Source organism: Monodelphis domestica, chromosome 3 (genome assembly GCF_027887165.1).
Source record: "Monodelphis domestica isolate mMonDom1 chromosome 3, mMonDom1.pri, whole genome shotgun sequence".
NCBI classification, from domain to species: domain Eukaryota; kingdom Metazoa; phylum Chordata; class Mammalia; order Didelphimorphia; family Didelphidae; genus Monodelphis; species Monodelphis domestica.
Window position 1 is genome coordinate 134,763,972 of NC_077229.1, and position 72,089 is coordinate 134,836,060.

Sequence of the window (72,089 nt, forward strand, 5' to 3'; positions counted from 1 at the left end):
CCACATGACAGGGATTCCAACACCATATGTAGGAATTTTAGAAACTAGAGAAATACCCAAGAATGTTAGTGCAAGTAGGGAAATTGTCATCATGTCCTGAAGATATCATCCCATCAGTGTTGGGGAGAGACAGAAACTTTCACACTGATAGGCCATTACCATGAATACTTGGTGTGTGGGGATGGAGGTGTTGGAACCAACCTAGAAAAGAGCTCATTTGGGTTTCAATGCTGCAGAGTGGGGAAGGGAAGTCCAGTATCTCATAGCTTCCTATTTTTTTAAATATATTTTATTTGATCATTTCCAAGCATTATTCGTTAAAGACATAGATCATTTTCTTTTCCTCCCCCCCACCCCCCATAGCCGACGCGTAAGTCCACTGGGCATTAGATGTTTTCTTGATTTGAACCCATTGCTTTGTTGATAGTATTTGCATTAGAGTGTTCATTTAGAGTCTATCCTCTGTCATGTCCCCTCAACCTCTGTATTCAGGCAGTTGCTTTTTCTCGGTGTTTCCACTCCCATAGTTTATCCTTTGCTTATGAATGGTGTTTTTTCCTCCTGGATCCCTGCAAGTTGTTCAGGGACATTACACCCCCACTAATGGAGAAGTCCATTACGTTTGATTATACCACAGTGTATTAGTCTCTGTATACAATGTTCTCCTGGTTCTGCTCCTCTTGCTCTGTATCACTTCCTGGAGGTTGTTCCAGTCTCCATGGAACTTCTCCACTTTATTATTCCTTTTAGCACAATAGTACTCCATCACCAACATATACCACAGTTTGTTCAGCCATTCCCCAATTGATGGGCATCCCCTCGTTTTCCAGTTCTGGACCACCACAAAGAGCGCAGCTATGAATATTTTTGTACAAGTCTTTGTGTCCATTATCTCTTTGGGGTACAGACCCAGCAGTATAGCTTCCTATTTTATACAAATAACTTTGCCAGCTAGTTAGTAAACTCATCATTTTTATGTGTTGGAAGCACCTTTTAAATGTCAACATCTTAGGACATACTCCCTATCATCACTCAGCTTGTTTTTTTTTGTTTGTTTGTTTGTTTTAATTCCCTCAAAATATGTGAATATTGCTAAACCTAGCCCCTACTTCCTATGCAGTGTTACAATCTCAAATCTTCATATATGCTTCTCAATCTAATTATGTTCAAGCAAAGCTATATGGGGTGTACAGGGCAGATGTACCTTTCATGTGAGGGCTTTCTGAGCCCTTTTCAGAGCTGTTTCCCTCCTTTGGGGTCCACCTGTGACCCAGTTTTTACCTGGGGCTCCAAGAAACTATAGCATGTACAGCAGGCACTAGAGTTTGGTTAGACATCAAAGGTTATCCTTTGATGATGCATCCCTATCCATGACCAGTCATCCTGACTTTTGTCTTGTCAGAGGACGTTGATAATTCTGGAAGATAGAGTGAGGCCAGCAATTTTATACCACTCTGCCTCACTTAAATTCACTTTGTGTTCAAGTTGAAAGGCATCACTAGTGAGGTTGTTTTGGTCCTCTTTGAGTATGAAGGACAACAACCATTCAAGCAAGCATTTTTCAGAATTTTAATTCTTAGAATCAAAGTTACAAGAATGAGTTTTTGAAAACTTAAATGACTCTCCATTTATTATGTTTAGTATTAGTTATTCATCACTGATTGTCAGAGCTTCTTGCTTCTAACAAATTAAAAGCAAATTTACCAAATCCAACTAAAGTAATCTTTGCAAAGTCTCCTTTGAGTATGGCTAATAAAATAAAGCAAAAGCCATTCTTTCAATCTGTTCCCAACTCGCCCTCTGTTCCTTTCCATTCACACTCATATTTGTACTCTCCCATTCCCTGTCCCATAAAAAAAGGATTATCATCCCTTCAGACAAACTTCTCTTGGACTCCACAGGAGTAAGGGCGCACTGTGATAAAAATCAATATACTCACAGGATTTGGTACAGAAAATAGCATTTCCTAATTCTCATTCCCCTGGTTCATATGAGTCTGACTCTATAATGCTGTAGCTAGAATTTCAAAGAGCAGAGAAATGCCCTCTGTTGAATTTCTCTCCCCATGAAATCTTAAATGTAAGATCTCCTGGGGGTAGCAAACTCCCCAACTAATAAAGAGGCAGAAAACAGAGGGCAAACAGAAGCACAAGAGTGAGTAAGCAACACACAAGCTATTTTCAAACAATACCAGAATGTCATTTTTCTTTCTTTCTTCTTTTCTTTTTAATCAAGCAGGGGCTTCTAAGGCTTATGAGCAGATGATGTGGAAGAGATTGTTCCCAAATCCCCAAAGGCCACTCATAGTTTTAAAATTCACTGTGAAGTTCTTCAGTTCAATTCAATTTGTTGAGTAGCAACCAGCTGAAGAGTTTCATGTTATCATGGAATGAACACCAGTTTTTGAGTCTGAGGATCTGAGTTCAAATTCTGATTATACTAGACGCTATCTAAAGAGTTTGGTTGGTACAGAAAATAGAATGTTGAACTTGCAATCAGGAAGACCCAAGTTTTAATCTCTCCTCAGACATGTCATAAACTGTGTGACCCTGGGCAGATCATTTGATAATTTTATACTAATTTTCTCATTAATAAAATGTAAGATGATAATAGTTTTTACTTCACTGGATTGTCATGAGGATAAACTGAGATGTTATGTTTAAAATTCCCTGGAGATTCTCTCTTAAATTTCATAATTATTTATTAAATAATAAAAAGTGGTACAGATAAAGAAAGAGAAAAGCAGAGCCATGTGTTGCCTGCCAGCTTTCTTATCCCCCTCTCAGATACCATACTCGACCAGCCCATAATCAGACTGAGCAACTATCTCAGTTGGTGAATCTGACTTCCTGGTCCCTCCCTCCAACAATTTATGATCTTCTCCATGTCCCTTTTCCAAGCCTCTTCAATTGGAGGACTCACACCTTTAGACAAGAGGTGGATCTTCTGGATTCCAGGAATAATCCAGCCATTTTTAGAATGACCACACAACGTTTGTATAGTATCTCCTAGCATGGTAGACAAGAGGATAAAGGACTCAACCCATGACCTCAGAGAGATAGAGTTTAGAGTGTCAGTCCTAGAGATTTTTATGCTTTAAAATCAAAAGGTACCTTTGGTAATATCAAAAAAGGGTTCAGATTAATATTAACTTTCCTTTGAAAACCTCAAAGTAAGATAAGATTATTAGCTATGCTTTTTGCTGAGTGATATTTGTAAGTCATTTAGTTAGCCCTCTGCCTCTTTAGTTATAATAAGAGTTGGGGAGGGGCACAAGACAGTCAATCTAAATCTTATAAATCCAAGCATAATAATAAGAGCTAGCATTTATATAGTGCTTTTGGGCTAGCAAAGTGTTTAATGTTTGTTATCTTATTTTTCTATCCTTAAAACACATAGATGGAAAGTTCTATAATTATTCCATTTTACAGATGGTAAAACTAAGACTGAAAAGATATAATTACTTGCTAGGGTCGTACAGCTAGCAACAGTTTGAGATTAGATTTGAACCCTGGTTCAAAAAGTTGCAAAAAGTCAAATGCTTTTTCCTCGAGTTAAAAAGAGAAAAATTTCCCTCAAGTGAATACATTAAATTCTTAATCTCTGTAATTTCCATCAATTTATATGGCACTCTGGAATCACAAAGGGTAAACCTGTTCAGTCTCTCACATGATAATCATTCATATTTTTGCAGGCAGTGAGAAAGAGAAAGACAGAGACAGAAAGACAGACAGACAGACGAATGGACAGATGGGCAGATGGAGAGAATGAGAAACAAAGAAAAAAAGAAGGAAAAATAGCAAAGAAAAATATTTAATTCCTCACCAGAAATTTCCCTCTGCTTTGGTTTAAAAATTCTCTAGATTCCCCCTTATATAATTGAAGATGCAATCAAACTCAGACAATGTCCTTCCTAAAAAGCCCCCCCTTGTTATCTCTCCCTACTAAAAATCCTTCAAGACCTTGATCAAATGATACTTTCTCTAGGGGCTTCCATGAGCCCTAGGCTGACTGATCTCTCTTCAGAACTCTCCTAGTAGCATTTTTATATCACTTTTCTTAAGTATTTACCACATGTTATAGTTACTGGTGGATTTATTTTAATTTTTGTACTATACCATAAGTTCCTTGAAGGGAAGGACTAGGTCTTATTTTATTAGAGTTGAAATTATAGATTATAACATCTGAAAAAAGCAACATAAAATATTTCCTCAAATCAACTTAATTCATCATATTATAGGGAATCAGTGACCCAAATTTTTGCATGGTAACAGCTCATGAAGAATGGGAAGCTACCAATCTAAGGTCTCTTCAAGTAGGAGTCTCTAAAGCTGGAAGCCAATTTGACCCTTGAGGGAAATTCTGTTTGAAAATCCCCAAAGGGGAACTTCTGATTAGAACCTCCAAAACTGGAGCCAAGAACTTTAACTCCCAATCTCTTGACCAATATGCTGAGGTGAGGTGCACTCCACCACAAATAAAAAGAGAATCCTATTCCAATGGGCTTTGGGAAAGAAGTTATTCTAAGATATCTTGTCTCTGACACATTTGTGATTTATTTCAGTAACAACTCATCTAACTGTTTCTTCTGCTGAAGTAGTCTATAGTATTCCACTCACTCTACAGATACACGCACATGCACACACACACACACTTTCATAGCTCCTTCATGTCCTTTAAGAATGATATTCCAGTCAAGAGAATATCCTACTTATTTTCAGGCATAGATAAGGGCAAATTTCTCTCCTATTTTAGGAAACCTTAGTTCCTTGAGTTTATGTTATGAGTTATATATTGTATTAGGGGATTATTTTAAGTTAGAGCTGATAATTTCAAGATCAGATCTGCCAATCTCCTCCCTCCTCCCTGTTCTTCTCTTCTCCTCCCTCCTTGTCCCTCTTCCTTCTTCCCTTCCCCTCCCTAGTTGATTTCTTCTGTTGGTCTCACTGAAATCAGCTCAGAGTGAGTATTTTGGTATATCAGATACGTCACTTTTTCTCTTCTTTAAGATTAAGTAAGTAGTTTATTTAAGAGAAGTAGAAACAAAAAGAAGTTGAGGGGAGAGAGGGTTTGGGGTTTCCCTAATCTTAAATCAATTCCTAAATTGGAAGATAATTGAATAGAGTTCAGATTTGGGAAAATGGTCAACAGATCTTGAAGATTCAGTTGGAGGTGACCTAGCTGATTTGAAGGCAGAAGAAGAAGAAGGACAATAGTCCCTATATCTCTCTCTGACTGGCTCTGTTTCATGCTAGTGACTGAATTGCCATTTCTCTCAATATCCTCCAACCTAACACTCATTATAGATAATAGGGAAATCCCACCCCTCTTACCTTATCCCCCATATTTTCTGTTTTCCCCAATAAACCCTTACTTGAGATGAAGAAGAGAAAAGAGTATTACCTCTGAAACATCATAGTGAGTGACTAACCGTAACCCAGAGTGACTTAGAAGGAGACTGAAGAAGAAGGGGGAAGGGGAAACTGAAAGGAAGAAGAGGGGAGGAAGGGAGACTAGAAGAGGAGAGGAAGGGAGGTATAAAGGGAGGAGGGTAAGCAAAAGAAGATAACTACCTGATCTATTAGTTATCTAATATCCATCAAATTTACCCCCTCAAATATCATCTATTAGTTTGTACACCAAAGATATAATAGGAAAAAATACTTGTACAAAAATATTCATAGCCACATCCTTTGTAATAGAATTTTCCAATCGAAGGGCTAAACAAATTGTGGTATCTGTTGGTGATGGTGTGCGAAAAGGAATAATGAACAGTAGGAATTTTATGTGAATCAGAATGACCTCCAGGAATTGATGCAGAGTGAAAGGAGCAGAATCAAGAGAACCTTATACACAGAGATGGATACACTGTGGCACAATCAATTGTAATGAACTTCTTTACTAGCAGCAATGCAATGATCCAGGACAATTCTGAGGGACTTCTGAGAAAGAACACTATCCACGTCCTGAGAAAGAACTGTGGGAGCAGAAACACAGAAGAAAAACATCTTCTTGATCACATGATTCAACGGAGATATGATTGGGGATGTAGACTCTAAATGACCACTTTGTTGCAAATATTAATAATATGGAAATAAGTCTTGATCAATGATACATGTAAAACCCAATGGAATTGCTCATTAGATACAGGAGGGGGAAGAGAGTAGGGGAGGGAAAGAACATGAATCATGTGACCATGGAAAAATACTCTAAATTAATTAATTAATATCAAAGAATAAAATAAGTAATAGATTAAAGATTTTGAAATCAAAGAATTCAAATCAAAAGAATAATTACCTAGAATAAAAATGCAACCTCCCCCAAAGAACATGGCTTACATGGAAATGTTTTTGCATGGCTTCATATATATATATGTATATATGAAGTTTATATATATATATATATATATATATGTATATATAATGAGATTCATATTCCTTTCCTTTTCAATTGGTGGGGAAGAGTCTGTAAGGACATTAGGGAGGCAGACCATCCTGCCAAATATGCCAATTATAAAAAGAAGATCTATTCTGTACTTATTATTTCAATTATGAGGTAGCATCCTTCTGAGAGAAAATTGAGGCATCAATAAAAAAGGGGCACATGCCAGCTTGGTTATTAATAGGTTTTATTAAGATTATTTAGATTCTTTGGGTTCACTGGGGAAGATTACTCATAAGATGTTCATCCTGGGTGGCAAGAGAACAAAATAAATACCTGAAACTGTTCAAATATTATCTAGAAACAGAACAAAGAAGCCATAGTACTAGGAATGGTCAAGGATCATGTATACATTTTCTCAATGGATAGTTGGGGCTTCTTTTACTATTTACATTTACTCAATTTAGTTGAGTAAAGTAAACTCTCTGAGGAATCATACACTATGTTCTCACTTTGACTACTGCCATACAAGATCTAGAAAGAAATAAAATATTTGGAACTCAAAATTTTCTTAGCTTAATGTTTAAATGAATTTTGGTAACATTTTTAATATTTCAACAAAAATATTTTGGTAATGTAATCGGCTTGGCATTTAATAAATAGATTAATTTAGGTAGTATTATCATTGTAATTATATTGGCTCTCCCAATAAACAATTAATATTTCTCCAATTATTTAAATTTGACTTTATTTATGTAAAAGCGTTTTATAATTATATATAAATATAATTTCTGGATTTATTTCAGAAAGACTTATTGATACATTTTATTGTATACATACTGTATTGATACAAATTAAGGTATACAGAACCAGAAGAACATTTTACAGAATAAAAAGAATAATGTATGATGATTAATTGTGAACAACAACTATTATCAACAAGAAAAGAATATAGGACAATTCCAAAGGATTCATGACAAAAAAGGATGTCCTCTGTCATAGAAGGAGCAGAGGGATTCTAATTGCAAATTGAAAAAATCATTCTTTACTTTTTTTCCTCCATGGATTTTTCTCTAACATATGCAATGTGTGTCTTGTTTCACAACATGACAATCAGGGAAATATGTATCATGTGATAAAATATGTCTAACCTATATCATATTATGTGTCTTCTTGGGGATGGGAGAGGAGTTGGATAGAGGTGGGGAAAGAATAACATAGATTTTTAGGCATAGCTAATATGATAATTTGTTACACGTGGCTAAAATTTATTATTCTATATTTATAAGAAACCACATACATTATATTATTGTTGCTACATATAATGTTATACATATAAACAAACATTGAGAGGAAAATGTTTAAAATTAAGAAATAAATGAGGGAAAATAGTTATCATAACATGAAATGAACATTATATAATTTAAATGACCTATCTTGGCTCCAAAGAAGAGATAAGCAGAGATATGGAATGCAGTAGATGCTATATAATGGGTGTGCTTTCTGTGTTGGTGTCCTTTGAGTCTTTGTCTTTGTACAGGGGTAGGTCTGCAAGGGTAGAGAAAGGGGCTAATTTAGAAATGACTGTAAAATAAAAAATAAAAGGAGAAACAAAGAAATGAAAGGAGAGGGAAGAAAAGAAGGGGAGAGGGCAAGGAGAAGAGAAAGAGAGAGAGAGAAAGAGGGAAGGAAAGAAGGAAGGAAGGAAGGAAGGAAGGAAGGAAGGAAGGAAGGAAGGAAGGAAGGAAGGAAGGAAGGAAGGAAGGAAGGAAGGAAGGAAGGAAGGAAGGAAGGAAGAAAGGAAGGAAGGAAGAAAGGAAGGAAGGAAGGAAGGAAGGAAGTATGGGAAGCCATCAAGCCCACACTGTCTGACATGGTCACAGTTGGAAACTGAGGATTGCAAGGTGGTCCCCAGGAAAGATGAGACACCCACTGAACCCCCTATGTGACTTCTCCCACTAACTTCCATTACTATTGGCTATGATTATTGTTCTCTTCCTAGTTACAGGAAAATAATATGAGAGCAAATATTTACAGGGTTAATACACATATGTCCCACTTTAATTCCCCCAGATTATTACCCCCAAAATATTACATTCACAGAATTAAAAACAAAGATCATTACCTACTACCCCCTCCTTCTTCTCTAAACAGAGCTACACTCAGATGCCCCATACCCATTGCTAGCCAAACACACAAGCACCACATCAATCACTCCCCTAAAACACAAGCTGCTGACACACTCCACTGTAATCATTTGTGTACAATAACCAGGCAACATCATTAGGGCACCTTAGTGAAACATAAAGAATAATGCAACTTAAAAATTAGAAAGATCCCTGATTCTGGTCTGTATTAAATTACCCTTTAACTCTGTGCCTAGATGCAAAATGTTTTGTTACCCATCTCCTAAGTAATTCTGATTCATAAAAAACAACAATGGTTCTCTTAGCTGGTCATCCTATAGGTCAGGGGGATCTGACCCCCCCCATTAACTGGTCTATGTAATTTATCTCCATTATGTAATTTTTCTGTTGTAGCAACATGGTATATGATCATAGACTGATGATTAAGCAATTTGCTAATGTGTGACATATCCATTTATCTGTAGAAGGTCATGTATGTTGAAAAATGACTGTGTGCCAAAAAAACATGTACTCATTTAACTATATAATAAACATGAACCCTGAGCCACACGGAACAGCTTTGTGATGCCTGAGCACTCAGTTGTCGCCCATCTCATCATTATTTGTCTAAACTGTCATACCTAGACAGAAAAGGACCCTCAGCTTCAAGAGACTGCTGGTCATGCTTTCAAAAAGGAAGGAAGGCAGGCAGGCAGGAAGGTGGGCAGGCAGGAAGGGAGGAAGGAAGGAAGGAAGGAAGGAAGGAAGGAAGGAAGGAAGGAAGGAAGGAAGGAAGGAAGGAAGGAAGGAAGGAAGGAAGGAAATATGCAAACTCTCTCAATCTAGCTACAGCATAGTTCCAGTGCAAAGCACAACCAGGGCAGCAAACAGACCAAGAGAGATAAAGACCCAGAGTTATCCTAGACCACCAAAAGGGAAAAGAAGGTCTAAAGTACAGGAAAAAAATCTTCCAATTTTTCCTATAGCCATAAGTGAGCTATTCCCCATTCACATTCCTTCCAACAGCTAGTCTCCTAGAGACTAGGACAGGAAAGTCTGACCTTTCATGGCAATTATAACTTAACTACAATTCAGGCATTTGAAGCAGATGTGTGTCCAAAATTATCCCTGCCACTTTCTTCATCACAACTTCTTTGCTTTCCAGATTACTTCTTGACTTTGACAGGAGCTCCTCAACAGACAGATTACATTCAAGGGTAGAATTCAATGAAAAGGATCACCTACTTTTTTTTTTAACTCTTACTTTCCAGGGCAGAAGAGCAAAAAGGGCAAGGCAATTGGACTAGCCCAGGGTCACATAGCTAGAAAATGCCTGATGCCACATTTGAACCCAGAATTTCCCATCTCTAAGCCTGACTCTCTATCCATTGAGTCACCTGCACCATTCCATATACTTTTGTTTTTGATGGGACATATTTTAGGCAGGCATGGGTTGTAATCTACTTTACATTATCTTTCCATTCAAACTCAACTTCTAAACTTCCCAATATCCAGGGCACTGCTATATTGTTAGCAACCATAGTTCACAAGCTCAGTATTATTTGTCATTGACTCTTTACTCTCCATTATCCCACACTTCTTATCAATTATCAAACCTCCTGCAATAGCCTCTTAATTGGTTCCCTGCCTCAAGGATCTTTACTTCCAATCAATCCTACAGACAGCTGCTAAATTGATATTGCTTGAGTGCAGGGATGACTATATCATTTCCTTACTCAATAAACTCCAGTGACTTCTTAATACCTCTAGAATCAAATCATGTTCCATTTTTATATCTTGTTTTTTTATTTCTATTTTGCATATTATATGTAATCATTATTCCAGTTGTACATGCATGCAAATTATAAGTGGTTACATAACAATTTAAGTTTTGCTATGCCCTTCACAAATATTATTTCATTTCATACCACAAAAACTATGTAGCTAGGTACTATATACACATCTTATAGAAGAGGAAACTGAGGCTGAGAAGTAAAGTGAATTGCCCTTATCACACTTTTACTAAATCAGGCAAGATCTCAACTGAGGGTTTGTCCCAATTTTAAGCCTAACACTCTCTCCTCTGGGCTATTTACTAAAATATACACATTTAGGAAAGGTCCTCCTTTTTTTTTTAATGAATGAAATACATGATTAGGAAGGTTTAGTGGCTATTGCTCCAATCAATTGAGCTACTGGTACAATTCCAAACCAGATGTCCTGATTCCAATTTTAGCACTCTTTCCTCTACATCATGAGTTCAAGCATCATCTTTTTGCCTAATCCAGTAAAATCCAGTTGAGAAGTAAGTAATTTACACAAGAGCAGTGAAGCACATTAATTAAGACTTCCCCACAAACACCGGCTTTGCCAAGGAGCTTTTTTCCTTCTATTAAATAGCAATTACTCAAAGTCCTTCCCTTGGGCAGCCAATTTTGTGACCTTTTGAGTAGCAAGTTTGATCCAATTGGTGCTACCTGAGCTGTTTTTCAACACTCACTAGTGGGAAGGAACATTTTCCCAGCATTTCTTTAATAGCATTTAGCAAAGGATGTGCCCCTTCTTCCTCATTACAATCTAACTGGAACTATATGTCATGGCAAATCCCAGACACCTTTGCTCAGAAGTTATTTACATCTAGACCTGACAAAGGTCCAATAAAGATTGCGAATTTATATAATTTTCCCTCTTCTTTCCTTTTCCCCACCATTATGCCCTCACATTTTACACAGGTGTTTAGTTCCCAGAATCTGGCCTCAGCTATTCAGAAACATAATGCCAATGCTCAACCCTTTATATCTGTCTAGGTCTGACCCTTCCCCACTTGCTACAATTCCATAATAAACACAAGTAGCAAATAACAAAGTCAATTCGTCCAAATTGTAGCAAAACAGAAGTCAGAAAACATTGAAAATCAAGGTAGCAATGTGCAGAATGATATTTGAAGTGCTTGTAATCCAAGATCTAGCCTTAGGCATGTATGTAGAGATAGAAATATAGATAATAGATATGCACACATACACACATGTGGATAGGTAGATAGGTGTATCTCTATATGCACGTGTGTTTATGCATATGTATATACATATATAGATATACACATACCTGTGTATATACATACACATACAAATATAGATATACATATATGGTGTATGACATACACATATAATGTATGTAGGTAGATGAGGTATGACCTCTGGCATGTCAGAAGTAGATAGCCAATGGTAGAAGACCCAATAGGGATTTGATGCTTACATTTTCTACTGAAATGCATAAAAACTATGACTCATATCCATACAATATATCTATACCACCAAAGCAACATTAAAACATTGAATTTTAAAGTTAAATATGACCTTAGAAACTATGAAATACAAACATTTCACAGACCAAATTTTACAAATGGGAAAACTGAGGCATAGTGCAAGGACAGTGAGTGATAGAACCAGGACTAGAATCTAAATGTTCTGACTCCTTTCCCAGCTCTTTGATTTACTACTATGAACTTGAAAAAAATCATGAAGTAAGACTCCTTGGGGGAGGGGTCTTAATTTTCTCATCCATATAATGTCAGAGTTAAACTAGATAATTTCTATTGACTCTTACATCCTATCATCTAGATCCAGTGACTTCAGGGGATTCATTAGATTAATTAACCCACAAGTAGTCCAATAAAGTTATACAAAAAGAAGATTAAATCACTTAAACTATTCTTGTCCTATTGAGAAGAAAGTTTTCTTCCTTTCCTCCTATGAGAGGAAAGTTTTCTTTCTCATTAAAAAAATTTGGGATGTCATTCTTCATGCCTTTGAGAGAGTATGAGACATCCCTTAGGATACATGAAGTCATGCTTGATCCTTCTGTTCTTTATCATCCTACTCTCTCCCATGGAGATCTCAACTATCAAATATATGATATCAACTATTTGCTTCTCAGATGAATTAAAGGAAAGAAAGGGAACAAGACCTTTCCATCAGGGCCTCACAAAAATGAGTCAAAAAAGTTGATCTGGAAAGGATCTAAGCTTCCCCAGTGGCTCCCATGACCTGAAGAGAATCCTCACCATAGCACATATGACAAGTGATCATCCGGCACCTGTTGGAAGACCTTCAGGGAGATGTCAACCACCACCAGCACCACCCAGGGCAGCCCATGGCACATCTGAATAGCTTTAATTATCATCAAATAATGAGCAATTAATTTACAAAGCATTTATTAAGTAACTGCTAGGCATTATGAACTATGCCAAGTATGAGGGATGCAATGACATAAAAAAAAACAGTTCAAGCCATAAAGGAACTTCCAATTTTAAAGGAGAAATTATGTATGCACACACAATTTAAGTGCAAAATCTAAATCTTAAAAAGAATACAAACTAATTTATTTGGAAAGTTTTCCTTATATCAGGTAAAACTGGCACACACCTGTTGCTGTTGTTTCTTCCCTCTGAGATCACATAGAACAAGTCTAATTTCTTCAAAAGACATCCTTTCATATTTTTAAAAATAGCTAGGACATGTTGCTCGAGTCTTCTCCAAGGCAAGCATCTTTCAAATGAACCTCAAGTAATATGAACTCAAGACCATTCACAAACCTAATTACCTTTTTCAGGATGTTTTTCTGAGACTTTTCAATTTCCTCAACTACCATTTCTAGGAACAATAATGATGACAATTGTGTTGTCTGACTAGATCTGAGAACTTTTAATACACTAAGATCCCTGATCTTTTTCAGACAAATTACTGTTTGACCATACTTTCCTTTTATTGGTCTTGTAAAGTTGATTTTTAAAATTACTATTACTTTACAATTACAGTCATCTAGTAGTAATAGAATACACAGTGAGAAGAATGAGCTCAAGGCAGGTTGTAGTGAAGTGTAAAAACTTTATTTAACTTGATCAGCTCTCCAGTCATTAATAGGGAGAGATTCTCCTTGCTGTAGAAAGAATAACACAGATCACTGGATTGAACTTTCATAGATACAGATTTTAGTTTGTTATATTGTAGAGCTTTCTAATAATTACAACTCTAATTCTAAACTTAGCTATCCTCATTCCTTTATAAGGTCATAAAGTCCATATTACTTCATTAATAAATTACAATAATACTAATGAATTAAAATAATTATTAATAACAGCTCACATGTGAGGGTGTGTGTTCTGGTAAATGTTTAATAGCAGATTTTCAAGAAAAAAGTAAACAACTTACTTTTAAGTTTAACATATATTATAAACATTTTCTCTAGCACCTTAAGTCTAGGCAATTAACAAAAGAATAAATCAACCCTGGCTTGTATTTGCTGATTGCCAAAGTGAAAATGCTCATATTGTAAATTAAACACTCAGTTCTCTGAGCTGGCTTGAGCTGGTTCCAGCAGAACTCTGATATGTGACAGGTTTATAATCTCTTAAAGTTTAGAAACCTCATTACTTACAACAATCCTTTGAGTAGGTGGTGCATGGATACAGAACTCTGAAGTTCAGAGGCAACCACTGGTGAGAGGAAATCCTATAAATATATACTAATTGGACTAGATAATATCAGAAGTCCTTTTTCAATGGTGTTATTCTGCATAGATAGCAAGATTTTTATCATAACCTTGAGTAAGATATTTGTTGTAGACTAGGGTGGAGAGAAAGGAGCAAAGATAAAGAGGGGAGAGAGAGAGAAAGAGAGAGAGAGAGAGAGAGAGAGAGAGAGAGAGAGAGAGAGAGAGAGAGAGAGAGAGAGAGAGAGAGAGAATCATAGTCACAAGCAATTACTGAGTGCCTGCTATGTACCAAAGACTGTTAGGTGCAAAAGCAAAAATCAGAGTTCCTGTATTCAAAAAGATTACATTCTTCTGGAGGAAACAATATATTCACCAACAAATATATGCAAAGTATATATGAAATAACTTTTGAAATGATATGGATGCACTAGCAGGCTGAATAGGGGAAGATCAAGAAAGGGTTCATTTAGGAGGAAGCATTTGAGCTTAGCTTTGAAAGAAACTTGGGATTCCAAGAAATGAAGATGAAGAGAGAGGGCTTGGTAGGGCATTTCAGATAGTTGATTTAAGAACTTGCTCATTTCTAGGGAGTGGCAAGGAAGTCATTTTTGCTGGATTACAGAATATGTGAAGAGGAATAATTCATAATAAGCCTGAAAAGGTAGGAAGGATGAGTCCATGCTGTGGAGAAAAAGGAAAGAGAGGTGTATGACAGTGACAGAGAGAGAAAGGATCAGAAATAAAGATTCCTATGTTCCAGGTTTGATCATTTGCTGGTTCATTTTCCCCTTCTTCCTTCTCTTTTCCTACATGTTCATCCATAGAATGTCTTGTTATTATATATGTTGAATAAGTACAGAAACTCTTGTGGGAATGAACATGTATGTATTCTCATACTATTTTGTTGAGTCACATATCAGACACCCTGAAGCTCTGTCCCTGAGAAGCCAACACCAGCTCAATGTCCCACAGAGGGAAGAGCAAAGGGAATTTAGAAATTTGAGGGCAGGAAGCAATTGGACCTCTGGATTGCCAGTCTCTGAACTTTTTCTTATTTGATTTGGCCATCTCTGACAATCCAAGGCCTCAGACATGCAACTAAATAGAGAATAAGATCTACCATAAAGTTAGAAATGCCGAAATCTCTCACTCTTCCCTATCTATTCCTCTCTCTTTACTAATAAATGCTTATAAATCTGGTAATAAGCCTCCAGATTAATTTTTATTTATAACAGCACCTAGTTAATTTCATCACAGAAAGAGGCATGGAGAAGAGGAGGAATGAAGTGGGGTGGAGGAGTCTCAGATGGAAACAGAATAACAGAATATTCATCGAGGTGTCCTGCCAACCTTCTCTGTTGTCTAGGAAATATGAAAATAAAATAACCATCAGATAGACAAAGATAGGCACAGAGAAAGAGAAAAGAAAGAGTGAAGGGGGGGGGGGGGGAGGAGAGATTGTGGAATAGAGACAAAGAGACATTAAAAGAGAGTTTGTTCCAAAGATTCAGAAGAAAGCTATAAAACCCAGCCAGATTTTACCAGTTAACAGGGAGAATGGAATTCAGGATATATTTCATTCTCTCTTCTGCCCTCTAGTTATCATTTGAGTTGGAGCAAATCACTTATCTTGAATTAGCCCAGGGGTAAGATAATGATTACTCAACTCCCAGTTCTTTTGCTTGAACTGATTAATTAACATATATTTTTTAAAAAGCCTGAAGACATCAAGAGCATGATTACTCTTTCACTACAAGGACTATAGTGAGTTCCTTTGCCAATTCAGTGCATCATTCCAGCAACCCTCAAATCAGTTACAATATGCCCTCCATCTATGAGTTGGCCCTGGGAGTTGTTCCTCATCTGATTTCTTTTGCTAAAAACTAATTAAAATCAATTATGGTAACATGGCATTGACTGGCCTGGTTTTTTACCAGTGCATAACAAAGAGACTGAAGAAAAGTCTTCCAGAATAATGTATTGCTTGTTTTTACTCCAAGAATTGCAGTTGTCTGTTCCCAGTGAATGAACAACAAGAATTTCAAAAGCCTTGACTTCAAGCATAACTAAGTGTCTTCCATCAAGCAGCTATATTAGCAACTTGATGAACATTTCTCCATTCCTTTAACTGCATGAGCTAGTGCTTTCTCCGCAGGATCATTTTAATCCCACTCATGTCTAACCCACTAAAACAGATTCACAGAATCTCAGGGTTGGAAGTAACCTCAGATGTCATTCAGTCCGCACTGTACCTGCAGAGCCTTGCAATTCAACCTTTTTTGCTTCTTGGGGACAAATACAAAAAAAAAAATATATATATATATATATATATATATATATATATATATACAGTACCAGTTGGGGTACACAATGTATAGTGTGATGGAGTCAGGACAAGCCCTAGTTAAAATCTGGCCTCATACATATACTGGCCTTGTGACCCTGGGCAAGTCATTTAACCTCTGTTTCAGATTCCTCATTTGTAAAATGATGATGATAATAGCACCTTACCTCCTAACATTGTCGTCAAGATAAATGTAAAATTGTGAAGTGCTTTGCAACATGTAAAGTGCTATAGAAACACAATTATTATTTATTATTATTACTCAAGTTTGGAGATTCTGTGAACATAGATCATATTCAGGAACTGACTAACAATAGATAGCTCATATTTGAGTGATTATTAAAACCACAAGAACATAGACATTTGGGGGAGACTTCCCACTAAGTTTTCCTCCTATATTTGATCATAGAGTGAAAGTGGCTTGTAAGTTCTCAAAGGTTATGCTCAGGGCAGCATCAGATTTGGCAGGTCCTACAATGCTTAAAAATTTCCATGTATTGGCACAGCAATGTGACTGGCATCCAACAGAGAACTAGTCTAGCTCTCTAGAAAAGGCTTTGTGGCCAGGAGGCTTGTTACCACATGATGAACTTTTAGGGATCACATTTACTCCTAAAATCATCCAGCAGTCTAGAATATTAGTGATTCCTATCAGTAAAGGGAGTTTCCAGATAGATAACAGAGGAAAGAGAGAGGGAGAGAAAGAGGGAGAGAGAAGGAATGAAGAAAAAGGACAGGGGCAGAGAATGAGAGGGAGTGGAAAAAGAAGAGGAGAGAGAGGGAAGGAGAGGAGATGAAGAGGGAGGGGAAAAAGACAAAGGAAAAGGAGAGGGAAGAGGGAGTCAAAGAGGGAAATAAAGAAGAGAAAGAGGCATGGGGAGATAGAGGGAAATTATTTATTTAATATTTACTATATACTATACACTGTGTTAAGTCCTTGGGGCATAAATATAAGCAATCATGGTTTCCTCTACCCTTAAAAAGCTTACATTTTAATAAGGGAAGACAATATATAAAGAGGAACTGAAAAGTGGGGTGGGGGAACAGGGTAGGATAGGATACATGTGCCAAGGCAAGGCTGCTTGAGAAGAAAAATTAAGTGAATGAAGTGGAGAATTTCAGACAAGCCAGCAGTGAAGGAGGTATGGCTGGGGACTTTCATAAAGTGGCACTCTGGGCTCTAGAAAGGAGGTCTCAGGGGACATAGATCTAGGAGGGGAAAGGGCTGCTAGCTTGAAGGTGAAGAATTCTGTCAGTGAGTTGACTTGGGAGCGACATGAACATCAACAGGGGCTCCTAAGGAAATGATGGCTGGCTGATGAAAGGTGCCTCTAAAAGGCCCAGAACTTGGCCCTCTGACAATGACAATTATAAAATCTTCTTTCTCAAATCCCTATAGTTTGTCTCTTCTCTGTCTATTTACCTTGCCCTGGAAATTATGGTCGTATCCAAATATGTCTCAAAATTGCCATGTTCCCTTGGTGGCTGGCTGCGAGGAATAAAATACCATATTTATCTCACCCTCCTCTTTTAAGATTCCACATTTGGCCTCAGTTTCGTGACTTTCTTCACATTTGCATTCATTTACATTTCCTGTACAATTTAGAAAATAATTCAAGGGGTTTATAGGCCTATTTAATTTGCTAACATTCAGTGTTCTTAGATTGTTCCCATCCACTTTAGATTCTTCTGACTTCTACTGAAATACACTGATGTCTCATCATGGTATGGCATCGACCCCAGGGGCTTGCATTCTTTGCAATCTGAACGAAAATTCAGGCAGGTCCATTAAGCAAGAGTAGCTCTGATTGTTGGCTCGGTGTCATATTTGTTCTTCAGTCACCTAAGGACCAGCCTAGCTAAACTCAGAGAAGGTCATCACTAAAAGGATAGTCATTACATAATGATTTTTTTTTCAAATCACAATTTTCCTTTAATTCATGAAATAAGATTTTATTAAGCACTTATTATGTACAAGGCACTGTGCTTACATTCTTATGGAACTTATAAGACTTCCTACCAAGGCCTGGAATACATGCCTTATAGCCCTCTCTACAGTGTGATTCCTATTTCAATCACCCATTAAGTTTTCAAAATGAGAGCATCTATCTCCTACTGGCCCATTTTACCCACCTAAACATCCCATATCTTTTTAAGAGAACAAGTACATCTTTAGTGTCCAAACTAGGACCAGTTTGGTCTTCTAGAGGCAATTATGGCTGCTACCCTTTGGATTGTATTCATTGACATCCCTACTTCCTTTACCCCCCCCACCCTTGATAGTTCTTTACTCTATAATCCCTACCATATCCAATCTTCTTTGCCATACCCTCTCTAGGTACACCCCATAATAACTCTGGTTTTTACAAATAATAACATTCCCCAATTTGATCTCTTATTTTATTTATCATTCTTAGTTTAAAACATTTTTAAATTATTTCCAAAAGTCAGATCCATTCTGAAAATTAAAATTTTTCAATTTTTGATGATATGAAAGGGAAAGTTCTGCACATTCTCTGGCCCTGTCTTCTGAATAAATCCTTTTCTTCCTGTACTTAAACTTGATTAATTTCCTTTCTCCTGAACTTCTACCATTATTTATAGACTGTACCAAAGTATTATATTCACTGAGCCTTTAAGTTGAAAGGAAACTCAGAGATTATTTAATTGACTTTCTATCTGAAAAATGAGTCTGCTCAATCAAAAGCCCCCAAAGTGGGAATAGAACTTCTGCTCAAACACATTTGATAACAGGAAAGTCATTACCTAACCAGGTAGCCTATTCCATTTTCAAACTTATTAGGTATACCTTGCTGTTGTTCAGTCATTTTAGTAACGTCCAACTCTTTTATTTTTAAACCCTTACCTTCCATCTTAGAATCAGTACTATGTATTAGTTCCAAAGCAGAAGAGCAGTAAGAGCTAAGCAATGGGGGTTAAATGGCTTGCAAGGGTCACATAACTAGGAAATGTTTGAGGTCAGATTTGAACCCAGGACCTCCCATCTCTAGATCTTGCTCTTAATCCACTGAGCCACACAGTTGCCCCCTGCCCTGCCCCCCATGTCCAACTCTTCATGACCCCATTTGGGATTTTCTTGACAAAGATATTAGAATGGTTTGTCATTTCCTACTCTAGTTCATTTTACAGATGAAAAAACTGAAGCAAAAAGTTAGGTAATTTGCCTAAGGTCACAGAGTTAGTATATGTCTAAGACCAGATTTAAACCCAGGAACAGGAGTCTTCCTGATTCCATGTCCAGCACTCTGTCTACTGTGTCATCTAGCTAGCCCTACCCACTATTATCTAGACTATTTGATGTCATCCAAGAAAGTAAGGGGAAGATAAACCAATGAGATTATGCTACTATGTTAGCATAAATTGAAAACATATATCTGTACCCTTTAATAAGTATGAAGATATTTTCTTTGATGAGATTAAAAGGCTGTTAAATTGGATGTCAAAAGATAGACTATAGTCTTGACACCTTTTTAAAAAGCAAACTAGAGAGGCAGAGGAGGTAAGAAGCATTACCTTTGGTAGCAAAGAAAAGAACATAGATTCAAGGGGGAATTAGTCCTGGGAATTGGGACTAGAGCTTTAGAGAAGACCAGACCCACAGAACTCAGAAGAATGATGAATCCAGCAAAAATATGCAACATATAGGTATGGAGTGGGGAGGGGAGAGTAGGTGGGGAGAAGCAGGAGAAACAGAGACATGATATGGCTTGGCAAATTTTGTTTCCTATATATTTACCTATTTATCTCATGGTCAGCATACTCTAAGTTTGTCTCCAATTTTCTCACTGATTCTAAGCTTTTATAGGAAGATCACTCCATTTATTAGGAAAGTGTTGAATAGATGTTGGCCCTTATTACATCATTTTAGTAAAAGACTTTTATTTTAGTTCATTGTGTTTACTGACTGGTCATGTCTGATAAGTTATACTTTTAAGAGTTCAAACCCACAGAGTATATTTTGAACTAAGAAATAGTAGTCACCCCCACTCACTCCCTTCCTCCATGGATTCAATATACTAGAGGGAATGATGGAGAAAGAAGAGAGGAAGTCAAAAGTAGTAATCTACAGAAAACTAATTTTCAAGAATGTATTAGTTTTGTGCCTAAAGCTGTTTCCATATAATATCATCTATTGATTCTAAATCTTCCTTTCAAATAATTTATCATATTATTAATATATTACCATGTACCAACATTTATGACATTTACATGTGTACACATACATACATATATGTTACACATTTAAATATGCATACATGTGAATATAGACAAGAAGTAGAGTCTAGCATCATGAATAGAGTGCTGGCCTTAAAAAAGGATTAAGTTCAAGTCCCATTTCTATCACGTGCTAGCTTTTTGATCATTGGAGATCCACCTCTCAGTGTCCCATGCAACTCTTAAAGACTTTTAAGAAGGTGTAAATAGGGAATAGATTAGGAGTAAGTTAAGTTAAACATAGCATAGACAGTTATATATAGGAATAGTCTTAGGCTGCATTTGCAGATAGTAATGTTTTAATTGTTTATTTTAAAGCTGATGCTGAAATTGTGTTTAATGGAAATATATATATATATAGATAAATATTTTGTAAATAATAATAGATATATAAAATAGGAAAACTGTTTTAGTTACTTAGCAAGAGTAAGTAGTATTAGCACTAAGATTCAAATTTCTTTGTAATGGTTTTGTTCAAACATTTATTGTTCTGAATTTATTATAAAACCCTAAAACTACCCTTACCCAAACTTTCCTGTATAGAATTCCTTAGAGTAGATAAAGTTAGCATAGAATAATGATAGAGTAATTGAGGGAAGTTTATTATTTTGAAGGGAAGTAGTTAGAAATTAGATTTAGTAGCTTCGTAAGTATAATAAAACTAAGTGATGTTGGGAAGGTCACAACAAAAAAAGGGGATAATTGTGGAAAGGAAAACTAAAGCAAGTTCTGGACTTTCTGACACTGAGGTGGAACCAACAGCACGTAGAATGTTAGAGAGAAGATGTTGACAAGACAGACAGTTGGTGAGAGAAGGGGCAACTGGTAGTGGTAGTTGATCTCGTGACTCGCACTTCCTTCCTGGCCCTAGAACTTGGAAGGAGGTCTCTCTCCCTCTATTTGGATAGAAGTGTCTCTATTCCTGAATTTTCCAAATGTGTGCTCTACCTGGATCCCTGAGATTGTGTTCATTGGACCAAAGGTCTTAAGAGAAGCAGTTTGGACTGTAAGGACAGCCTTTAGGGTCATCAGCCGGAATAGACAGGCCCAACCAGATCTGAAAGTCAGAACTTTTCTTCCTCTTGCTGTCTACTGCTAAGACTTTGAACTTAAGAAAACTAGCACAAATTAGCATAGACAGGAATAATAGAAACCCTCTACCATCCTGTGAGGCCTGGCCTCAATTCAAAAGCTGAGAGAGACTCAAACCCAAGTCTAGGGAAATCCCAATTACCTTCTCCCTGATACCTCCCCAATCCAAACTTGTTATTAAAATTTATCTTTATTTGAATATTGCAGTCAGATAAGAGGATTAACATTTCAGGGGACATAGAGGGAGATGAACCTCAGGACAGCTATTCAACTATAAAAGGTCCTTATTGGACCTGTGCTGGGCTACCTTGGTCTGGGGGAGGCTTGTGCCTCAGGAGGGTCCATGATTACTTGCTCTGGGGTATCTGCAACATCAATCTATAGAGAAGATATCCCCTCAGGCTATCATAAGTGGCCCATTTCTCGGGAACACAATTTTTAAAAAATAGTCTCTTGGCAGGGGGCATCTCTCTCCTTTTACCTCATTGGCAGCCATATTCCCTCTCTCCCTTCAATTCCTCATTTCCCTGGTATAAAATCTTCTGTATTCCCTGTTCTTCAATCCCACCTCATTTTTCTATAAATATTACATAGAGCCCATCCCAGAGATGGGAGCTGCTAGGTTCAAATCTGGCTTCAGTCACTTCCTAGCTTTGTTGTCATGGACAATTCATTTAAATCCCCATTGTCCAGGCTTATATTTCTTCTGCCTTGGTACCAATACCTAGTATTAATTCTAAGATATAAGGTGAGTTTGTTTTTAAGTCTTTAAGTAATAGAGCAATCTGTATAACCCAGGGTTTGTACCTATGATTTTTATTGGTATAGGTCTGTGTTAGAGACTATGGCATGTGTGTTAGAGAGTGCTGCTCCTTTCCTACTCTCTACTGTGCCTAAGGACATTTTTTTTCACATCACTAACCCCTCTGCCCAGAAGCCCAATGGGAGTGCTTCTTCCCTCCCTTCTGGGGTAAGAGCCATCTCACATGCAGTGTGAGGGTACAGTTTGGGCACTTGGTCTCTAAAAGGTTTGCCATCACTGGTAGAGGTGAATAATAGATACCTATTCACGTATAAACATAAAAAATAGATATGTGCATAAATACATTAGAAATAAAATTTTATTACCTAACTATATATAACTTTATATATAAAAGAGAAGATATATCTCCTTTACATTTGAGAGAAACTGAAGGTGAGGAGGAAAAATACAGAGGAGGGGAGAAGATAAGGAGAGGGAGACTTCATCAGAATATTTCATCTTCCTTTTCTAAGATATTTGTCTAAGGTTACTATTGAAATGTGTGTCAATCCTGGAATAAGCATTAACAATTTAATGATTCTTTCAACTACCCACTGCCTGTCCTTTACCTAGCATACATCTCATGACAAGCCAAAAATCCTTTCTCTATTTTTCAATATTGAGTATAGTTTAAGATAGGGGGTACATCATTTTAGGATTAGAAATCTTCTCCTCAATCAAACATTTTTACTTTATTTTATTTTTATTATTTATTTTTTTATTTTTTATTTTATTTTTTATTTTATTTTATTATTAACTCTTTGTTAGACAACAGTATGGCCAGCAGACAATGTTATAACCCACAGGATCCTTCCTGGCCACTGCCACTACAACACATAATTCACATATCTATACATATCTAGGAAAATCAGGTTATTTTGATCAGAGTTATCTTATTGTAATAGAGAGTCACATCATCACATGGTTTTGCAATCAAGGTGACAGAGAAAGATTGCCATCAGTTTTACTTCATGGATTTACCCCAGATTTTCTAAGAATTAAAATGGATTTGATAAATATAAGAATTAAAAAATGGTTGTGGTCACCGTTTATAAAAATTAACTCAAGTCACAAGGTTGTCAATAGCTTTAGTAGCTTTATTACAGCAAGGAAGAGATAATAAAGGGGGAAATGTAGGAAGGAGGTAGAAAATATTGCCTAGCTAAACACTTTAAGTCCAGATCCAAGGGCCTACAGACCAAAGAGAACATCCCACCAAAGACAGGAGAAGAGCCGAAGTGCCAGTGTCTCTGGCCAGGGTTGTCTCAACTCAAGCGAATCACCAAATCCGAACTCTTTGAGCTATCTCAGCTCTCCACCTCCAACACAGCATCTCCAACACAGAAATGCTCTAGAGCAGAAGTCCTCTTTCAGCAAGAGCCACCAAGGCAGCAGAATCCCTCCAACTCAAAAGTCTTCAACCCATGCATAATCCTATACATTCCAGGCAGGGTTTCACTAAATTCTATTGTTGTCAATTAGTATCGTTTACTCCTTATAGAATCTTATAACTGAATTGCTTTTTATAGATGGAAAAGAGGGATGAGGAACCTGTTTCCTGAAATCCTTTCTGTTTCCTACTATAAAATTCCTGGGCTCTTGAACACCTGAAGGATTTTGGAGTCTACATTTGTCCTTTTCAAATAATCACCAGTTTAGATATAGGGTCAGAGTCATTTCTGAAATGCTTTGCCATCATAGACCCACTCGTACCAGAAGACAAACTTTCTGTCTCTCAGGAGAGTACTAGTACCAAAACACACAAACATCCAAGGAAAAGAAATAGATGTAAGAGTTGTATAAGCCAGCTCTTGGCTGACTTTCTGCAGATGGGAGAACAAGAGGTGAAATTCCAAAAGAATCTCGTAGGAAGAGAACTTCCTGAGAAGCCTACACAATGTAGCTCTCTACTTTCTGAACCCTGAGCGACTTTTTTACCAAACTACCAAATCTGCCTAGAAGCAACAAAGTTGAGGCTTGCTTATTTGTCTACTAGCAGCAGTCACAGCCCGTCTTCTTCAAAACCTCAGGTATCTATGTCACACATACATGGACTAATTAAAGCAATATAAATGCAGCATAAGTGATGCCAATTCCATTATCTCCCCTATCTGCTGCATAAAAATATGCGGTTATTTTGCATGTTCATTCAAACACAGACTTGGATGCAGCTTTGATAGCATTACAGGTACAGTCTGTGACCTCCTGGGAGCTCCTAAGAATGATATTTTACCTTTTGATGAAAAAAAAAATCTCATTACTGATCTATCAGAATCTACTGATAGTATATATCATGTTTCTCTGCAATATGAATTATTCATTAATTCACTATTTTAAGTCAATTGTGTTAATTAAGAGAAAAAACCTTTTGAATCTTCAAATGAAATATATTTTGCTGTCTCTTCTTTATCTTCTTAATGTAAATTTTCATCTATAAAGGAGAAGTAAAAACTGAATAATGATGTCAACAGTTCAATAATCTAACAAGGTCACCCTAGACAAATCAAATTAGCAGTGATAAATCTGAGGAGGAAAAATGAATTTTCTCAAAAAATACAACCCAATTTAACAAGCCCCTATTAAGTGACTAGGAGCAGCTAGGAGGCATAGTGGATAGAGCACTTGGCCTGGAGTCATGAAGTCTTTAGTTCAAATATGGCTTCAGACACTCAATAGCTATGTTACCCTGAGCAAGTTTGCCTCAGTTTCCTCATCTGTAAAGTGAACTGAAGAAGGAATTGGCAAATCACTCCAGTATCCTTGCCAAGAAAACCCCAAATGGGATTCATAAATAAGACATGACTGAAGTGACTCAACAACAACAAAAAGTGACTACTATATACAAAGTACAGTGCTAGGCAATGTGACTACAAAGACAAAATGAAAAACAACCCCTATTTATATTTTACAGAGAGGAAAGTATATATAAGGAGATAAGAATATTCATGATGATTTAAGGAGGAGAGAGAGCTCTACGAATTAAGACGATATGGAATGGATTTTGATAGGAGGTGAATCATGAGCTGAACCTTGAAGAAAGCTAGGGATTCTAGGAAATCAAATTGAGGAGAGAAAGCTTTCCAGGCAAGGGGCATAGTCTGAGCAAAGGTACAGAGACAGAGGTTGGAATGCTGAGTTACAGGAAAAGTAAGTAGAGTTACTAGGCTGGAGCATGGAACCACATTGTGATGAATTTTAAATATTAAATGGGAGTATTTGAATTTTATCCTAGAAGCAATAGGGAACCATTATTTGGTTATTATTTTGAATTTTGCTTTTCACTGATGTTTAAGCTATTATGTGGATATTACTTCATATACCCTCTCTGGTTTCTTTTTTTAAATCACACTATTTGTTTATTGGAAAATTCATATTACATAGCTATTTAAATGTGTTATAATATACTTTCAAATGAACATATAATACGAATTTGGATCTTTTATCATGAGAAAAGGATAAAATAGAATAATACGTTTACAGTAGACAACCCACTCTGGAAACTTTCTTTTATTAAATTGTTAGTACATTCCTTAGGAAAACAAAATTCAATTTCTTGTTACAAATGTGTAATAAATTATAAGAAATCTGCTTATCGAAGAGAAATAAATTCTCACATTAGCTATTCCTGAAAACTTATGTCTCATTCTCCACCACCCCCACTTCCCACCTTTTTACCCTCTCCAAGAAGGCAGGTAATTAGACATAGGTTATACACATATTATCATATAATATATATTTCCCTGACCAGTGTGTTGTGAAAGACATTGCTTAGACCAGAGAAAATTTCATGGAGGAAATAAAGTGAAGAATGGTATATTTCAATCTATATTCAGTTTCTATATGTTTCCTTTCTGGTTTTGGATATGCTTTTTTCATCATAAGTTCTTTGAGGTTGTACTGGATTGTTGCCTTGTTAATATTGAAGTAATTCACAGTTGATCATCATACATTATTATTGCTTCTCTGTACAATGTTCTCTTGATTCTGCCCACTTCACTCAATGGTCAGATTTTGTCAGCTATGTGAAGGAAGAATTGGAGAAGGAAAAGCATGAAAAGTCAGGAATCTAATTGGAAGAATTTCTTCCAAGGGGTAGTAATTGGCTGAAAAATAACTAGGCATAAACTAAGGTAGCTGTGTCATATGAGTGAAAAGAAAGGGACATTGCTAGGTGTATACTGTAGAGCTAAGACTGACAAGAACTAGCAACTTATTAAATATGGTGTGACAAAGGAAAAAGCAAAGAATGGTGCCAAGATTCCAAATCTATATGATTAGAATGATAGTGCTTTCCTCAACCTCAGTGAAGTATGAAGAAAGGGTGGATTCAGAAGGAGAGAGAGGATAATGAGTTCTATTTAGGAAATCTTAAGTTAGATATGCCTATAGAATATCCAATAGACCTTTGGGGAAACTATTTAAGAACTCAGAAGCAAGACAAGTGCTATAGATTTATATCTGGGAATTATTTATATAGAGTTGATAGTTGAACCCAAGGGAGCTGATGCGATGACCAAGACCAAGAATTTACAAAAGTTAGAAGAGATGATGGACTTGGGTTGAGCCTTGAGGTCAACATCTGGCTAGTTGGTAGGACATGGATAGTGAGTCATCCAGCAAAAGAAACTGAGAAAGTGTGGTCAGTCAAGGAGAAAAAGAGACAGGAAAAAGCAGACTCATAAATGCTAGAAGCCAGCATGTGACAGTTTGAAAAGTGACAGCAATAAGTGTAGATAACATTTTCTAGAAGTTTAGCTATGAATGATTTTCTCATCTTATTTGGTTTACTTTGCCTTTGTACAAATAGTCTCATATTGATAGATCTTGCCATTTCTTCTCTCACAACTAGTGTTTCCCTTGAACAGAGCCCTTAGGTACACATGTACTATAATGGGACATTATTTTTTAGAAAGGGAGGGAGGAACAGCTGGATGACTCAGTGGATGGAGACCCATGCCTAGAGACAGGAGGGCCTAGGTTCAAATCTGGCCTCAGATACTTCCTAACTGTGTGACCCTGGGCAAGTCACTTAACCTCTATTGCCTAGCCCTAATTGCTCTTCTGACTTGGAACCAATACACAGTACTGATTCCAAGACAGTTTCTAAGACAGAAGGTAAGGATTAAAAACAAAACAGAAGATATTTGGTACTGGAAAAAGAATATTGGAGTTGGAATTAGCACACTTGATTTTTAGTCTCTTCTTTGAGACACTACTTATGTGGATTTGAATGAATCATATTTCCTCTCTGAGACTCAGTTTCTCACCTATAAAATAGGGATTTTGGACTAGATGATCTCTGAGACCTCTAAAAATTCTCCTACCTTTAAAATTCTTAGTCTATGATTGCATGAAACCAAAAGGACATAAAATCACCTTCAAATTTATTTAAATATGAAGGATAGAACAGAGTTATGAAAACTTGTAGATAACTACAAGGTACAGACATTATTAGGAAGTAATGACAACCATATCCCTCTTTTTTTCCTCCAAAACAAGACAAGGATGACTTAGGATTTCTCATTTTATCCATCTTACCTTCTAACCAGAGAATCTTCTAGTTTGATACACTATGATTCCTTGGTCCAAAAATCTTAAAGAATCCTCAAATCTCAGAATTTTAAGGCAAACTCAGGCCAATTAGGCAACAAGCATTTATTAATTGCCTGCTATGTGCCAGGCACTGTGCAACATGCTAGAGATACCAGGAAAGGCAAAAGACAGTTTCTACTTTCCAGGAGACCACTCTCTGATCAGGGAGAGAAGGTAAAAATCATTGTATACAAATCAAATATAGGATGATTAGAGATAATCAACAGAGAGAAGGCACTAGAAATAAGGGGGGAAAGGAAAGGTTTCTCCTATAGAAGATAGGATTTCAGCCATGATTTGAAGGAAGCTCAGGAAGCCAGGTGGTATAGATGAGGAGGGAAAGTACTCTAGGCATGGAAGACAGCAAATCAAAATGTCCAGTATGATGATGAAGTGTTCCTTTCTACAAACACTAAGTAGATAGATAGGTAGGTACATAGGTACATAGGTAACAAGCCTTATTAAGCATTGACAAAGTTCTAAGAAACCAGGAAATAAATACAATGAAAAAGAGAAAGTACTTGCCCTCAAGGAGTTTCCATTCTAAAGAGGGAAAATACATTAAAGGGACTTGAGGAAGCTGAAAAGCAGGGTGGAGAAGGGGAAAAGGAGGATGAAGGAGTTGAATTCCAGCAAGTCAGCTGAAAGGTGAGTAAAGGTTCTTAAGTCTGGAACTCTCTCTGAAACTGAGGTCCTTGCAATGGGAGAAGTTGACTGGCATGGCAGATGGGTATCCCAGGGTGAAGATGCCTCAGGCACTGAGGGAGATTCCAGGGTGAGACTACAGAATAGGCCTGGTGTTGAAGACTAGAAAGTCAGAAGAATGAACTTCAAAGGCCAGTATCAATGCATCACACAGTATCTGGGATGAGTGAGGCAATATCTGTATTGCCTGGAAAGGTAGAAAGGGACCAGTTTATGAAAGTCTTTGAATGCTAAACAAAGATCTTTATATCACATCTTAAAAAAATAAACCTACTTTATTGGTTCCAATGAAGAGGAGGAATAAGGGCTAGGCAATAGGATAAGTGATTTGCCCAGGGTCACACAGCTAGGAAGTATCTGAGGTAAGATTTGAACCCAAGATCCCCCTTATCTAGTTTTGGCTCTCAATCTGATGAACCATCAAGCTGCCCCACCTATATTTGGTCTTCTTGGTAATAGGGAGCCACTGGATTTTACTAAATGGGGGAGAGTTTGGCAAACCATTAAGAGGCTTTTATAACAGTCCAGGATTGAGGATGAGGTCCTACACCATGGTGGTTGGTGTAAGTGTCTGAGGAAAGAAAAGGACATATAGGAGGGTTGTTATAATAATAGGAACTGATAACATATTGCATATGGTGCATGAAGGAGGCAGGTATTGAGAATGACCTGGGTAACTAGAGGGATAATGATATCTTTGATTGTAATAAGGAAGTTTGAAAAAGGGAAGAGTTTGGGGGGAAAGATGAGTTCAGTTTTTAACATGATGAGTTTCAGATATCCATGTTGCATCCATCCCAAGCTATCCAAAGACAGTTGGAGATATAAGTTTGGAGGTTAGAAAAGAGATTAGGGTTGGATTCAAATTCATGGAAGTTGATGAAATCACCAAGTGAAAGAGTATAGGGTAAGAAACAAAGAGGATCAAACATAGAGCAAGCATGACCAAATTAAATAACAATCAAAAGAGACTGAGAAAAAGTGGTCATATAGATAGAAAGAAAAAAAAAGGAGGTTGCATCATGAAAACCAAGAGGAGAGTATTTAGAAGACAATAATTAACTCTATCAAAGACTACAGAGAAGTCAAGAAGCATGTGGATTGAGAGAAGGCAAATATATATATATATGTGTATATATATATATATATATATATATTATGTAAATCTTGAAATTTCTCAGACTTGTGAATGTTAAAAATTTCCCCATTGGGGAATTCTCAATTGGAACAATTCCCTACTGGGAACATTCCCCATTTTGACAGTGAGAACTCTACTTGGATCAGAAATGAGAGGACCTCTACTCCACCTATACTTGGGACTGCTTTGGAGGAGAGAACTCCTTGCTAAACAATGAAAGTACTTTAACCCATACTTATAATGAGGCAAAAAGTTCTTTAAGCCATGCCTATTTTTAGAATTAATACAATGGGGTGCTAAGTACCTATTAAAGGTCAGGCAACTTGTAAACTTGCCAGGAGCAAAGAGGTGAAAACTTATTCAGAAGTTTTTTCTGGTTCAAACTTACTAAAGGGATTAGTCGACCCAGCAGTGAATTCAGAATGGGCTGTCCCTTGGAAAAGGTCTACTGTGATTGGTAGATGGAAGAACTTAGGGGAGGTGACATAGGAGAAAACCCCCTATATAAGAAAAAGCAGAATCTCTTATTTGGATCTCTGATGACAATCCTTTTGGAAAATCTCTTGAGAGAGGCTCTGGAGAAGGGAAGCTCTTGGAGGACAATCTCTAAGGAGGTCTCACTGGAATTCCTCTGAGGGGACTCTGTCCCTCTGGAGGCTCTTGAGAGAGGCCCTTTGAAACAGTCTCTGGCTGGAAGACTCTTTGAGGAGGACTCTGGCTGGAACTCTCTCTGAGGAGACTGTCACTAGAATCCTTGCATAGACAGACCTTGTGGTGAGTGATAAAAGACTGACTGACTGATCTCTCTCTCTTAAGACTCAGGTCTAGGCCATGTTGGCTTAAAGCCCTTCATAATTATTCCTTTCTTACTCTTTCTCTCTTTCTTTAATTCCCCATTTGTATTAATTAAAATCTCTATAAAACCCAGTTGACTTGGGTATATTCATAATTGGGAATATTTCCCTGGTGACCACCTTATATTTGATTTAAAACCAAGACACTGTAGTGAATCATATTTCCTGCAGTCACAATTTACTCACCCACTCTTATATCTACTATAATTTATATCCTCCACTATTTTAAATATAACAATTATTTATACAGAGAAATGATAAGGAATATATATCCCTTACCTTATCCCTTACCTTCTGTCTTAGAATTAATACTAAGTATCAGTTCCAAGATACAAAAGGACAAGTGCTAGACAATTGAATTAAGTGACTTGCCCAGGATCACATAAGAAATGTCATATTTGAATACTGGACCTCCTGTCTATAGGTCAGGGTCTCTGTTTATTGAGCCACATATATGTACTTTTTTGGGTCCATATATTTTTAAGAGATCTTTTCTAACTTTGGTGAGAGTAGTGTCAGTTGAATGATAAAACAGAATCCAGACAGTGGAAAGATAAGAAAGGAATGAGAGTAGTGAATTGATTGTAGATAAGATTCTCAAGACCAATCCATACCTCAGTAAGAATCCCCTTAGTTACTTAGTAAATAAGTAGTCATCCAATCATTATTGAGGTCTTCAAAGAAAAGGAACTCACTGCTCTCTGTGATTGACATGGTGAAGCTTTAGTATTAAGAAGGTTATTTCAGGTTTGTTTGTTTTTCTCACATCAAATATAAATTTGTCCTTTTTGTAACTTCTATTCATTGACCCTTGTTCCAACTGCTGGGGCCACAAGGATCAATCTAATCTCTCTTCTGCATGACAGCCCTTAAAATACTTGGACACTCACCTCACCCATTATATTCTTGTTATCCTCAACCCTGGGCTAAATATCTCCAGGCAAATTATCTTAATGATCCCTTTTAATGATCTCTTTCATCAACTCCTATAATTATATGCTTAGACAAAACCAAATTCTATTAACTCTCTAATTTATTAAGATTATAATAATTCTTCAAATAAACATTTCAATAATAACAACAACAAAACAGGATCTTAAGGACCTTATTAGTTCTGACACCATTTCCAAGACAAGGGCCATTCCTAATCCTATTTGTGCTATCAAGTATTAGCCTCATTAGACAACAGGGTAAAGGAAAAGGTGAAGAAAGACTTGCTAGTCTGAAATGGGGGAGATTTTTATTTACTAGAAGTTATTTAGAGCCCCTAAGGAAGCACACATATTCATCAACTAGATTAGATAGTCTCAAAAGTAATTTTTAGGGCTAATATTCCACAGTTGTATTTTTCTTTGGTTCTTTATGACTGTTGGAGAGGGCTAATAAATTTAAGGTCTATTCTCTTCATTTATTTGGTGATACATTATTACAGAGGAGATATATATATATATATATATATATATATATATATATATACATTTATATGTATATATACAATACTCATCGAGAAAGAGATACATTTATTCCTCACAATTATCTCATGAAATAAATAATGTAACTATTATTATCATCCTTATTTTGCAAATAAGGAAATTCGTTCAGATCAGTGAAATCACTTGCACAAAGTAGTGGAGGCATTATTGGTGATTATAGACAGAACTCTCAACCTAGGTCATAAAGCTAGGAAGTGAAGAAGTCAGGTCTTGAAACAAGCCTCTTGATTCCCAGTTCAATGCCATTTCCATTAAAAACAGATTGTTAAATTCTTGGCTTCCTACCCAGTCAATTCTCCACTCCTGTGGCCATTCAAACATTCACCTTCAGGAACAGGAACTGGAGGCAAATTCAGCTGTGGCCTGATTCTAATCAGCTACGCTTCATAAAGGTGAGTCATTATATTCTTGTCCTTTCTTGATGCAAACTGGTATATACTGTGAAGAGGTACTAGCCACAAACTCTAAGTGAGATGAAGTCTGTGAACACCACCATCACATGTCAAATGACAATCTGGGCGAAGGATATGCAAGGAGAGCGTCTCCCCTCACCTTCCAAATTGTGCTCCTTTGCATTCATGAAATCTCACCCCAAGAAAAGCACAACTTGCTGCCACCACCACCACCTTCTGTTCTCCTAACACTCTCAGTACAAGGCCTTAGCTCATATCCATCACCTCTCACCCAGCACCAGCAGACTAAATGTTCCCCAGAGGAGAGAACATTATAAAAGAAATGTTCCCATTTGGATGCCAGCACCTGTGCCTTTCATTGCTCTATTTTCAAATCTTTAGGTTCTCTCTACTGCCCACGACACATAATTTAAACTGTTTTGCCTTGGCATTCAAGACCTTTCACAATCTGGACCCAAAATGCCTTTCTAGTTTTCTCTATGCCCTTTATACCACAACGATATCAGTCAAGGATCATAGCATCTTAGATATAGCACTGTCTGAGGAACTCACAAGTATCTAGTCCAACTCCCTTACCTTACAAATGAGAAAATCGAGGTGCAGAAAGATGAAGTGATTTACTGAGAGGGTCCTATGATCAGATACCAAGATCCAAAGAAAAAATAAAACAGACTGTCTTCAAGGACCTTTCATTCCAATGGAGAAAATAGGATGTTCATATATATGGATACACAGATGGGGTATAATTAAAGAACCAGTTCTCTGAAAAAATATGCAAATTATACTTTTAAATTTAATCTGCATTATTGACATTTTCTCCATCACTTTCTTAAGTCTAGATAATCAAAAAGATACTAAAGTACTGATTTGTAACATTTGCCAATTTCCAATTTTTATACTACAAATTTAACAATCGTCTCTCTTGGGACAGTGTGAGCTGGTTCCAACAAAGCCCTGCTGTACTGCATATAAAGCAGTAACTAGGTAACCTTTTTTTTGGGGGGGGGGAACTAGCAGACCAGGAAATATCTCACATAGAAGCTGTCATTTGAGTTCAGTCTTAAAGGAAATTAGGGATTCTAAAGAAAAGAAGGGAAAATGTTTCAGCCATAGGAGAAAGACAGTACAAAGGCAGGAAGATTGGAGATAGAATGTCAGGTGTGAAAAAGCAGTTAGTTGGTCAAGGTGGCTGGACCATAGGTTTCATGGAGAGGGATAAAGAGAAATAAGGCTTTAAAGGTAGGCTAAGGTTGTTTTATAAATAATTTTAAATACTGAATTAAGGAATTTTGATATAGAGTTTGTTGCATATGGCAGTGAGATGGTCAGATCTATGATTGATGACAATCATTGTGAACCCAATCTGAGACCTTCAGTTGATTGACAAAGGCAGGAAGCTCAGGCCAAGTTTTGATCTGTTGTTTTGTCTTCTAAACCTGAAAGATGAGCAAAAGGCTACAGAAGCTCCAACTCCTATAGATGTGCCGTCCAGACAAAATCAAGGTCAGGAGCTCGTACAGCTTAGCCAAGAATGGCAGCAATATGATTTTGCCTTATATCAGAATACTTTAGGCTCATTTAAATGTTTTCCTGCCCTTTTGCTGAGCAGACCCTAAGATCCTTTAACAATACATCACTCAGTTCCTGAAGAAAGCAGTTGCAGAACTCCAGAGACTACAAAGCAGTACCAAACAATACCCAGACATTCTCTTCTGAAGTGTACAGAATTTGGCCCTAATTCAAAGTCTCAATCTGAGAAATAAAACTAGAAGAATGAGTAGGCAAAAAGACTCCCACCATAAAATATGATGACAGACACCTAAGACAAAAACCCAGAAGAGAAAGATTACAAAACATCTATAAACTAAGCCTCTAAGAAAAACACAATTTTGACACAAATTCAACTTAAATTTATGGAAATTAAACTTTATATATCTTTTTTGTACCTCAGGACCTAGAAGATTAGTTTGCACAAAATGGGCAAATGTTCACTGTTGAATAAACAAACAAAAAATTGTTATTCAGGGTTGTTTTCGCTTTTCAATGAGAAATTCAACACATTTCTTATTATACCTCTCTTATTAAATGTAATCATTCATTTGTTTTCTTATCTGTTTGCCATAACTAAAGTTTTTGGCACATAATAACAATGTGGGATTTGTCTTAGTTTTCTCAACAACAGGCCTTTCATTCCCCATTGATAGCCTCACAATTCTGATAAGATTCAAGAAAGGCTCTTAATACATTGGTTGAAATCTCCTTCCTATAAGAAAACTTAAGGGAAAACGTAGAGAAGAGTCACATAGGGTGGGCAGAAATGGACAGACTGTAAGTGGTTAGGAAGACTCACATCAGCAAGATAACAGATCTACTGTAATGTGAGCATGTTTAAATTTTATGCTATCTATTGTTTCACAAAAGAAATCCAGTATCAATATGTTTTCCTGAAATAACTTGGAATTAAAAGTCTTACTTTAACAAATGGTTATACCTCATGCCATAAAAAGAAATCTAATTTCTAAATTTGTAGATTACTTTTTCAAACTAGAGCATTGGCTACCATTTGGTGATTAGTTTTAATGTGTACATTCTAACTGCCTTTTTTAATGTTTCCTCTAATAAATTGAAAGTTTCCTCAAGGGCAGATTTGCTATGCCCAAAAGCATTGGATCTAGGGTTAAAAGACCTATGGCCAAGTACTAACTCTTGACTAACTAGCTTCTTCAGTTTGAAAAAAATCATTTCACTTTTTTCAACCTCAATTTCCCTGTCTACAAAAGGTTAAAGCTGATTTAGATAATCTTAAAGGTGACTTCCAACTCTAGCACTCTATGATTCTATCTCCTCACTGTGAGAACTTTTATTACCTCTTCTAGGTAATGTTCTACATAAATGTTAATGTACCAACATTGAATTCCAATGAACCAACTCTTTACCAGTCAATCAATAAATAAGCATTTATTAAGTATCTTCTATGTATCAGGCATTGAGATGAGAACTGGGGTTACAAAGAAAGGCAAAAGAAAGTCCCTACTTTCAAGGAGCTCACAGTATAATTGGGAAAAGAACACACCAACAGATATACACATATAACCAAAAATATGTGTGTATACATATATATGATAAAATAAAGATAATAAACAGAGGGAAGTAATCAAAATCAGAGAGGACTTAGAAAGGCTTCTTATAGAAGATAGGATTTAATTAGGAATTTAAAGAAAGCAGGATAGCCAAGGGGCAGAGATAAGGAGGAAGAGAATTCTAGGCATGGGGGGAGGGACAATTAGGAAAAAAAATGTATAGAATCTAGATATAGATTGTCTTCTTTGGGAATAGTAAGAAGTCCAGCGTTACTGGATCAAAGAGTACATGGAGGTCAATAAAGCTTAGAAATCCCCCTAAGTCTACATGAAAATGAAATCCTTCTCAAGAAGTCATCTGCAGAGTGCATCCATGTGTCTACCTGTGTTTCTTTGGCCACAAGAAAGATTACAAAACATCTATAAATTAAGCCTCTAAGAAAAACACAATGTTGACACAAATTCAACTTAAATTTATGGAAATTAAACTTTATATATCTTTTTTGTACCTCAGGACCTAGAAGATTAGTTTGCACAAAATGGGCAAATGTTCACTGTTGAATAAACAATAAAAAATAAAAAAGGAGGTCAGCAGTAACATCTGAATTTCTAGTACAATTCCAGCCTCCTGCTATTATGTAAGACCTTTTGGTTGAGCTCAGAGAAATGCTGATTGAGGAGATAACAGCAGACTCTTCCCTGGACACCAAGCTTTCTCTACACTTTGTTCATAGTTTATTCACCAATTGGATGAATAACAAAACATCAGAAATTCTCTTTGAAGTCATTCCCCTTGGAAGAATCACTATGTCAGAGTAAAAGATTTGAGTTTTTTGGCATGAAGTATACATAACAGCCCAGATAGAAAAACTGATCTATAGAAGATTATTGCTTAGAAAATGAGCAAGCATTCCAAAACACAAGCTACAACAGTGGTAGAGAGAACGAAGGGAGGGGTTTTCATTTTAGAACACAGTCTCTCCATTCCTAGCAAATGTATCCTTTCCCTTTTACAGTATCCTAATGTAATTCCTACCATAAAAATAACTGGAGAGCAGAATCATGGAATGTCCAGGTTGAAAGACAGATAGGAACTTCAAGCCTTTTTTGTTGTTGTTGAGGTCATTTTTCAGTCATGTAATCACTCTTGTGATTCCTTTTAGGATATTTTTGGAAAAGAGACTGAAGTGGTTTGTCATTCTCTTCTCCAGCTTATTTTATAGATGAGGAAACTGAGGCAAATAGAGCTAAGTGACTTGCCCAAATTCATAAAGCTTGTAAATGTTTGAGGCCAATTTTAACTCAGGAAGAGGAGTCCACTGCGCCAGCCAGTAGCCCTTTTAGTATAGCACCTACCTAAGCAAGTATCCTCTCTAGAGGAGCTCTGACTATACTCAAAAGGCCATAAATGCATATCTTTTAACCCAGAAATACCACTACTAGATCTTTATCCTAAAGAGATGAAAGAAAGTGGAGAAAGCCTTATTTGTACAAATATATTTATAGCCTCTCTTCTTGTAGTGGCAAAGAACTGGAAACATGAGGATTGTCCTTGAATTGGTGAATGACTGAACAGATTGTGATATATGATTGTTATGAAATAATATTATGGTAGAAGAAATTACAAACAAGACAATCACATAAAAACCTGAAAGACATATACTATGATGCAAAGTAAAATGAGTAGAACCACGTGTATGTTATATATAGTAACAATAATCAGCTGTGAATTAATTAATTAATTATCAGCAATGTAAGCTCCTAGAACAACTCCAAGGAATTCACGACAAAAAAAGACTATCCACTGCTATGGAAGGAACTGACAGAGTCTGAATGCAGACTGAAGGATACCATTCTTTATTTCATTTCCTCCATTTTTTAATTTTTCTCTTGTGTAAGTGACATGTGTCTTCTTTCATAACATGATGAAATTGAAATAAATATTGTATGATAACATATGTACAATCTATATCATCTGACCTCTTGAGGAGGAGGGAATAGTAGGAAGGAAGAAAAGAATTTGCATTGCAACATGTCATAAAATGATTACAAAAATTGTATTGCCATGTAAAAATAAAAAAAAATAGAATTAAAAACAGAGCCTTGCCTAGTGGCTATTTAGTCTTAATTGTTCTATTGTTCTGAGGTGGTCCTGTACCCTAGTCTATTATAGATATTACATGAAAACTAAGATTTCCATTGAAGAAACAAACCCCCAAATGCTAAAAGTAATAAAACATTTTTATGAGGTTTGTACTTTGCCTCACAAAAATGGTTTGAGAAAACAAGGATACAGTGAGATTGTTTGAAACGTTCCTTGAGGGAATGATTGATTAATTGATTGATAACCTGGCACATTGTGTGGTACCTAGCAATCAATCAATCAATAAACAAATAAAATGTATTAAGCATCTACTGTGTCCCAGGTACTGTCAAGAGTAGGTACCCAATAAATGCTTATTGATTGGGTTAATAGATTGACTGAATCATAGAATGTGGATAATAGCCCCATTAAGAGGGAACAAGTGTGCTATATGATCAAAGTCAGAGTGAGATCAAAAGCTTATATCCAATCCTGAGGCAAGTCTAAGCCATTAGCATCTCAAGGATCAATTGAATCCGAAGGGGAAGGTGGTTCCCAGAACTCTCAGCCTTCAGACCCAGAAAATAAGCTGAGAATAACATCAAGCAAGGACTGAAGTTCAAGAGGGTAACCAGAGCCTACCTATAATTAGATAGGAAAAAAGAGCAAACAACAAAAAAACACCTTAATCTAAAGAATTTTTATGGAGACAAAGAACAAGGTACAGACACAGAAGGGGACAGTGAAAGCAAAGGAAACATATGCAAAGTCCAAAAGAAAAATGTGAATTTGGCACAGAATCTGGAAGAGCTCAAAAAAGACTTCAAAAAACAATTAAGAAAGGCAGAGGAAAAATGGAGGAAAAGAAATGAAAGTTATGCAAGAAGATCTGGGCCAATTGAAAAAGGAGAACCAAAAACTGACAGAGGAAAACCAGGCCTTAAAAATCACAATTAATATAAACTAATGATTTCATGTGAAATCAAGAAACAATAAAGCAGAATCAAAGAAATGAAAAAAAAGAGGAAAACATGAAATATCTTATTTTAAAAAAACAACTGACCTAGAAAACAAATCTAGGAGAGACAATTTGACAATTATCGGACTACCTGAAAGACATGATCAAGAGAATAAGTGACTATAATCACAATATTCTTGATTAACTGGAAATATTTTCATGGGTGAATGGCAAAAACTAGAACAGAGAGGCTGGGAAAAGCAGAGAATATATTGACTCCACAGTGATTATTCTGACATATTCTTTCATGTCCTCATTATGGTATATGTGTGCGTATGCTTGTTTCTGTGGGTGGGGAATGACATATCACTCTCAAGTGTAGATGACAGTCAGACATCCAAAATCTTAGTGTTTTAATACCAACCTAGTGTGGGTCAGGACCAGAGGAGGCGGTGATGATGAGAACTGTGGTTAAGCTCAGTCAAGCACTGGTTAGACCAAGAGCCTTTCTGTACAACACATAGCAGCCAAGTTTTCTTTCTTTCCTCTCCCTTATGCACGGAATGCTCTCCCTCCCTCCTTCTCTGCTTCTCTGGCTACCTTCAAGTTCCAAAGATGTCTTTTCCAGGGAATCTTTTCAATCTCTCCTTGTACTAATGCTTCCCCTCTGTTGATTATTTCCAATTTATCCTCTCTCTCTCTCTCTCTCTCTCTCTCTCTCTCTGTGTGTGTGTGTGTGTGTGTGTCTCTATCAATCTATCAATCTATGTATGTATGTATATATATGTACATATATATATATATATATATATATATATATATATATATATATATTTCCCTGTTTCTCTCCCTTTAGACTGAGAGCTCTTTAAGAACATAGACTTGGTTTTGATTTTGGTTTTTTGCTTTTCTTTGTACCTCCAGTACTTAGCACAGTGCCTGGGACATAGTAGCTTAATTCAAGAAGTTTACATTCTGATGGATATTATTATATGTGGGAAAGTAAAACATCTAAAATACCCTCCTCAGACCTAAGTGTCTTCATCTAAAGAAATCCTCTGGGCTCCTTCCAGCTCTGGAGTTCTAATTATATAATCCTATTCTTTTACCAGGGACAGCTAGGTGGCAAAGTGAATAATGCACTAGACTTAGAATCAGGAAGACTTATCTTCATAAATTCAAATCCTGCCTCAGACACTGACTAGCTGTGTGACCCTGGAAAAGTCATTTAACACTGTTTGCTTTAGTTCCTTATCTGTAAAATGAGTTGGAGAAGGAAATTGCAAATGACTCCAACAACTTTGCCAAGAAAACCTGAAATGAAGTCTCAGAGAATTGGATGTGACTGAACAAAAAATTATTTTGTAGTTGAAGAGATTTAGGTTCAGAAACACCAAGTGATCTTAGTTACAGGGCTAGGCATATTCTTTTTTTTTTTTTTAACATTATTTTATTTGGTCATTTTAAACATTATTCATTGGAAACAAAGATCATTTTCTTTTCCTCCCACTCCCCTCCCACCACCACTCCCATAGCCAATGTGCGATACCACTGCATATCACATGTGTCCTTGATTCAAAACCATTTCCATGTTGTTGGTATTTGCATTAGAGTGTTCATTTAGAGTCTCTCCTCAGTCATATTCCCTCAACCCCTGTAGTCAAGCAGTTGCTTTTCCTCGGTGTTTTTACTCCCACAGTTGGTCCTCTGATTGTGGATAGTGTTTTTTCTCCTAGATCCCTACAGATTATTCAGGGACATTGCAATGACACTAATGGAGAAGTCCATTACATTCGATTGTACCACAGTGTATCAGTCTCTGAGTACAATGTTTTCCTGTTTCTGCTCCTTTCACTCTGCATCACTTCCTGGAGGTTGTTCAAGTCTTCCACACAGCATATATTAAAGGGCTCATTATTGATGATTGTTTAATGAAGTCAATGGCATCTTCTACTTTATCCTCCATGAGTTTTTTAAATTATATTATGATGTGTCTTCTATTACAATATGAGTAATATGGAAATAAATATTGCATGAAAGCCCTGATATAACCTGCATTAGATTATTTCCCCCCTAGGGAAGAGATGAAGAGAGAAAATCTGAATCCTAAAATGTCAGAAAACAATTGTCAAAAATGGTTTCTACATGTAACTGAAAAAATATATATTTAAAAAAAGAAAAATATTGAATATAAAACTTAATAATAATAAAGCCCATAGTAGCACATTTTTGGCAGTACCTTCTGAGGCTTTACTTTTTTAATTTCCTTTTTCTTTTTTCCAGATTATATATTGATAAAATTTTTAATAATCATTTTCTGTCATTTTGCAATCTATTTTCTCTCCTCTCCTGCATACCTTCTGCCCCAAAATGTCAGGTAATATGATGTAGATTGTTCATGTGTTATCATACAATATATGTTTCCGTGTTTATCATTTCGTGAAAGAAGACACATATCACTTGCACTATAAATAAATAAATTCATGGAGGATATAAAGTGAAGAATGGTATGCTTCAATCTGCATTCAGACTCTGTCAGTATATTCTTTGGTAGATAGCCTTTTTGGACATGTTTGGGGTTGTCTTGGATCCTTTCCTTGCTCATAATAGTTCATTCACAGTTTATCATTATACTTAATTTCTATTACTGTATACATTGTTCTCCTGGTTCTGCTCACATCACTTTGCATCACTTCAAATAATCCTTTTCAGGTGTTTTTTTGTTTGTTTGTTTGTTTTGTTTTGTTTTTGTGATCATCTTGTTTGTCATTTCTTAAAGCCTTCTGAGCTTTTTAAGTTTTCTAGGTGGACTGGTGTCAAAAATAAGAGGACCCAGCCAGTCAGGGGGCAGCAGACCCTCTCACTATCTCCCCCTACTAGAAACTTTTCAGAACTGCTAATAAGAGCTTCACTTCAGCACAGTCTCTTGCAATCACTGAACCAGAGCACAAGGTATCCTTTTTTGCTATCTTCTCCCATTTGGTTACCTGAGTGGGCTTGCCTAAATCAAACCTGTTCAAAATGCAATTACACGCACCAGCAGACATGATCTATTTTGGTCTCCTCCTCATTTCAGGGAACATATTCCCAGCCCCATTCAGGAAGATGCTTTTGGAAATGTATGTCAGAAAATATAGAAAGACTAGCACCTCCCCCATCCCTTGATGATTAGTGTTCCTTCCCCAGGGGATCAATTTGTTTTATGCCAGATAAACTCACATCACCTTCTTTCTTAACATGGCCTCATGACATGCAGGAGCCACCTGATGGGGATGTTATTATGATGTACTAAGGTAAGTCGGGGGAAGCAATCTTGGGCTGAGGTAATGGCAGGATCTCCATATTTGACTTTCAAATCTCCTACAATAACTTTGCTAGGAGGGATGGGATGCTTCAGTCTGACAAGAGGAAAAGGCGGAGGAATGCATTATTGATGCTACGGAACATTCTCAATCCCCTCACCAATGGATGTCATGCCAGACATCTTGCACACTGTCACTTCCTCATAAAGATGACTGACTGGCTCACTGAAGTCTAACTTGTTTCTCTTAGACTAATGAAGAGATCAGAAGCGAAGCCATGTCTCACTGGAAATGCATGAGCCTCTCTATGACCACAGGATATCAAAGTCATCCCTGTGTCATGAATGCAGAGCTGTTGAATCAAATGGACATTGAGAACGACTATTTCATCTTGGTGTCATATCTTTGGAAGGAAATGAGGATTTTTGAGTATAAAATTTTTAACAGCCTAAAACTATGGAAAATGAATTCAGAGAGACAGGCGGCATTTTAAGAAAGTTGTTTAACCTCTCTGGGCCTCAGTTTCCTTAGGTGTAGCATTAGAGGTAGTATGGAGTAGTAGAGAGATGATTTTTGAAATCTGGAAGACCTGAGATCGAGTGCTGCTTCCTACAGCATGAGTTAAACTGAGTTGTCACAACTTCTAAATGCCCTGGGGAACTCTCCATTATTATAAGTTATAGAACAAAGGGCAATCTGTGCTGAAAGGGGAAGTTACTAATGGTTCCTACATTAATAAAATCACAAGTCTACTCAATAGAAACAAAGGGGGGGTTCTGAAGAGTGTCCTGTTCCTTTAGATAATTCAAAGCACATATTAGATGCTGTCTGTATGTAACATACTACCCAGGTGCTCTAGGAGATTATAAAAAATAAAAATAACAGGCCCCTCATTTGAAACAAAACAAAACAAATCAAAAAACCTTAATTTCTCTCTTAGAATCAATATTGTGTATTGTTTCCAAGACAGAAGAGTGGAAAGGACTAGAAAGTGACTTGCCCAGCCAGAATCACATAGCTAGGAAGTATCGGAGGCCAGCATGTCCCCTACACTTAAAGGGATTGCACTATGGTAATTTAAGTCTCATGATATTTTCCTCATGTGAGATAGTGGCTATAAGGGTAAAGCAATTATAAAAACGAAGAAGCTAAAACTCAGGGGAATTGGTTAGTTTGCCACAATCACAAAGTTAGAAACAGTCAGAGATGGGATTTGAACGGAGGCTTTCTGCCTCCAAAACCAGTGGTCTTTACATCACATCATACTAACTGTAGAAGCACTCATAGATAGATTTAATAAGAAAGAGGTTGGTGTTGCTATGGGCAACCCTCTAAAGTGGAAAACCTATTTTTGGTCTGTTTTGGTAAAGGAGATTTCCTCATCAGGGAGCTCCCTAAACTTCCTAAATTAAAGCATGCCAAAACAAATCTGAACCAAAAATAACAATAAAGCTAAAAGATGGAATCTTTGACAGGAAGTAATGTGCATTAAAACTCTGATTGTGCAGGACTTTGAAAGCCATTGTAAGGCATTTGGACCTTACTAGGTAGACAACAGGAGACCACTGAAAGATTTTTAATATGGGAGTGATATAATCAGAATTTGGACTTTCCAAAGACTTATCTGACATTTATATGAAGGATTGGAGAAAGGCAGGGAATACGCATTTATATCACATTTACTGTGTGCCTGGCACTGTGCTAAGTGATTTTTGATCACTAAGTGATAATTTTCTCATTTCATCCTGAACAACAACCCTGTGAAGTAGATGTTGTTATTATCTCCATTTTTGTTGAGAAAACTAAAGATGAGGTTCCATGATTTCCCCAGTCATACAACTATTAAATATCCAAGGCCAGATGTGAACTCAAGTCTTCCTTAGGTAATGGATTGGATAGAATGCCAGACCTAGGAAGGTCAGGAAAATTCATCTTCCTAGGTTTAAATTTAGCCTCAGATACTTAATAGCTCTGTGATCCCGGGCAAATGACATAACCTTGTTTGCCTCAAGTTTCTTCATCTGTAAATGAGCTAGAGAAGGAAATGGCAAACCACTCCAGTATCTTTGCCAAGAAAACCCCAAATGGGGCCACAAAGAGTTGGTCATGATTGAAATAACTGAACAACTTCTTTAATCCAGGTTCAGTATTCTATCTTTTGAAATTCTAGCTGCCTCTGTATGGACTGGTGAGGGAGGAAATAGGAGGCAGGGAGACATATTAAGGGTCTATTAAAATTCACCTTCCTATACCAAACCCTATTTTTTATCCGTACTCTGACGTCCAATTTCGTGACCTCTCAATTTTGTCCCAAGGCATTATCCATACTACCCCATCTTTTCCCCATCTTGACCCCTCTGGTAAACCAGTTCAACTCTATGCTGCCTTCTCTTGAGTCTCTGTTCCCCTTATCATATCATTGATTATACCTTACCAAGCCTTAGACTTGAATCACTCCTACAACATACACTACTGAACAAAAATAGAAAAATAAAATCACACCACCAGTATGACTGGGTTCACTACAAATTTATGTTATGCAACCTCATCTTGACCCTCACTGCCAATAAGTAATTCTTTCACACTTCCCTTATCGACTTACTATTTCACAATTGAAATATATCATTTTTTCACTTTATTTCCTTCATGAGGTTTTTTTTTTGTACAAGCAATATGTGTCTTCATAAACATGGAAATATATATTGCCGGATAGCTTGTGTATAACTTATATTAGCTACCTTCTTGGGGGGAGAAAACACAGATTTCAAAATAGCAGAAAGTCAAGATTAAGTGGGCAGCTGGGTAGCTCAGTGAATTGAGAGCTAGCCCTAGAGACGGGAGGTCCTAGGTTCAAATCTGGCCTCAGACACTTCCCAGCTATGTGACCCTGGGCAAGTCACTTGACCCCCATTGCCTACCCTTACCACTCTTCTGCCTTGGAGCCAATACACAGTATTGACTCCAAGATGGAAGGTAAGGGTTTTAAAAAAAAAAAAGAAAGTCAAGATTAAAAACTGTTTTGACATATAATCTGGAAAAAAATATAATAATTTTAAAAACCCTATTATCTCACTCTCCACAATGGTTCTTTCAAACATTTTCATCTCCTCTGAAACCTTTCTAATTTTCTCACATGTCCTTAGCTAAAAATCTTGTCTAATTTTTTAAAGAAAAAAATTAAGCCATTCACCAAGAACTCCCTCTTCTTTCCTCTTCTCTCTCCATATCAGATCTCAGATGTCTTCTGCCACTATTTCCTCTTTGACCTTTCTCTTAGTGAGAGATGGCCCTATTCCTTCCAAAAGCAAACTCCTCTATTTATATTCCATTCTATCTCTATTTATATTCCATTCTATCTCGTTTCCTCCAAAAGATCGTCCCTTTTGTCATCCTACTGTCTTATCTTCAAATTCTTCTTGTCTACTGGCTCTTTCCCTCCTTCCTACAAACATGACCATATCCCCCTTATTCTCAAAAATACTTAATCTTCTGTTCTACTAATAATCATCCTATATCTCTTCTATAATTTGTGGAAAATGTTCTTGATATGGTCATCTGAAATGGATGCCTCCATTTCCTCTCATTGTCTCCCAAGTGCTCTCTAATCTGGTTTCTGACTTCATCATTCCACCTCAATTGCTCTCTCTAAAGTTTCTCAGTCCTCATTCTTCTTGACTTCTCTGCAGCCTTTGCCATTGTCAATCACCCTCTTTTTCTTCTTAGTTTCCCTAGGTTTCCAGGACTTTACTCTCTTCTGCTTCTCTACTCTAACTATCTGATCATTCCTCAATATCATTTACTAGCTCCACATTCAAGTCATACTAACTAATAGTGGAGGTCCTGCTGGGTTCTGTCCTGGGCTCTCTTTTCCTTTCCATCTATACTTCTTCATTTGGGGATCTCATATCCCATAAATTTAATTATCATCTGATTCTAAAATTTACTTATCTAATCCTAGCCTCTTAGTTGATCTCCACTCTTGTAACTCCTTTCAGACAAATCAAAATGAATGTTTGAGGGGCAGCTGGGTGGCTCAGTGTATTGAGAGCCAGGCCTAGAGAGGGGAGGTCCTAGGTTCAAATCTGGCCTCAGACACTTCCCAGCTGTGTGACCCTGGGCAAGTCACTTGACCCCCATTGCCTAGCCCTAACCACTCTTCTGCCTTGGAGCCAATACACAGTATTGACTCCAAGATGGAAGGTAAGGGTTAAAAAAAAATGAATGTCTGATCGACATTTTAAACTCAACTCATAAACTCAGTTCATAAACTGAACCCATTACCTTTCCCACTAAAGCCTTCCCCTTTCCAAACTTCTCTATTACTCTCAAGATGACTATCATCTTCCAAGTCTCAGTGGCTTTTTATCATCTCTGGGATCAAATATAAAATCCTCTGTCTGGAAATTCAAAATCATTCATAACCTAGCCCTCTCCTATCTTTTTAGTTTCCTTATTACACAACTAGGCAGTACAGTGGATAGAGAACTGGATCTGGAATCGGGAAGATCTGAGTTCAAATTTGGCCTAAGAAACTTAGTAGTATATATGACTCTGGGCAAGTCATCTAACCTCTGTTTGATTCAGTTTCCTTAACTGTAAAGTGGGAATAATAGCACCTACCCCCCAGAGAAGCTGTGTGCATCAAATGGGATAGTAATTGTAAATCACTTAGCAAATTCTTAACACATGGTCTGCATTATGTATGTATTATTGTTGCTATACCTTATACTAGCGCACATGCCATTCATTCTGGTGATACTGGCCTCCTTGCTGTTCCACTCCATTTCTTTATCCCCAAACATTTTCTCTGGCTCCCTCATGCCTTCAATGTCCTCATTTCTCATCTCTTCCCCATGGCTTCTCTGATTTCCTTTAAATCACAACTAAAATCCTGCATTCTATCGTAATTTCCCAAGCCCTTTTCATTCTCATTTAAATATTTATATTTATCCTGTATATTCTTTGCTTATATATACTTGTGTCTTTTACCTCTCTTTGTATCCCCCAACACTCAGCACAATGCCTGGCACCTGCTAGGCACTTAATAAAAGTGTGTTGACTAATATAATAATGAAATAATAGTATTTTATTATAAAATAATATATTTACTATATAAATACATTAAAATAAATATAAAATACTATATTAAAATAACATAAAATTTAAATTTAAAAATGAACAAGGAAGGGTTATCAATGAACAGGATAAGACAGAAACTGTTTCATGAGACTTTGCAGAGCAACTATCTACAAGACTTGGCTCCATATGTTGATTTAATTATCTACATAACAAACAAGAAAAATAAACAACTTATCCCTTTAGTGGTTCAAACAAATGTCATTGATCATTGAATTTCTAAGCTCAGAGCCTTCATTTGAAATTTTGGCCACAGTGCATTGAAAGAACACTGGATTTGGAGGCATTTTAGTTTCAAACCCTTCCCTGTTTCTGGGGGTGTGGTCGTAGGGTTACCTCTGGGCTTTGGTTTCCATAGCTGTAAAATGAGCAGGTTGGACAAGATGATCTTTAAAATCCTTTTTAGCCCTAAACTTATGAATGAACTATTAAGTGTCTGAAACTTCAATTAGTAACTTAAGCACATGACCTGGCCCCCTACCCTGTCTCACCTAAAATGGCAGTAAAATGCAGTCCCTCCAATGCTTCAAAGACCTCTTTGATGACATGAATGCCATCTGTGGAATTCTTCTACAGAAGGCAACAGTAGAGACTCTCAGATGCTCATCTTATTTTTAAAAGAAAAGCATCTGCCCCTTGATCTGTTTCTGTATTTAAAACACAAAATGAGAATACCTTGCTATGTTTTTAAGATCTCATATCTATCTACATATTTGCTGCAAATTTTAATTAATATAAAAAGTGGTTCCCTTTAACTCCTAAAAAGAAAAAGAAATTAAAGAGACCAGAATGGCTCAATATTGTTTCATTTTTCTGCATTCTTACTAGTTTCTTCAGATATCTAAGTTCATAAAAAAATTTCCAGTACTCCAGGGCCATATACTTTATGAGGAAAAAAAGTAAGTGATGGAATCTAAAGGAAATCTCAGAGCTCATCAGGGATTATCAATCTACTTTTATGGCTGCCTATGTGTGCAGAGCCCTCTGCTAGGTGAGCCAAAAGAATTTATCCTGGAGGGCAGCAGGGACTGTTTGTTTTTATTTTGTCCCATGACCTAGAATAGCTTCTTGCTCAAAATAAATGCTTAATAAATGATATTGACTTTACTGAATCTCATCCAGGTAGTAGCCAAACAAGAATCCCTATTAAGTAGAAAAGAAGGAAACAAGCATTCATAAAGCAATCACTGTGTCAGGCATTGTCCCAAATGTTTTACAAATATTATCTTCTTTTGATTCTCGCAACAATTCTGGGAAGTAGGTGATATTATTTTCCCCATTTTATTGCTGGGGAAACTGAGGCAGCAAAAGGACTTTTCAGGATATACACAGTAATTGTCTGAAGTTGAATTTGAACTCAGTTCTGCCTGATCACAAGCCCAGATACCTATGTACTGCACTACCTAGATGGGAGTTCACTACATTTTAAGACAACTCTTTCTACTTTTAGAAAGCTCTAATTTTTACTACAAAGTATGTGTTTTTTCTTTACAAGTCACAATATGCTAGATAGCAATTAAGTACTTAGATCTGCAAAAGACTTTATCCACAGAGATCATTTCTTAATGTAAAATCCGTTTTTCCATCTAGACTGAATTTACTGGTTCCATTCAGTCAAACAGCTGGTCAATTCAACAGCACACAAAATACTTAGTCTAATTGACAGAACTAATGCTTTGTTTGTTTTTAACTCAATTGTCTGGTCAATTCTGTCAAATCATCAGTCAATTTGTGGCTTCAGAAAGAGACAATCAGAGAAAAGAGAAATGAGTAGTTTGGTATCCATAAAAGACATTTGGATAGCTTCCATCCTACTGGAACCTTCTTTGATAATAGAAAGGTATTAAATCCCAAGAGATATGGCTAATATTTATTTGTGCTATGTAATAACAATACTTAATAATAATAATAATAATAATAGCTAGCATTTTTGTGTGGATTTAAGGTTTGCAAAACACTTTACATATGTTATCTCATTCAATCCCTTTAATAGCCCCATGAGATACTTCCATTTCATTTCACAGTTAAGGAAACAGAGGCTGAGAAAAGTTAAGAAATTTGCCCAGAATTATATAGCTAGTAACTGGTCGATACAGGATTTGAACTCTGGTTTTCCTGACTTTTATCCACAGTACCACCTAGATGCCCAAGTATATGGAATATTCCCCAGACCTAACTACTTTATCTTTTTGCTCAGGAGTACAGAGCACCAGTGCCTCCAAGAGCGTATCTCCCTGTTGTATCCCCTTTATTTGCAAACATCCTTTATCTCCCATATTGGATTGGAAGTTGTATATGGGCAAACACTCTCATTTTTCATCTTTATCTCCAGGACCCAGCACCATGACTTACATACAGTGAGTGCTTAGCAAATGTTGGTCCATTCACTTGTTGGGATTCTCACTAGTCATTTGTAATCTCAAGGGAGCAGCATGGCTGCTATTCTGGGCCACCTCACAGAGTTCCCCAAGGCAATTCCTCTTGTAGATGTGTATAGCATCCTAGTCAGAATGCCAGGCTGTGCCAAGCATATATTTTTAGCAGAGGTGCTGACAGCTTCATTTCTTCATTCTGACAATGATAATATAGACTAACGCACTCAACCATCTAAGCAAGAAAGGACTGAAATGTCTCTTTTGTTTTCTGGACTCATTTTTATTCATGGGTCAAGATGATGCCATTGTCAGTATGGAGATGATAATGATTAATTTTTCACCTACGTTATCTCAGTTGATCTTCACAAAAATATGTGAGGTAGATATTGACTGAAGCTGATAGAGGTTAAATGGCTTGTCCAGGGTCACACAGCTGGTAAATATATAATGCAGGATTCTAACTCAATGCACATCCAGTGTTTTATCTATCCACTACATCATTTAGTACATTGAATGAATTGGCTACTAGACATTTGCATGCTTGTTTTTCTTGTTCCACACTAGTGAGATACTTGTAAAAGTGTTACAAAAAGGATAAGTGCTAATCAAAGGGAATATAGTGTTGATATTGTCATTATTATCCGGTCAATTGATTCTATCCAATAAACTGTTTATCATGTTAATATTGATACTTAAGATATTAAAGTAGTTTCATCTCAAGGTTCCAGAATTGAAAGGAATGTCAAAATCCATTGGTTTGATGCATAGTGGAGCTAGAATCCCCAATCTCCTCTATAATATCAACATCCAGCCTAGATTTTAAGCTTCCCAGCAATTGGGAATTTATCATCTCTCAAGAGAGTTCATTCCACTGGGGAATCACTACAATTTTTAGGAAGGATTTTTTTCTTCCCATTAATTTGAAGTGTTCCTCTCTGCAGATCTATACACTGCTTCTAGTTCTACCCTTTGGGGACAAACAAATCAAGCCTTATCTCTCTTTCCTTTGATAGCCCTTCAGATACCTAAAGTTGGCAATCATGCTCACAGTTAATTCTCTTATCTCCAAATTAAATACCTCTAGTTCCTTCAGTGGCTGATACTTAATATCATTCTAAGAAAGAAGGTGAGGGTTAAAAAAAAAGTTTGGAGGCAGGTAGGTGGCTCAGTGGATTGAGAGCCAGACCCAGAGATGGGAGGTTTAAATTTGGCTTCAGATAATTCCTCATTGTGTGACCCTGGTCAAGTCACTTAGCTCCATTGGCTAGCCCTTACTGACCTTGTACCATGGAACCAATATACAGTATTGATTCTAAGATAAAAATAAATTACTTAGCAGTGGCTGGAACATAATAAATGCTACATAAATGCTGCTTCTCTTCCCCTTTCCAAATCCAGCATCAGACACTTATTGGCTATTTAACTTTAGGCAAGTCACTTAAAATCCCAAGTTTGTTGTAGAAATTAATTTGGAAACTACTTTGTAAATCTCAAAATTCTATACAAATACAAGTTATTTATCATCATCATCTCTAAGGAAGTTCCTCACAAAGGGTTCCTTATACCAATGAAATCACAGATCCAGCCAGAAAAAGGGGACAAAAATCATATTATCTTTAGGATACATACTTAGTAGGAAGAAGTCAAAATATAGAGAAATAGTTCATCACTTTACAATAAGAAACTGATTAGAAACCTACCTAAGGCTAAGAAAAGACAGCCAACAGCTAATTGCCTGAGGGCAAGTCTGTCATTTATACTAGACCAATAAGTGGGGAAGTAGAGTAGAACCATAAAAAGGTACAAAGTCTGAACCATTCAACCAGTTTGTCTGAGAGGGAGTAAAGGAGACAGTTGGCAGAGTTGTTAAACTCAAAGCCCCCAAACTCCCCAGTGTTAGACCCATATATGAATGTAATTGATGGATAGCAAGGGGGATTATTATAAAGGAGGGGGAATTAGATCTTTAAAAAATAGGGAAAATGTTAATTGCTTATGTGTAGGCCAAACTGGTATAATAAAAATGGTAATTCTACCTTAATTAATGTACTTATTTAGTGCCATATAATCAAACTACCAAAAATTATTTTATAGAACCATAAAAGTGATAAGAAAATTCATCTGGAAGAACAAAAGTTCAAGAATATCGAGGGAAATAATGAAAAAAAATTGTGAACAATGGTGGCCTAGCAGTAACAGATCTCAAATTGTATTATAAAGCAGTGATCATCAAAATAATCTGGTCCTGGCTAAGAAATAGAATGGTAGATCAATGGAATAAATTAGGAATAAATTACCTTACCAACCTAGTGTTTGATATACCCAAAGATCCCATCTTTGGGAAAAAGAACTCACTATTTTAAAAATAAACTGCTAGGAAACCTAGAAAACAGTATGGTAGAAACTATTTATAGACCTCATCTCATACCCTATACCAAGATAAGATCAAAATGGTTTAATGATTTATACATAAAACATGATACCACAAAAAAATTAGGGGAACAAAGAATAGTTTATCTGTTAGATCTATGGAGAAGGAATGAATTTATGACCAAACAAGAGACAGAGAATATTACAAGATATTAAAGGAATAATTTTGACTATATTAAATTTAAAAGATTTTCTACCAAGAAACAAAACAAAACACCACCATCAATAACAAAATTATGTAATGAAGATTGGAAGGGAAATGGCAAACTGGGAAAACATTTTCATAACAAATTTCTCTGATAAAAGTCTCATTTCTCATACATATAGAGAACTGAGTCAAATTTATAAGAATATAAGTCATTTCCTAATTGACTAATGGTCAAAGGATACGAACAAGCAATTTTCAGATGAGAAAATCAAATATTAAAAAATGTTTTAATGACTCTTAATTAGAGAAATGCAAATTAAAACAACACTGAGGTACACCACCTCATGCCTATCATATTGTACAATAAAGGGGAATAAACAGAAAGTGATGAATGTTGGAGGGAATGTGGCAAAACTGGGATACTGGTGCATTGTTAGTGGAGTTGTGAACTCCACAGTCATTATGGAGAGCAATTTGGAACTATGTCCAAAGGGCTATAAAACTGTGCATACCTTTTGATCCAATAATGCTATGTCTGTATCCAAAAGAGGTCATAAAAAGGGGAAAGGGCCTACATGTACAAAAATATTTATATTAGCCCTTTATGTGGTAGGAAAAAATTGGAAATTGAGGGGATATACATCAATATGGGACTATCTGAAACAAATTGAGGTATGTGATAGTAATAGAATACTATTGTGTTATAAGAAATAATAAGCAAGATGATTTTAGAAAAAGCTAGAAACACTTACATGAACTGATGCAGAGTGGAATAACTTGGAGAATATTATCCACAGTAACACCAGTATTGTTTGATGATCAGCTGTGAAAGATTTAGCTACTCTCAGCAATGCAATGATCCAGGACAATTCTGAGGGACTTATAACAAAAAATGCTATCCACCTCCTCCAGAGAAAGAATTTTTGGAATCAGAATGCAGATCAAAGTATACACTTTTTCACTTTAGTTTATTTGGGTTTTGATTTGGGGGTTTTGGTTTTATATGAGTATTCTCTTACAAAAATCATCAATATGGAAACACATTTTGTATTATGTATATGTATAACTCAGATCAAATTGCTTAACATCTCAAGGAGTGATTTGGGAAGGAAGGGAGGGAGACAATTAGACCTTATAATTTCAGAAAACTTATGTTAAAAGTTATTACATCTAATTGGTAAAATAAAATAAAATAGAATTGATAAATGCTTAACAAAATAAATAAAAATACAATACAGTGTATATAATGTTAATTTGTAGGGTTTTTTAGACCAACTCTCTTCTTACTTTAATAAACTTCTTACTAATATGGTTGATTATTCCCATGCATGTTGAGTCAGAAAGATCAGAGAGCAAAATCAGTCTCATGCATTTACTAGCTATGTGATTCTGGCCAAGTTATTTAATCCTGTTTCCTGCTTCAGTTTCCCCATCTCTAAAATAAGTTAAAGAAGGAAATGGCAAACCACACAGTGTCATTGCCGAAAACACCCCAAAAGAGTGTCAAAAAGTGTCAAACAAAACTGAAAAAAAACTGAATAACATGTGGTTCTAGAAGAAGATATGGCACTCTCTCAGGGGTGGCCACTAGCTCCCCTTTTAAGTACTAAGTTACACAAGGTTTCAAAATATTGAACAGTTTTATTTACACAGAATGAGGCTAACATTTCAACCTTATAGAAAGTGAAAATCAATTTCCCTTTGAGTTTCAGTGAAACAACCTTCCATAGGAATTTCAGTGAGAGTAAATTTAATGGCTAATAGTCTGTTCATTGAACTAGGACCAAAATCTATGAATTTGAAAAGCATAAAACCTCTATCAAGGTTTTAATCTTTTAACATGTCTTCAAACTCCCATGGGTCTCCTTTAATATTTTTCCAGTGACCCCCCCCCTTTTTATATCTAAAAGAGTTTGTTGCTATTATAGGGGAGGGGAAGAAGGGCAGGATAATAAACTTATTGCCTTCCTCAAACACTAAGTCTGAGTTTAAAAAAAAACTAGTAAAAATATTAATTCTGCTAAAAGAAAAAAAATCCAGCAGAAAGGTATTATCAGGATGTTTCCTGAGTTGACTGGAACAGAAATTAACTATTCTGTGAACCTAAGCGATAATGGGGTTTGGCTTCCTAGCCCCAGAGTGCATAGTATCATGCAGAGCTAGGTTATAAAGGGCCTTGAATGCCAGTATGAGAAATCTAAATGATTCCCTTTGGTCCAGTTTTTGAATGGCTTAGAAGCAGGTGTCCCAGTGGAATGAAAGAATTAATATGCTTTTCAATTGTCTATCTTGCACACAGGGAGTAACCTATTTGCCCAGCAGTATCTGGCCCAAAGTGTCTTACTAAAGGTCATACGGCAAATTAGTGGCAGATCATAAAGCAGAATATATGAATCCTTAAGCAGTTTAGCCTAGAGAGACATTCCCTGCTACCATTTTTATTTAATCCTGTTTAATGCTTTCAGTTGTGTGGCTTCACTTGGTAAATTTAAGGAAGATAATTTCATTCTTTTTCACTCCTTTTCTTCCAGAAAGTTAAAAGCCTTTCACAAGGTATTATCTAATTACTTCTCATACCTTCCTAGGAATTGCAAATGTGGAGAACATTCAAATAATAATAGTATCTTCAAGAAAGGGAATGAAGCATAAAAGATCATAGAATCACAGAGCTGGAAGGCATCTCAGAGACCATTTAGTTCAACACATACCTAAGCAAGAATCTTTTATATAACATCTCATTTGCAAAACATCATCCAGGATCTGGTTGAAAGTGTCCAGAGATGAGAAAGTGTCTACTACTACTATACTGCAGCCTATTCTACTTTTTGAAAGTTTAAATTGGAGGGGGCCATATTTTCCCCTTTCATTGAACTAATATACCTTTATGTATCTTCAATGGCTTATTTTAGCTTGATCTAGTTGAAAGAGCCCTACATTTTCAAGTCAAACAACCTAGGATCATATCTCAGCTCTTCTACTTATATATCTCATGTCACTAAGAAGTACATCACTGAGCCTCAATTTCTTCATCTGTAAAATAAGAGGGTTGGATTAGATGATCTCAAATATCCTTTCTAGATCTAAATCTATGACTGTGAGTCTAATTCTTCCTCCACAGAAGACCCTTCAATTTCCTGAAAGCAGATACCTTGTCTTTCCTAAGTTTCTGTTTCATGAGTCTAAACATCCTCGGGACATCCACATAGACTGATTTCAAAGCTCCTTACCAGTCTGTTGGCTTTCTCTAAATATGCTACAGCTTCTCAATATTTTCCAGAAAATGTAGCTCCCAGGTGAAGAACCCCTGCTCTCGTACGAGAAAGATCTATTAATGACTAAGTAATCTTTGGCTTCAGTCTTCCATCCAAATCCAAAACAACTGACACTACCTTCATTGAACCCACATTTCTCTATCATATATCAGGATACCATAAAAGACTTTGTCAAATAATTTGCTAGAGGATATGAGGTTCTAGTGTCATGACCTGTCCTTGATGAGCCCAAACAGGCTCCCTTTCATCTCTGCTTCCCTTCATAGATGTGGTTTACACACTCTTTTTATCAATAGGGCCTAGGTTTGCCAGAAATCCAAGTTGAAATGCAACCTAAAGATTTCATTTTCTTTTCTTTCATGAAAACTAGAATACCATTCACCCTCCTCTAGTCCTGTGGTAACTCCACCAGCTCCATGACATTTCTAATATCCTTGATAGTGGGTCAGCAGTCACACCTCCCAGTTCTTTCTCTTTCCTGAGAGGTAGTTAGTCTGACCCCAGAGAGTTGGCATCCTTCTATTTTACCGCTATGCACTCTCCATGTCATCCCCCATAGCAGCTTTTTCAAACTTTTTTTCCTCATGTCTCACCCACAATTGCACCTCCTCCCCCACTTGCCCACTTGTTCCACACACTTGTAGCAGATGGCTGAGACTCCTACATCTAAGTGGATTAAGGCCATCCAGCATAGCATCCTTCAGCCTGTCTTGGAAATCTTCTCTTCTTAGTACTATTACCCATTATCTCCTCCTTCCTTTTAGTCAAAGAAAAGAAGTAGTCTTCCTTGCATGTGCCCTTGAACCCGTTCCCTTCCAGCTTTCTTAAGACTGCTCTTCAGGAACCATTTTTATTCTGCCATGCATTTTCAATATTCATTTCTTCCCTGATCTGCCTACAAATATGATCAGATATGCTCAAGACCAAAATATTCATCTAAAACCCATTTCTTCCCTCTTTTTCACTTCTAGAAATCTTGAAAAATATTGTCAAAACCTAATGTCTCCATACACTTAATATTCACTCTCAGTCTGAGCCTTTACAATTTAGCTTCCTTTGCATCTTACTAAAACTGCTCTTTGTTTTTTTTTTTTCCTGTCACACACAGGGCAGGCAAGTCATCCTAACTGAATCAGCCAGGCACCTGGAGGAAATGACAGACTCCTGGCAAATTATAAGACCACCACCACTTTGACTCCCGTCTTCCCTCAAACCCTGATGGAGACACCTGGATCTAAGAGCCTTAGGAATAACAATGCTTCCCCCAAAAAAATACCTGCTTCCAACCTAGCCTGAGTAATCATTGAATTGGGAAAACATCAGAAACCCCACCTGACCTAAGAGGGGATCACCATCCTCATTACCACCAGTAACTACCAACCAATTGCCAACAATATGCAGTTAGGCACAGGAGCCTTAAGAGTGGCAGCACTCCCCAGGCCAGTGGTCCTGCTTCCAGTCCGGTCCATATAGCCATCACCAGGGAAAACAAATTTCATCTCTGCCAACTTCAGACCAACTGCCACACACAAGGTTTTGTCTATCTGAGGAAGTAAGGCACTCAGAGGGAAAGAAAGACGAAAGAGTACGCCAAGCAAGTCAAACCACTATTGACAACCTTGCAGACCTTTATGGAGACAGTCCAACAACCAGAACCTAAAAGCCTTGGGAATAGCAATGGTTCCAGTCCAGTGCCCTCCACCTTAATCCTGGCAGAAATACTTGCAGAGGTACCGCCTGGTAATTGCTCCTGCAGATGCCATGATATAGCACTACTAAAGAGGCAGAAAAGAAAGTTCCTTCCACCCCAATGCTTGATACTGTCAAAGTGTTCAACATCGGAAATATGATTAGGTCAGTGAATATGACATTAAAGACTTTTGCCAATTTGACTCTCATCTTTCCTCAGAGCATGATGGAGACAGTCCAAGAATCTGAACCTAGAAGCCTTGGGAATAGCGAGACTTCCAGTCCAGGACCCTCCACTTCCATCCTGGGATTTTCCTAGCAATAATTCATTATTTGACCTAAAGCCTCCTATACTTTCTTACTTCTTTCCTCATGCCCAAGAATTCTTATTTCTAAATGTTTTGCAACTTTAAAATTTTTTTATGAACTTGAAATAAAATGAATTCATTTAATTTGCTTCTGTAACTTCTGCCCCAAAGATCCTGGTTTTTCCCTAAGAGATAAAAAGAACAAGTCTAATCCCTCTTCCAATTTGCCCTTTAAATACTTAAAGACAGCTCTTGTGCCCCTGTTTCCTGCATCTTTGGTTCTTCAGGCTAACTATGCTTATTTCCTTCAGCCAAATTTTATGATATTCATAGAGTTTAGCACTGAGCCTGGCATATAGTTACTACTATACCAATTCTTATTCTCTTCCCTTCCTTTCTTTTCCCATTTGGACATAGAGTCAAAATTCTGCACTTTCTATCCCTTTTACCCTCTTCCTGACATTCTCCCATTCATCAATAGCCTTTTAAAACCATGATGTCTAGAGCTAAACGTAATAGTGATGTTGTCTATCAAAGATGGAGTTCGGGAACTATCATCTTCTTAGTTCTAGACAGTGCGGCCCAAGACTGAATTAGTTTTTTGTATGCCACTTTAGGAAGGGGAAAAGAAAAATAAGAGTTTATTTAGCACCTACTATGTGCCAGGCACTGTGCTAAGAGCTTTACAAATATTATCTCATTGGATCTTCACAACAATCTTGCAGGATAAAATCTATTCTTATACCTATTTTACAGTTGAGGAAACTGAATAAAATAGATAGTGAGTGGCTTATCCAATATCTGAGGCCAGGGTTGAAAACAGGACTTACTGAATATACTCAGTGCTCTGATTCAATGAGTAACCCAGCTAATTGCCTTGTTCAGCATTAGGCTTAACCTAGGATAAAAAACGTAGAGATAAAAGTTGCAATCAAAAACTTCTTTATTAATTTAAAATGTGAGCAGAGGGGCAGCTGGGTGGCTCAGTGGATTGAGAGTCAGGCCTAGAGATGGGAGGGCCTAGGTTCAAATCTGGACCCAGACACTTGCCAGCTGTGTGATCCTGGGCAAGTCACTTAACCCCTACAGCCTAGTCCTTACCATTCTTCTTCCTTGGAACCAATAAACAGTATTAATTCTAAGATGGAAGGTAAGAACTTAAAAAAAATGTGAGTGGAAGGGCTGCTGGGTGGCTCAGTGATAAAAGAACCAGGCCTGGAGATGGGAAGTCTTGGGTTCAAGCTTGGCTTCAGACACTGCCTTGCAGGTAAGGGTTTTTAAAAATATGAGAGGAACATATGGTTAAATAGGTGATCTGAGAAAGATATTGGAATTTCAGTGGACTAGAGGCACAATAGGAGTCTACAGTATGATATAATTGCTAAAATCTTTGATTCCATAATAAACTGCTTTGGAGGTGAGAGACATTCTTCCCTAATCAATCCACATTTGAATTATCATTATTCAGGTCTAGATGCCACATTTTAAGAACATTCGAGAACCTCCAGACAAGGGTAAGCTGGATGGTGAAAGACCATGAGGTCATATGGAGAAGGGCTGAAGAAATTGGGAACAGAAAAGTATTTATTAGCTATACTTCTAAAATCCCTTCGACTGTTTTTCCTGGGACTGCTGTCTAGTTCACTAGCCTATATTTCACCGACTCTGTTCTAATGCTATTTTTGAAAATTGGAATAACGTTTGCTCTTCTCCAGTTATATAGTACCTCTCCCATTCTATACTCTTTCAAAAATCATCGACGGTGGTTCAGTAATTATATCCATCAATTTTTCCAGTAGTTTCCAGTATAGTTCATCTATGTCAGAGCGTTTGACCTCTCAGGCTGCTTCCAACTCCAAGATTCTGGGTTTCTGAGCATCAAACTCCTGGAAATGGAAGTTTGAGGTAATCCATGTTGCCCCCTACTTCTACCTTTTATCTTAGGATGTTGGCTAGGCTCCCCATCACCTTCCCTAGCTTAAGGACTTGCAATTACTCATGACTAAGGCTCTCCTGACCAGTACGCTTTACTCAAATAAAACAAGTGCACAGAAATCTCCTAGCCCACAATTCCCACTTTTCACAGCTTCAGATGAGCCCTAGTCATAGAAAGAATTCAAGTTCATTTGCTTCCTTCACCAGCCCATTCATTATTTCCCATACTAAAAGTCAGGATTTTGCTTTATGTACTAATTATTTTAAGATGGGTAATCTCTCAGAGTGGGAACTCTGTGAAGCAGGCTGGGAGGGGCAGTGGTTTAGCAGAGAGAACATTAGAGTCAGATCCAGTCGCAGTTTTAGTTTTTACTAGCTATGTGATGTTAGGCACATCAATTAACCTCTCTGGGTCCCAGGTTTTTCAACTGCAGAGTAAGAGATTTATTGTGGCATAGTGGATAGAGTCCAGAATAGACTTACATACAAATCCTACCTCTGACTTCAAGTGCTTTCCCTCTGTGTTCATATATATATATGTTTTATATGTATAGCACATTTGCACATAATTGTTTGTATTTCTTTTCTCCATTAGACTGTGCTCCTGGAAATCAGACACCATCTTTATCCTTTCTTTGCATCCCCAGAGATTCGCTTTCCATGGTACCCAAGTGCCTACTTTATGTTTGTGATAGAGGTAGCTATGGCTCAGTGGTTAAGAGCACTGGGCTCAGGAAGACCTAAGTTCAAATCCAGCCTCAGACATTTTCTAGCTATGTGACATAGGGCAGGTCACTTAACCTCTTTATGCTTAGGAAGAAGCTAGGTGCCTCAGTGAATAGAGTGCTGGGACTGGAGTCAGAAAGTTCTGAGTTCAAATCCAGCATCAGTTTCTTTCTAGAAGTGTGACCCTGGGCAATCACTTAACCACTGATTGCCAGATTAAAGGATCCCCTGGAGAAGGAAATAGCAAACAACTCCAGTATCCTTGCCAAGAAAATCCCATGGATAGCTACGGTCCATGGGGTCGTGAAGAGTCAGACACAACTGAACAATGGGTGTTTACTGGCCAACCAAATGATTGGCATAATCCGCCTGTATGACCTTGGCAAAGTCACTTAACCTCTCATTGTTCCAGGCAACTGGTCAAGGCCAAAAATTGCAGAACAAATGATAATCCACAGTGGAAAACTATATTTCTGTACCAATGAAATCACAACTCTGTTCAAACCCCCTTCCAAAATAACAAAAACAGGAGTAATTATAAACATCACATAGGGGAATTAACACTTCTGACTGTTGTCAGCTGACCTAATCCTGCTTTGAATCCTGGTTCAGCCACTTATTACTGTGCAGATTAGGAAAGTCATCTCACTTCTCCAGGGCTCAGTTATATCTCCATAAGATGGACTAGAAGGTCTACATGCTTTCCTTCAACTCAAAAATTCCCTGCCTCCTAAATTGGCAGGGTTGTCGAGGTCACTTTTTCAATTGTGGAAATGAGATATTTGTAACAGGCAACTATCCCATGAAGCCCTGAGCCTGAATCCTGTCCTCTTCCATTAGGCTTTTTGTGCTCTGGCTCCTTTCTAGGGGAAATGTAGCCCTTGGAAAGGACTAGGATATAAGCCATTCCCCATTCCTGTTCCTTGGGATAGATCCTAGTATATGCTAAAAAAAACTAAACTAAACTAAACTGAACTAAGAGCCTATTTAAAAGAACAGCTTGTGAGCTTTTGCATCAATAACTCATGTAAGTTTTCAGGGCCTTATTATTTCCAAGTGCTCCATTTATACTCAGTAATGAGTGTGCCAAAGCTTGGCATGGTAGCATGAAAAATGTGTCAGCAGGGTGTTTGCAGCGATGACAAAGCAAGGAAATTTTATCAACAAGATGTCAACAAAGACACCAGAGGATGAAAGTCTTCCCAAAGCAGGGTGTAAGGAGACACTTTGACTATAAAACAGGAGCAGAGCAGCTGAGAGGAAGTCAACAGCCAAAGAGGAGGCAGCAGCATCTGAGAAGAATGGTTAGAGGCAAAAACCTACAGAGAAATCCTAGAGAATGAGCAGCACAAGATCTTAGAACTGAAACTAGAAAAGATCCAATCAAGCCCCACAGAGCTAAAACCAGAAGAAATTTCATCAAATCCTCTAGAATTAAAACTAGAAAGGACTCAGTCCAATACCACAGGACTAAAATTAGAAGGGATCCAGGCAAACCCCATAGATTTAAAACAAGAAAGGATAAAGTCAAAGTCCATAGAGCTAAAACTGGAAGGGATCTAGGCAAACTCTGTGGTCCTAAAACTATAAGGGATCCAATCATTGCACATATGAGGACACTGAAGCCAATGGCATAAATGATAAGTTATAGAACTGGAACTGAAACTCAGAACCTGGGACTCTCAGTTCAGCTCACTTTTCACTGTGTCAGGTGAGAAGCCAACCAAAAGTATGATGAATTTCATTGCACCAGGTTCAATGCAATTAACCATAGGCATCCTGGAAAGATTAATCAAGGAACCCCGTGTGCTTTGAGGTGCATAATTAGTTATTCATGGATCTTTATTGTCTTCTTTCTACTTTTTTGTTTGTCCTGAAATATACCCCTAATTTGTCTTGGATAACTGAGTTTTGTGTGGGAGCCATTTGTTGCAGCCTTCCCAGGGCTTTCCAAAAGAAAGTTTTTTTCCTGGGGATTCAGAAGATAGTGGGAGGAGAAACTCTTAGGAAGCAGAAATATCCCTTGAACATTATGATTCCCCTTCAAGCCAAAGCATTCTTCTTTAAGCACCTCAATAGCTACATAAAGTAGCCCCAAATCAATTGACTTTTTGAGCACTAACTTTCTACGACATGATAGCGTAAATGGATAGCCAGCATCAAAATGAGGAAAATCTAGGTTCAAATCCTTCCTCAGATATTGCCTGGTTTTCACAACCTTTCATTGTGTGGCCACCAAGACTAAAGAGTGCAGAAAAAGTTGTAGCCTGAATTGGAAGAGAGAGTTTTTCCCTCTCTCAGTAAAATCCCAGGTCCAGAACCTATCCCTTGTTCTCTCCAAAATCTTCTTTAGCCTTGATCCAATTTGCCAGGGCTCCAAATATATATGGAGCTAGAGGTCCATTTGGATGTTCTGTAAAGAACTTCAAATTCAACATATCAAAAATGATATTTGAGACAGCTGGGTGGCCCAGTGGATAGAGTACTGGGCCTGGAGCCAGGGAGACCCATCTTCCTTAGGTCAAATCTGGCCCCAGATACTAGCTGTGTGACCCTGAGAAAATTACTTACCTCTATTTACCTCAGTTTCTTCATCTGTTAAATGAGCTAGAGAAAGAAATGGCAAACCACCCCAATATCTTTGCTAAGAAACCTCCAAATGGTGTCACTAAGAGTTGGACAGGACTGAAATGAATGAACAACGACTAAAAAAAAAAAGTATATTTGCATCCTTACATTACTTCCTTTTTGCATTTTCCATTCTAATCAAACTGGTCTGCTCACTGTTCCCTACCCACAGTGTTCCATTTCTGGCCTCTCTGTGACTTTCCATAGGTGTTTCCTCCATGTCTGGAATGCACCGCCTCCTCACTTCTGCTTCTCACACTTCTTTGCTTCCTTCTAAACACAGTTCAGATGCCACCTCCTTCACAAGCTCTCCCTGATCCTTCCAGGTGTTATCATTCCACCCTACCCTTTTGAAGTTATTTTGTATCACTTTTTGGATTGAAGGTATCCCCAAAATCATAGTTCACTTTTAAGCTTTAAGAGATTTTGGGGACACGCTATACTTTGTATGTAGTGGATAGAGAGAACTAGACTTGAAATCAAGACAACTCTTCTTCCCGAGCTCAAATCTGGCCACAAACACTTCTTAGCTTTGTGACCCTGGGCAAGTCACTTAACCTTGTTTGTTTCAATTTACTTTTCTATAAAGTGAGCTGGAAAAGAAAACAGGGAACCATTCCAGTGCATTTTCCAAGAAATGTCCAAGTGGAATCATGAAGGGTGGAATATTACTAAAACAACTCAACAACAATATTTATTTATTTATATGTATGGGTTGTATGAAGAATGCAATCTCCTTGAATGTATGGACAATTTCATTTTTTCCCTTTGTATATGCAGAACCTAGGACAGTGCTTTGGAGATAATAAGTACTTTATTAATGTTTGGGGGCTTAAGTTCCTCACAAAACCCATGTATCCTTCCCACTCCACTTCTTTTGAATGCATTACTATCAAGAGACTTCTCCCAAGCACCCAAACTCAGAACTTCCCTGGTTTATCACTGTTGCAAAAGTCTTGCTAACACCCTGTTGTGATACACAGGCAAACATATGAGAACATCCTTTCCTGATTCATGCTTGCCTCTTAAAAATAAATAAATAAAAACTTACTTTCTTCTTAGAACTGGAAGAGAGTTAAGAGAAAGGTAATTGGGATTAGGTGACTTGCCCAGGGTCAAACAGCTAAGTAGTGTCTGTGACCAGATTTGAATCTAGGACCTCCAATCTCCAAGCCAAGTTCTCTATCCACTGAGACACCTTGCTGTGCCCCTCCACCCTTGACTCATCACTCTTCACTCCCTTCTTCAAATCAGTTGTACTTAATCATTTCAAATGTATCTTTACAAAATCATGTCTTATTTCTACAATGATTCAAGTTTTCATCATCTCCTATGTATACCCTTATGGTATACATAACTTGTTTACCTGAATCTCTAGTTTTTTATTTTCCCCATTTTGCTCCTCACAGAGTTGTAAGTAAGCCTTCTAATGCCCTGATCTTATCAAGGCATTATCCAATTGAGAAACCTACAATGCTCCCCATTACCTGCCAATAAATTCTAAGCAGATCTAACACTCTAGGACCTCCAGAAACTGAATTTAGCTCCTTAACAACCATTTAAAAATCATGGAAGCTCAAAGTCAGAAGGGACCTTAAAGGTCTTCTGATTGCAACCCAACCTAAACAGAAATTGACCAATCCATCAACAAGAATGTATTAAGTGCTCACTGTGTCTCAGGCAATGGACTAAGCACCAAGGAGACAAAGGAAACATTATTCTTAAAAAGGAAAAGTTATATTACTTCACCTCAAGTGCCATAATTTGGTTGATTCAACATCCAGGTGATGCTTGAAGAGTCACTATCTTACCAGCTTCAATCAGTGATAGGAAATCACTATATTCCAATGCAATTGATTCTACTTTTTGAAAACCTCAAATTGCTAGAAGAAAATTTTCCCCTCTTTTGTAATAGGTTACTACTACAAATGCAACAGGGAGTTTACCCATTCTTCTCCTCTACCCAGTATTATTTCAAACAAGTCTGATTTGTTCATTATTATCCTGAACCAGTCTTTGGTTTCTTTTGCCTTCTCCTACCAGCAGTTCTTTATTGGGTTTTTTAAAAATTAATCAAGCAATAAACATTTATTAAGCACCTACTGGGTACCAGGCAGTGTGTTAAGTGCTGATAAGATATCTAAACATCATGTTGATTCTCCATGAACACACACACACACACACATATATAAATATATATATAATCACAATAATAACTCATTACCTTTCACATGGATAATTTTTCAAAAGTCTAGTAATTGGTCTCCCTGGATCCAGTTTCATCCCTATTTAATCAATCCTCAACATAGCTATCAAAATGATATTCTTAAATAGTCTAGCAATGTCACTCCCCTGTACAAGAAGCTTTGATTGTTTCCTATTCCTATTCTTAAAATAAAGTATCATGTCCTTAGTTTGGTATTTAAAGTTCTTTCTAATGTTTTAAAAAAAAATCAACAGAGGAAGGGATGTACCCTGAGAGGGAAGACCTGGACCTTTTGTTATGGATAGAGAGGGAAAGAGAGGGGAACCTCCTTCTTCCTCAAAGCGGGGTTCAGGGGAGACAGCAAATGTAATGGGTTGGTTCAAAGAAGGCTTGCTTACATTCCTAGACTAATCACACACTCCTCCCTATCACACACTTTATAATTCAACCAAACTGCCTTGCAAGATATTCCAAATATATTCCATCTTTTGCCTCTCTGCCTTCATATGAGTTTTATGGCATAGTAGGAATATCCTCCTTTCTCTACTCTTCATCTTGGAAGCTCAAGTTTCCTCCAAACTCAGCTCTTTGTCTACCTCCTTAAAGAAACTTTTCTTGATTTCCCCAATTGTTGGTTGCCCCCACCAATCCATTTACATGTATTTTATTTATGACTTGCATCCACTTAACTATGAACATGTTATATTTCCCCCTAGAAAAATGCAAGACACCTAAGCACAGAAACTGTATCAATTGAGTGATGATAAAATATATTCTCCCCATCAATGTTTTCAATCCTTTCAGTGGCTAAAGAGTGCTAGAGGAAGTCATATAATGGTGTTGATACAAAGGGCTGACTCATTCTCTCTCTCTCTCTCTCTCTCTCTCTCTCTCTCTCTCTCTCTCTCTCTCTCTCTCTCTCTCTCTCTCTCCTTCATTCCTCCCTCCTTTCTCTGAACTTTTAGAAAAAACTGTCTATGTTTGCCTCACTTTTTACTCAATCAACCCCTGCAATTTTGATTTCCTACCCCATCATTTAACTAAATCCATTCCCTTCAAAGTTACCAATGGTCTTTTTATTGCCAAATTTTGTAGTCTTTTAAATACTAATTCTTTTTTTTATTTGTTTATTTATTTATTTGTTGCATTAAAATACCCAGTTCATTCTTTCCTTTCCCTCCCCTATTAGAGATGGTATCATTTAACAAAAAGATGCACATATAAAACTGTCTTGCTTATTTCTATTTATTAGTTCTTTTCTCTGGAGGTAGATATACACAATTCATTCTACAAACAATATTTCTGTTGCTATATATATTGTTCTCTTGGTTCTGCTTATTTTACTCTTCATGTCTTCAAATAGTTCTTTCCATGTTTTTTTAATTAACCTATTCATCATGTCTTATGATCAATCACAATTATGTGGCACAATTTGTTTAGCCATTTCCCAAATTCCTTCAATTTCCAGTTCTTTTCCACCACAGAGAGCTTCTATAAATATTTTAGGACATATAGATGCTTTTCCTTTCTCTCTTATCACCTTAGGAAATAAACCTAAAAGAGGTATTTCTGGATCAAAAGGTATACACAGTTTTCTAACTTTGAGCATAGTTCAAAATTATCTCCAAAATGTTTGGATCACTTCACAGTTCCACCAACAGTGTAGAATGTCCCCATTTTCCCACAACTCCTCCAACATTTGTCCTTTTTCCCTTTATTATTTCAGCCAATCTGATGGATATGAGAAATCTCAGAGTTGTTTTGATTTGCATTTCTCTAATTCTTTTTTAGAAAATATTGATAAGATGTTTAGCATGGTGTCTAGCATATAGTAAGTGCTTAAAAAATGCTTGTTCCCTTCTCCTTGTCTGCTGCACTTGACATTGATGACTCCCTCACCTCCTGGATGCTCTTCCCTCTCAAGACTTGTGTAGCTCTTCTCCCTTTTAGTTATTTTCCTACCTGTCCAACTGCTCTTTCTCAGTCTCCTTTGCTGGCTCATAATCAAGGTCATACTCCACTATGGGAAGACATTCAACAAAATTCTTTCCTAAGATTCCTACTACCATCTCTCTAAATTTTCTCTTTTTAAAACCATCAACATCCATTTCTATGGCTATGATTTTCAGATCTATATATTCAACTGCAGTCTCTCCTTGAGTTATCTTCCATTGCCAATTCTTACTGAGCATTTTAAATTACATTTCCAATAATATCTCAGAATCACTATATCAATAGCAGAACTCATCTTTTCCTCCCAAATCTACCCCTTTTCCAAATGGCATATTTCTTTTGAAGGCAGCACCATTCTTCTTGTTTCCAGGTTTGTAATATTATCATTATACTTGAATCATCCTTTTCCCTCACCCAACATACCAAGTCGCTTGTCAAATTATCTTTACCTCCCCAACATCTCTCACACTTGACCCCTTATCTCTAATCACACAGATACCATTTTATTTTAAGCCCTCATTATCTCTTGCCTATAATATTGAAATGGCTTCCTAATGGGTCCCCTCACCTTTTTTCTACACTTCAGTCCATCTTTTTTTCACCGCTGCCAAAGTGACTTTCCTTAAACACAGATCTAAAAATATCAACTTTTCTGTCTAGCTTTTAAAGTCGTTCACTGCCTCATCCCAATATATCTTTCTAACCACATAGCACATTACAGGACTTCCCCAAAGTCTCTCATCAAAGTAGCCAAACTGGCCTTTCAGTTTCTTATATACTATATTTACCACTTCCGTTCCTTTGTACCTTATGCCTGGAATTGATTCTCTCCTCGTCTCTTCCTTTTAGAATCTCTCTCTTCCATAAAAAGTGAAATTCAAGGGCCATTTTTGACATGAAAACTTTCTGAGTCCCTTAGTTGCTATGCCTCCCCTTTCTAACTACTTATTATGGAACCAATTTGAATTTATTAGATTTATATTCTATATACATTTACATATGCTCTTGGTGTCTACTAAATTAAAATGCAAACTCCTTCTAAGTATGGATTATTTGATTCATTGTTTTTGTTTTGTTTTTCTTTTTAACCCTTATCCTCTTAGTATCAGTTCTAAGACAGATGAGCAACAAAGGTTAGGCAATTGGGGTTAAGTGACTTGTCTAGGGTCACACAACTAGTAAGTATCTGAGGTTAGATTTGAACCCAGGTCCTCCTGACTCCAGGTAAGATGTTCTATCCATTATGCTATCTATTTGCCCCCAATTCATTGTATTTGTATACCTCAAACCTAGCACAGTGCCAGATACAGAACAGGTACTTAATGAATACTATTGAAATGATTAAGTATCAAAAGTCATAGCCAACCCCAGAGTTGGAGAGCTATATATACTGCCTTTCTAGCAAACTATGTCTCTCCCCTGCATCTCTCTGATCCCAGGGGATGTGGCCAATAGTGCCCGGCACCTATGGGTGTTTAATAAATGTGAGTTCATTAAGACTTCCTCTCAGTAATAAAAAAGAAAGACCATTGGCTTAATATGTAAAATATGAGTCAAAGGAAAAGAATCAATGGCTAGTACTTTTATTACCATGAGCTACCTTAAATGTCTCTCTCTGTCTTCCTAGGATACAGAGAGCTGGAAATCAATGATCTTGATGCCAAGTTCAATATAGATAAAATAGGAATATTGGAATAAAAACTTGACCTTTATCACAGAAACAGAGTCAGATGGATCAGGAGGCCTCTATTGCCTGGCCAGGAATTTGGCTCAATCCAGGAGCTCTGTTCTCACGTTGTAGTTATTCAGTCACTGAGTTATGTTTGAAGCTTTGTGACCCGATGGACCATAGCTATCCATGAGGTTTTCTCAGCAAGCATGTTGGAGTGATTTGCTGTTTCCAGTGGATCAGGCAAGAAGAGGTCAAGTGACATGCCTAGGGTCATACAGCCAGCAAGTGTCTAAGGCTGGATTGTAGCTTAGGTCTTTCTAACTCCAGGTCTAGCACTCTAACCACTGAACCACCTATCTGCTTCCTAGGAATACAGAGGTTAAGTGACTTGCCTAGAGAGCTAGGAAGTGTCTGAAGCTGGATTTAAACTTGGATCTTCCTGACTCCAGGCACAATTCTCTTCATCACTGAACCACAGCTGCCACTGTAAATGAAAGCAGCCACTAGTACGGAAAAGTTTGCCTTCTACTGGGAGAAACCTAATGTTTATAATTGTTGTTCAATCATTTTTGAGTTGGGTCTGATTCTTTGTGATTTCGTTTGGGTTTTTTTTTTTTGGGGGGGGGGGTTGCCACTTCCTTCTCCAGCTCATTTTACTGGTGAAAAAACTGAGGTAAACAGGATTAAGTGACTTACCCAGTCATGTAGCTAGTAAGCATCTGAGGCCAGATTTGAACTCAGGAAAATGAGCCTTCCTGACTCCAGGCCCAGCATTCTACTCGCTGCACCACCTAGCTACACTCCCTAAGTTTATAGGGAAGTACCATATGCACAATGCCTGGAAAATCATGGCTGATTTTCAGACCTCTAGTCGGGCAAAGAGACTAGACTCGTGACTTGAGACTCAAGATAAATTCCCCTCATTTTCAGCAGCCAAGATTCAAATATCCCTTTTTTCCTCTAGATGTTCTTTCTTTCATTTTACAAGCATGGAAACTCCATCACTCTCTTTCTGAGTCAAATTAGATCTTCCTAATGGAGGAAGTAGAATATCTCAGGGAGGACTGTCAGAGGGGGCTATGTTTGGCTTAGCAGCAAGGTTAAGAGAAGCAAATGTAACGGAGCAGGATGGGGCATGATATTTGGGTACTCCAGCACTTCTGTCATCCTCTCTTTTATCTTTACCTTCTAATCCCATTGCCTTGGAATTAATTTTGAAACTTCCTTTGATATCTCATCGTTACCACACACCTACTACAAAAGGTACAGGCAATAAATAAGCAAGTGTTTAATGAATCATCATGTTGCAAAGACTATATCAAGTGGAACATTTGTAGGGAAGCAAAAAGATAAACAATATTTGCCCTCAAGGACCTTCCATAGGGCAAAAGGCAACAATAAAAGAAATATGAAAATTAGGGGAAGGCAGGGAAGGAGAGATAATGATTACAGTAGAGAAAGAAGTCCAGAGAGTCAAGAAGAAAATCCAGAGTAGAATGGAGCAAAAATGGTTTGGCCTGGGCATTTCCCCTTGAATGAAAGTTATGAGATGAAGTGATCAATGAGAAGAAGTAGCCACAGGGTAGAGTGATCTTCAAACCCAAGCCAATAGGCATTTACTTTTATTTATTATTTATTTACTTATTACTTTTTTATTACTTTTTATTTTATTTTATTTATTTAGCACATCTACTATGTAATGGGCACTATGCTAAATGCTGGGCTACAATTAATAAAAATACAATCCTTGTCTTCAGGGATCTTACAGTCTAATGGAAGGGAGATGATGGACAAAAGGAGGCAGGAAGGGGTAGGGGGAATACCATAGGATATCTTACTCCATAGAGTTGAAACCAAACAGAGAAACAGATGCAAGGTGAAAGGAGCTGAAAGTAGTTTCTGCTGTCTTGGAGAGGCATCTAGTCTTTTGGAGTTGGAACCAGACAGGGCAGTAGATACAGAATGAGGGGTGAGAAGACTTCTAAGACATGGTAGAGAAAGAAGTTCAGAAGGTCAATGGTAGCCTTTAGAGAGGGTTTCACTCATCTGTGTAATCCTAGAACACACCATTATGTTCAATCAAAATGTGATTCCACTTTATAATTCCCTTCTTTTGTTACTAATTTTGTCCTCTCAAGTCAATCATAACTATAATCTCTTCCTCTGAACAGGGAGGCAGTATTTTACAGAAAAAAAAGAGTGTGAAAGCATCTGACATCCACCTCTCCCATTTACCTGTGTGACCTTAGGTAAGTAACAAATACTACAATACTCAATGTCCTCAGCTGTCTATAAAGTCCTGTGTACCAAGAATGGAGAGGAGTCCTTTATATTAAAAGACTCCCTGGCTCTGGGGAATTTTGACCCCCAAGAGGAGAATCAGATTCTCTCTTGTTTATTGTTCCCACATCAGAGAGATCTGGGGACATTTTCTTAAACTTAAGATTGGCTCAAATCTAGGGTCAACCCTAAAATGGATTACTCAATATACAAAATAGATCAGATACAGGACAGCTATTTATTTCCTCCACTAAAAAAATACTTAAAACATAAAGACTTATAAGTGTTAATTGACAAATTCAGAAAACATAATATAAAACACATCACTACTATTAAACTGCCCCAAGAGCTTGATATCTAAATCATCAAAGTAGGAAAAACTTGGTGGTATAGTTACTAATTAGGTAATTTGCTTTTACCTAAGATGTCTGAGCACCACACTCAAGATCTATATCTTCTGGTCAGTCTAGTATACATACATGTATAGTTATTCTTCCAGAAACCCATTTTCCCTTCTGAAAAGGGTATAGCTACAGAGAAAACCAGCTTCAAGTCAGCAGCACCAATTCAAAATCCTGGGGGGCATCTAAGTGGTTCAGTAGATAGAGTACTAGACCTGGAATCAGGAGGACCTGGGTTCAAATCTGACCTCAGGTACTTCCTAGCTGTATGACTCTGGACAAATCACTTAATCCCATTTGTCTAGCCCTTGCCTTTTGTCTTTGAATTATTACTAAGACAAAGTAAAGGAGGGAAGGAGGGAGAGACAGACACAGAGAGAGAGAGAGAGAGAGGCACAGAGACAGAGAGACAGACAAATAGACAGACAGAGAAAGAGAGAGAAGAAAAACATCTAGAAAATCCTAATCTCCTGAGGTAGCCACAGGGCTCAAAAAGTCTATCTCTCAGAATCATCTATACTCTGGGAAAGAAACACAAAGAAAAAGAGGCTGCTAAGACCTTGAGATCTAGTCTCATGCTCACATAGATAGCACATACTTTCACTGTTGTGTGCAAGTAGCTACCATTGCTACTGGGAGGGAGGAGAAGTATAACAGTTAAAAGGAAATTGTAGGGAATTGAAGAACAACAGGGAATAAGGAAGGTTTTATGTGAAAACCTTAAAATTCCTTAGACTTATAAATGTTGGAAATTTCACCATTGGGAAATCTCATACTTGAAAAATTTCCTATTGATAGTGGGAACTCTATTGGAATGTGAACCCCATTGGCATGGGAG